This window comes from Homalodisca vitripennis, chromosome 6, assembly GCF_021130785.1.
Source record: "Homalodisca vitripennis isolate AUS2020 chromosome 6, UT_GWSS_2.1, whole genome shotgun sequence".
NCBI classification, from domain to species: Eukaryota; Metazoa; Arthropoda; class Insecta; order Hemiptera; family Cicadellidae; genus Homalodisca; species Homalodisca vitripennis.
The window spans coordinates 22159337-22231425 of NC_060212.1; the positions used below are offsets into that span (position 1 = coordinate 22159337).

Here is a 72089-nt window from a genome sequence, read left to right on the forward strand (position 1 = left end):
ATACATTTGTTCCTTAGCAATTGTGGATCGGCATATTTACAGTAGTGGCAGAATGAATAAAACATATTAGGTATAAGTTATAAATAACAGATAAACCAATTTGCGTGAACTCATCACTACTGCCATGTAAAACAATTTGCAGAATACTACTTGTCATTACTGCATACATGACACTACAACAGCTGATACTGTCTATTGAATGTTAGGACCACTGAGTTGCAGGTTGCGGTTTGTCACTCGATCAGCTGCCAAAGAAGATGCCTATCTTGACAGCAAAGAAACTTTCTTTACATAACCTTAAGAGAATGTTTAAACCTGTAGTTTGTTTTGTTCTCGAGACGTCTTGCCGATAGATGAACAGAGAGAGAGAGAGAGAGAGAGACAATCGCTTAAAAAGAGTTTGACTTAAAAATTATGCATTATTGAACGTATCATTGTAGAAATAAAGTTTAAATGAAAAATGTAAATTAAAAATATAAAATAATTTTCAGAATATCCAGCTACATGATGAAATTAGATATTTTCATTGATATTCGAAGGATTGTTTTGTTTAAGGGTTTCCTAACCCTGTTTCTATTACAAATATCTACAAACCAAGTGACTATATAATGACATTTTATGTGATGGGTTAGTTAGGCTACGTTTCTTTGACTGAATCTTTCATAGGTGTAATTAATTTTATTTAAAAACTGTTTTATTGTGTTATTTTCTTGTTGAAATCATCATTATTAAAGAAATCTATTTTGTTAAAAAATTTAAGCTTACGCTCAGCAAAATCTCATGGAGTCACATGCACATAATCGTACTCATTGTTATTTATATAATAATGAAGCTGCATGCACAATTAAGTGTACATGTGAGTTTGTCTACATGATACCATGCTGGAAAACAGACCCGTAATGAAAATTTTCCAGCCCTATGGGTGATAGGCTTCGCTAAAGCTCAGCCAATAATTGATGTATAGGATTATCACGACTAAATACAACAACTACATTGAATTTAACACATCTTATGACCAGTGCGTAATACATTAGGTGACATAATATTTTAGATAATCATGTTAGGAATACTATTTACTGAATAAAAAGGTAAACACTAGACATTAATTCGGTTATATGTGTTTCTTGTGTTTTGACACAATGTTATACCAGGATTACCAATAGGTACTATCTTAAAATATTTACTATCACCATTTACACCAAAATTTGTTGATGCCTTATTTAATAAATATATTTCTAAAAAAATGTACAGTGCCTAACAGATTTGCTTAGAACATAGTATAAAACATACGCAACTCGTATTATTCTGAGATATTTTAATCACAACGATTTTTAAGTAACTGTAGATGTTACTCATAATATTAAATTGAAAACATATTCAATAAGAGTTAGAGAGGGCTTCTTTGCCCTAATTTACCTTGATGAAAAAAGACTAAATGTACTTTTCATTACAAACCCTTTCACGGCGATCAGTGTGGTTGAATAAGGTTACCATTGCAATTTTATTATTAATGCCGCAGGGTAAGTTAAATGGAATAGAAATAAACGGCAATGGATTGTAAAGTAACTGAATCTCGTTAATCTGTGCTCGAGGTAGGGATATTGGTCACGTGATTGACTGGAACTAGCCACGTGACTGGTCACGTGGACTTACAGCTGAATGTGACATCACGTGTCACTGCTCTTGTCAGGTAACCTATCTAAGCGTAAAACAATATTTGTCCTATTCTGGAATTATGGGCAAATTTATTGGGCATATAATATATTTCGTGCATTGTTATGATAATCCCTACAATATTAGAGAAACACTATGTCTCTGTAAAGTTGTAAGATTTGCAATGCAAAGTAAAATGTTAGAAATGTATGAGAATATTAATATATGGACAAATATTTATATAAATAACTGTTTATTATAACTAAATGCATTACGATGTGATTGACATTGTGTCTAAGCACGGTGGAGCAATTTTGTACCTGATGAGACTACCATTTCACCTATTTAAAGGTGTCTCTGATGTAAATGTTTCGTTTTGAGCTTCTTCGTCGTCGACTTCTTTGGATCTCTTCCGACTAACATGACTCAAGACTCCAGGAGTCAAGTCTGAGTCAGCGTCAGATACCAGACGTTGCCATAAATTAAATAAACGTCAATGTATGGGACACTACTGAGTATATGCTTCAATGACGCTCAGTCAATTCCCATGCATGGGGATGCTCCATCAAAGAACTATTTTTGTCAACGTAAAATTTTAAGAATGAAAAATAAAGTGTAAAAGGATAATTAGGCTACATGTCACACGATAAAATTACGAATTCGAACTCTAGCTTTAAATTTTTGACGTGACAACGTCTTAAATTAGGTTGCGGCTCGGAGTCACTCATGAAAAAGTGTAACGCCCGGTAACGTTACGATGCCCTTCAAGTGGGTCCGCCGCACGGGATCCGCACGGGATAAAGCAGATAACTGTGGGTCCGCCGCACGGGATAAAGCAGATAACTATGTTTATTCGTGAAAATGTGGAGTGCTTAGATTCATCATTTACAACAACTACAACAATAAAGGTAAATAATTGTACACTGATATTTCATTATCGTAAACTATGATTGATTGATTAATTGTTAGATTGACACAAAAGTTGAGAAACTGAGTTTATAGGTTATGTCATACTATTGACAAATGTTGATAGTGTTAAGTAAATTATTAGTTTAAATTACTCTGCAATCAATCGTAATTCAGTCGATTGAGAAGAAACAGCGCGTATTGCTAGTCAAACATTTAAAATAACAAATTATAACCTCTAACCTGTCATAACAGTGCGACCAAACAAACGAACTAAACCGACCAATCACCACGCGCGAAGTTAGAATTTAACTGTGTTTAGCAAGAATTTCAAATTCCAATTTTAGTAAATGTTTTATCTAAATTTACCATTTACAATAAAAAATTTTAATTAATTTCAAATTATGTACAATGTTTTAGTAAACAAAATATATTTCTATAGTTAAAATTTGTGCAATTCTTATTTTCATTCAATTCCTTGTTCCTATTGTGCAATTTAATAATATTCATATCAATAAATATTCTACCGAGAAAAAGACGTTGTCACGTAAAATCTTCGCCCGTAAAACCGACTTTACAGGCAACCATAATTTTTTAATACGTTTATATAAGGTATAGTAATACATTTACATAGAAGATGGGAAATGGGTATCCTTTGGCATTTTAAGACGGCATATTTACAGTAGTAGATGAAGGAGCTAACTCCAGGTAAATTTAAGTAAGGTTAGGGATACATTAATAGGTTTGAACACGTGACTACTGCCATTGATACAACATTTACATAATACTCCCCTTAATTATATGCATGAGAGTACAACAGCTGATAAAATTTCATAAAGCTTTATCTGTATAAATTTTAAATCTGTTTATGCATGGTTTAAAAAAAAAAGTTATACGGGTTTGTTTTGTTCAATACAAGTAAGTAACATGTATGTTTAATCTTTTCTAAATTCATCCACTATGTAGTATATGAGTATTTAAAATTTAAACATCCAGATACCTTCATAAAATCTCTTATTTACAAGATGAATTTTTATCCACAATTTAAAGTCTAAACATGACAATTTTCGCGGCGTATCTAGCTGCATGATGCATTCAGATATTTTTCAATACCTTGGGTTATATATCAGTGCTTGAATATTAACATTTTTTTTAAACCAATTTACTTTTAAATGACTTGGTATGTTTAGGAAAGTTAGACCATATGTGATAATATATCACATGTTTAAATTTCTTTTGAATGTATTGAGTTTGTTTAGAAATAGATTTATGCTGCGATTTTCTCGTTGCCATCCTAGTTACACGTAAAACCTATGTGACAATGGTCAAATCATCAAACTCAATGTTGATCATGAAGAAATCTAACTTATTAAAAAATTTCAATTCTACAGGTCAGATTTGTTGTTTAGATATCGAACGGGTGGTAATATATATATATATATATATATATATATATATATATATATATATATATATATATATAAACATATGCAAACTTTATTAGCACCTTGAATGATAGGTTTCATTAGTTCTCAGCCTGTTATTAAGTAGTTTAAATGCAGGTTGAAGAACTGTAGATCATTTAGTTTATGTATTAATAAGTTATTTTACAATTATATACAATTAACAAACTTAAGATATTTATCATTGATTGAAATGCATAGTTTCAATGCTTACAAATTAAAGAAAACGCACAATAAAGCAATATAATATTACATTATTAATAGGTATTTTAGTAAAATATATCTAAAAAAACAATTAATCACGATAAAGCGTCACAATGAGGGATAACAATGAGGACTGTTGTAATATGTGAATCTCAATAATCAAGTGGTAGTTTAGCCGAGCGTAATGAGTTGTTTTATAATGCATTGTTACTAATGGGGATGAGCGCTGGATTCTGCACGATCTTACTGTAAAGAGCTCTTTGAAACAAAAAGGCCTTTTAATCCATAAAAACACACACACACATACATATATTTAAATTATACCAATACTAACATATCTATTGTCACATTTATGGAAATAGTTAGATGTTTATTTAAAAATACTAAATGTTTCAGTAGTTTTATTTTAAAACCATATTTTCTCTTCTGTAATTATATGAAGAGACACATAAATCTAATTTTTAAGGCATATCTTGACTAATTAACTTTCTATCAAGAATATTAAATATTGAACTTTTAATCGGTGAATAGAAATGAAAGTCTCTTGTTCTAAAAGTTTAGATTTCTTCATTTAAAATCAAAACCAGTTCTTATATCCAATAAAATACTATGCTTGATTCCAAAAATGCCTTCCTGCCCTTAAATCAAACTAAACTCCAACGCCATTTTGATTGTTTGGAAATTGTTTGAACGATATTAGTGTTTTCATTTTACTACAGTAAACTAAAACAAAATTTTTCTAGGAAGAAAGAAAGAACAGTAATATAGGTGTCATGAGGTTATTTAACTATTGATAACTTAAACACTCGAGGGTTTTAATATTTAGTACTTTATCCAATTACATACACAGCACTTACACTTAGTACAGCTTTAACTCTAACTGTGTCTTGAGTTAATGATTAACTGCATCAGTATCAAAGTTCTGGTGGTGTTTGGTCTAGTTATTTACTTTACACTACACCGATATCCCATCTTTCATAATATAAACACTAACTTAGTTCGAAACAAATAGCACTGTCTTGTTTTAATTTATAAAACTCTTACAAACATTGCATGTTGAGTGCAGTAACTCTACACAAACCAAACAATGTCACGTAGTTATGACCGCTTGTCTGATTTCATTGATAAATTACCAACCATTGCCTCACGCTATGTATAAAAGTAAATTGCAATCACGTGCACCACAGTAAGTGTGGCTATGACAGATTACCATAGTACTCAGTACATTAGTAACACGACGTGCATACTTAAGTCACGTGACAAGCTGATATGTCCGCCAGGCCGGCTTGATTAATTACAGGTTTGAGTAACGCACTGAGCTGTAACTATTGCTTACATTATCGTACATTGTAATCTGGTACGTGTCAGAGAATATATGTTAGATCATGAATGGTTATAGTTTAAGTAATTGTGGGTTTAATAAGTGAATATTTGTTTTAATGTAGCATAATAAAAGTGGACACTGGAAAATGTGAAGCTATTTGCTTCATTAGGAAAACGTGGTAGCCAGTGAGAGCCTCCCCCTTCAGGCCACAAGATAGTGTTGGACCAAAAACATAAAATCTTTTGATTACTGTTAATTCGAACCCTGACTACCACACCTAGAGCCATCACCCGCATAGTATCGGAACTGATTGTATAAGAACGATTTGTTTCGCTACCCAAACCAACCTGTCCCCTTTCTGACAACACCAAGCTGCTGATGTATAGGGTCATTATTTGTCCAGTCCTTACTTACTTACGTCTGCCTTGTTTTCTTCCCCAACTGATGTGACCAGGAAACGGTGCCTTTCAGCACTTCACACTGCGTTTCCTGAATAGATAGCCTTGGTACGTCAGGAACAATGATGCTCCTTACCATGGGTCTAAGTCGATCTACAACTGCGTTAAACAGTGGCTGAAAAGTCAGAGTCAGACTACATCAGGAAGGGGGCTTCACGGGAGAGCGCCTCACACTGGAAACTGAAGAGACATTGTGCGCTGTTGGACGACCCCCTCCAGCCATCATAACTTCCCAGCCACCACCGCCCAACGATTACTCCCCACACCCGGTTACGCTCTTTTGAACACCTTCCTTTAAGCACAACGTAAAAGGTATATTCCTCATCCTTGCCTGTATATATAAAAAACTGAGTAGTGAGCTATGAGCTGTTTTGTAACCAATATTATTTCCTAAAATAGCCTATACCTCAAGGTAGGACTAACGTTTTTTGAACTTGCTCGGAAAAAGAGATAGATAGAATACTATCTACCTATGAATGAGTTTGAGCAACCCGCTGTTAAGTGACAATTTAAAATCTGATTAATGTTATAGTGGTAAAATTTCGTAAGATATTTACAGTTTTATTATAATTTCCTAACATAAAAAAGTTATATACTAATAAAGTTGACTTATGGCGACATTTTATTACAATTTGGAATAATATAAAATTTGCTTTGAAAATTGCAATATTCCAAATTAGTATTACGCATGTTGGTTGTTTGCTATGACAAAAGTAGCTCAAATATATATTTCAATTTTAAAACCTAAGAAACTTATAATATTTTCCTGAAAAATATAAAACTTTGTGATTTTATATACTATAAACGAATTATTAATACTTATCCTTAAACGTTCTCAGCTAGTCGTCAAACAAATTTTAGCAATTCGTTATGAATTATTATTGTTACAGTTCGTCCTGAAGTTGAATTAAAAACATATTTTACACGTAAAAAGTGATTTAAGTTTATAGTTTAAGCGTGAATTTCATTGCAGATTATGAACATTATGTCGTCAGTAATGTACATAGCAATGAATAGTCATAACCTAACGATTGAAATTGTTTTTTACCTGCAAAGTTAGAAGTGAAGTACACAAAATGGTTGAAAGGAAACCAATAACTTAAGATAATTGAGGGAAGGGCGATCTGCAATATGTAATATTTAATATACAGTACTATGTTTACGACGAGTTCTTCGCACATCAAGTCGAAATATTCTCTTGAAGAATATTACTTTTCACGTTCTTGCTATATTTTGGAATAACATAAAATTTTATTGTTTGGAAGATGAATTACAAATGTGCAGAAATTTGAAGATATTTAATTTGCGTAAGTTACAAATTTATCATAGTGCTCTCCATATTTAATTACATATATCCATGAAAATTTCATGTACTCCTTTCTAGCGCTCCACCTAACTGACATAAAAATTGTTTAGCACCACTGATATCATACGAAAATTTATTGTCAAATGTTGTGCATTTGTTTATTGAAATAAGATTTATCCCAGATTTTTCTATACATAATATAGATATGGTTTAGAAAACATCTCATATAATGTTACTAAGTTTTTTTGCGAATTTTTTTGTTATGCGATGGTCATCATGGCTGCCCACAAGACAAATTTCAAAATATTTATATTGGTCAACCAAATCTCATGAAGCTTAAATGCACTATCACCGGACCCTATATTGTCTATATATGAGTGAATCTTCGAGCAAAATTTCGTTCTCGAGAATCGTGTGGACAGAACTACAGGTAGAATTTTTATTGGAGTGTCAATTCTTACGAACTCTTAGTTAATGACCTTAGTTAATATATTGATTTTAAATAATATAGGAATCTAGAGAAAATTGAAGAATGTCGGTCTGAAAGGATTCTGAAAAGAATAAAACTGATTTTATATTAAGATCATGATTAAAATATTTTATTTTATTAATAGAGTCAACCAATTAAAACGTCAAAAGGATTCATAACTTACTAATGTAATGCCGTAGAGTACATATATTTATTCACTAGAAGAGACTATTGTGTAAACAATTACAAGTAAAGATTGTGTTCTATAGACGGCAATAATTACATTTTATCCCTAGATTCCCTCTCGGGGAAAGAATGTCCAGATATTGTTTGCTCCTCAGGGAATGTACAATACATTGCTGCTTCGTGTCTTTGGTTGATATCTAATATGTCGTGTTACTTGTTTTGATTTTCTTTGTTTGAAATTAATAATATAAAGTAATAATTACTGCTGTCATAAGTAGAATTGTAGATTGGGGACAATTAAATATATATTTTTATAAATACTACTAAATGTAAATAATACAATATTTTTCCAAATTTATTATTTTTTGGACGAGGCCTTTAGAAACCAAAGGCTTCATCATCAGGCGACTCCACAAACAAAATTGAATGGATTTGTGCTAACATTGAATGAAGCTATAATACATAATACTACAGTATTAAAATGAGTTACGATGCCACAGAAATTATTTGTTAAATCAATATTTTGCAAATTATGTTTATGGTACATATGGTCTTAAATAATTTCGTAATGTGAAATTTGCAATCTAAAGGAATCTTCAGTTCTATAACATTTCATGTCTCTAGCAGTCCTATTTTCATTAAATATTTTTCGTTCTTTGAGATCCCATTATCTCTAAAGCCTTCTAGCTTTTTGGAAGTGCTAACGTCTTGGTTTTCTTTCCTCTAGCACTTGATAGTTTATGTCATCAGGAAGCTTTTAAGCTCTACATAGTATTTATTTGTATAATATCGTAGTCTAGAAAACTTCAAATGTAAGTAGAAACATTCACTATGAACAGCGGTATGTCCCCTGCAATCGTGTACATAGGTACACGAGTCACTTAAAGCACTTCAATCTCGTAACTGTGACAGTCACAGGTGGCTAAGTACACGTTAGAAGGGATCCATTTGTTTATCTAATACCAACAAACTGTAATCGAGAGGACTTCTAAAGTGACTCTGTCGTAGTGCCAACGGTTAAACAAAGGAAACTATATTTTGTAGATGGACCGAATATACCGAGGTAAAATAAATTCATAGTAGCACTGCCATACTTACACCGGGAAATCGAAGTGATATGTCAAAGTGACTACTCCTGAACCATCTCCTAATTAGAAACGAGTCCGATGGTACACTCTTAACGGGTTAGAACACGTAGAGCAAGGGTACTATGGGAATTTCAAAATACCCCTTACCTTTATCTAGAGAAAAAATAAGACCGCTTTTACTAGTTCATAAAGTGGCAAGTTCCAAGACAGCTCTATGTCATCCAGCAGGGGTAACTTCTGCTTGGTATATACCTTAAAGATGAACCAACACAGGACACAACAGAACCCCATGTGTCACTTAAATATAGCAAACCTTAGGGATGTCCAGGAGCGGCACATCACTAACCACAAATGTCAAGATTGTGGAGTGCAAGGGTAATTCACTAAGTCTAGTAATACTGCTGGAGATGACTGTTGGAGTTGGTGGGGTTTGATCCCTAGGTGTCAAAGGTTCTTGGTAGCCGAGACAAGGGTGTGCCACCCCTTGCCTGCTTTGACTGAAGAGACAGGTTCAGAGCTGGCTTCCCCGTTTTTCCGAGGGAACATAACATTAATGCCCTAACCTCTTCTTCATGGATGTCGATAGAAGGTGGCCCCTACATTCATCCAGAATACCCTGTCACTCCGGAAGGAGCGCAAAGGTTCTTATAGGATTGGAATTTCACAAGCGAAAACAAGACGGCACTACAGCCAACAAGTGAAGAAATTGTTTGTTGAGATAGCGCTTACGATCGACGTCATCACGAGATGGGAGTCAAGACGGAACTGCCGGCCAAGCCTCGCTATCCTGGGCTTGCAAGCACGTAGACAGACAGGGACCTCGTGACGAGTCCATCAACAAAGGAAAATGACTGTCATATCGGATGACAAATCCATAGTCCATCAAATCAGCTTATTGGATTTCAAGGGTTTAGAGAATAAATTCTAGCTGAAACTATTTTAAACATAAGTAATAAGGCTTATTGTAAATACTAGAAATGAAACCTATTCTAGCCATACATATACCAAATATAATACATTACAGTTAAACAATGCTTTAACCAAAAGCTACAATTTTATTTCCTGGATGAAATTATTTTTTAAAAGAGATTACAGAAAAGTTTGAAGTAAGAAATATTTGTACTTGTGTGCTTACTCTATGTTATTAAGATTATAAATCGAAAGTCATAAAAATTAAATAATCACGCATTGAGTCGTTATTATACAATGTTTACTTTTAATATTTTAACAGTACCTTTCAAATTATGAACATGTGTTTTCTGTAAAGCAATTCTAACGGGTATTTTCGCTACTTTAGAGGTCGGTAGGATGGAGACCTACGTCCTAATTTGTTTTTACTGGTACTTAATTATATTAATCAGTATGTTAGGCAGTCAGGACATTTACTTTATATATAAAATTATGAAAGTTCTTATGTTAAACACCATGTAATTTCCCTAAATGTCAAATTAGTGTTACTGTGTCTCATAAAATATTATGAAGACACAAAATTTACAATCTTAATCTAACATACTTACTGTAATATAAAATATGTTATAGTTAATACTAAGCCTGATTGTACTTGGTCTTTTTTATTGCTTTACTTGCATAGAGCTTTTTAAGACTACTATACAAAGAAAACAACTATATTTTAGTATTTCAAACACGTTAAAGTTTACTTTAGCTAAACTCAGGGTGTTGTAATCAACGTTTCCAGCCCATTGGTTTGTTATAGGTCTTGCGTAATGCATACAAACTTTACATTTGCGGTTTGGGGTGTAACGGTTCCTAAGCCACCATTATAATGCTGAACGTCCAATATATTCCTGGTGGTCCTACTTACTGCAAATAACCCAAGCCTTCAGGGTATCATGAAACCACTTTGGAATACACCAATATTTATGATTTGGGAAGAACTTTTGTGTATGCCTTTTCCTACATATCTTGCGTGTATAACTAAACATTATTAGTTAACTAGTTAGTTACTATAACTGTGTATATCCGTAATTATTAGTACTCTGATGCAAATATTAATGTTAAATTTAGTATATTTGTATTAAGTTCAATAAACATTTGAAAATTTTCTAAAAATAGGAAGTTGAGATTATAGGCATATGTACGACATGTCCTTTAAATAGGAAATTAGGGTTGAAAAGTTTAAATTCATGCTGTAAGGACACATTTATAATTTAAGTTAAGTCAAGTGAAGTATAATAAGTTATTTATTCTGTAAATATAATATAAACTAAAAACTACTATTTAACTACTATAGTTAAGTTTTTACTAAACTATTTGGGAGTGCCGATAGCCGAGCGGTCTAAGACGTTGGACATTGAGTCTGAATTAGAGATAGCGCGGGTTCGAATCCTGTCTGTGACCGTTGCACTTTTTATCAGTACCAACGACCTTGTACTGTATCGACTCTCCCTCTTATTCTGCTTGATAAGATCCTCGCACAGGCCAGTGGCCCATGAGGACGGGCAGAGTAATTCTTAAAACGGGATCGGCTTCTCCTTTAAAAAAAAAAACCTTTTCATATGTTTTAATTATTATGTGTATATTTACTACTGACTATTAGTTTAGTCCTTTCTTTATTTTTCATCGCTAAACGATACATTGTTGGTAATACTATAAATTATCCATTATGATCTTGACAACGGTGTCCTCCACTTATTGTCTACTTAGGGAGCCAATAAACACCAGCCCACTGTCTCCCCCTCAATGAGTGAACAAACAAACCCCAGGGGAGGAAATGGCGTCTGGTGTGATGACGCTGACGGGGACGACGATATGGGCGGCACACACATAAACATCCCCGCAGGCCACGGTTTGTATTTGCCCTAACAGTACAAGAAGGGTGCTGTCCTATGACCTTTCCCTTACGACCCAATTAGAGAACAATAATGAACTTTCGTGCCCTCTGGAGCTTGCGCTTTCTTCCCGTAATTGTTCTTCAAGTTTAATTTAACAATATAATTACAATTCCTTAGGAATATAATGCTTTTTACTCTGCAAAAATTATAAAGTATTTGTTATAAAAAAAGAGCTACAAGATTATTGCACATACACTATACAATTGTATATTTTGTATACACACAATAGTTTTATATATATATATATATATATAAAACTGTGAATAATAATAATATATATATATATATATATATTCACTGTTTATTTACTGTTTTCTTTTATATTTTAATATTTTATACAATATATGCACCTGAAGATGGATTTTACCAAAATATAGTGCCATTTTTTACAAAAAAAACACTTTATTTGTACATTAATTCACTCAAAATAATATATATATATATATTATATATATATATATATATATATATATATATATAATAAGTTTTATATTAATTTATGTATGTATTTCTATATTTTGTATAAATATTTTAATTTATATATTATTGTATGCGCAATATTGTATGCATTATTGCGTATAAAATAGTACTATAAAAATATATTAAAAAACACGAATTTTTCCTAAAAAACAATACGGTTTAGAACCCTTTTTACTGTATAACATAAATAATTTAATAATACAGAAACAACATTAAACAACAGAAAATACCATGTATATAAATCCGTATTTACCGAATGGCATTTCATCTAATATTTAATTGAAATGGACAAGTAACATTGTCCACTGAATGAGACATTTAATTGTTTACCATCCATGGTAGGGGATGATCTGGATGTGAAGTTCAATCCGTTTGGAGAAGCCTGTCCATAGCAGTCCAACCACTTCACGCTCCACTGGTCCATGACAGGCCCGGATTGGACGGCCTTCTCTGCAGGTTGCTATTTAAGCTAAAGGTAATCCAGCTGATCCTGACAGTAAAGTCTGAACAAAACAATTTCCATTTCAGGAAATGTACGAAACTTCTGACAAATGTCAATGTGTATGGTGATTTATAAAACATATGAATTATGTTTGATGTGCCTATTTTAAAATATAAACATAAATATTAATATAAAATTATATTGTACATTGCGTGTGTCTTATATTGGAAATACATTTTTATATCTAAATAGTTCTAAAATTAAATGAATTATTTTCTCAATATTTGTTTCTTCCAAATATTGTTATTCCATCAACATTAAGAAATAAATAAAAATAATTTAATCAGTAGAAACTCCTGCCTACTTTTCGTGACAACAACTGTAACTTATTTTTGTAGCATTATGAAAAAGTAATATGTGTAATAAAAGTAATATGTCAAGGCTGGCAGAAAAATCCACAGTTCTTTAAATGAATTAAACATAACGAGTAACAGTTGAAGAATTTAATTAGTCTAAATACTTGCATACAAACTATAAGACGTTCACTATTAATTTAAAATGCTCTTTAAAGTATATATAAAGGGAGATGCTTTTCTCCTTATATTTTCCATTTTTATTACAATACCTTGTTGAACCTTTCCTCACAAATTTCTGAATGCACTAGGTTTTTTATGCATTAACTTTGAAAAAAAAAATCACTTATATTTTCACCTTATGAAGAATTTTGTTTTTATAAAGTTTTTACCAAGTTATCAGTTGAATACTTGAAACCTTAAAGTATTCAACACACATACTCCCCCCATACTCTTCCAGTCTGTTGTTTCTCCAAGCACTCACACCAGACTGTCTACGCCTACCAGAGTCTAATTCCACGTCTGCTGCGTTTGGGAAATGCTGCCCACCGGTTGGAATTCTTTGGCGTATCCATGGTGGTGTTCCGGAGGCAGGTCTTCTCTTGGATGTCTGAGCATGATGCACATTGAAAGCAAGAGTTTACCTTTGGTTGCTCATCCCTGCTAGTATTTTGTTATATTGTTTATTTTTTGTTATATATTGTTTTGTCATTTCATTGTTAAATTTTCATAGTTTATACCGCCAGCACACACTTATAGCATGTATTTATAGCACTTATAGTATTTAGTATTAGCGTGTGGTTGTCTTGTTGATTTTTGTCTTGTTGTATATTGACCCATGCACTAGAGTTAGCACAAGCTAAGCATGAAGCATGTAGTTATTGTCTTGTTACCGTGTTTTCAATTTGTCTTTGATGCACAAGTTGCACACACTTAGCATGTACATTATTATATAATTATCTTGTTGACCATTTTTATCTCTTTTTGTATCTTGTCCTTGATGTTCTATTTTATTAACTTTAAATGTATACCATATTCAATTGTTCTGTAACCATGGCTAGTCCAGTAGTACTAATATCGCATGTAAGGGGCTATGCATGAAAAGTGTACTATCAATATTTCGAATACCATTTTGTAAACATTTTTGTAAAATGGCGATTTGCCGTATGTATGAATAAATAAATAAATAAACCTTCAATACATCACCATTCAGAATGAAAGTATAAAGTTAGAGAGTTTTAGAGATCATAAAACTCAAGAGTGCAGTGGGTTTTACAAATATATTTCATTTTATAATACGGTTAACTTACTAAAACGGCACTTACCGTATATAATATTTACCTGGAAGAAACCCAACTATAAACAATAGATTTTGAGGTACACAGCTCTTTAAATTATAGAATAATCATTAGCCTTATTCAATCAAACAACAAATAAATAGAGTTTATATATTAATTAAACAGAGCATTTTATATACAGAGTAATCCATGAGAGCTTAGCACATCTTGAAGAAATGCCAGTAGAGACAAAAACTATCACAGGTTTAAACTCTGTGGATTTAAATCTCTTATTTTAATTTAAACAGCTGTAGTTGACAATAAAACCAATAATCATTCAAACTTAGCATTTAGATATAACTTACGTTTTCTACTCTTAAAGAAAGCATAAATACCTAACCAATAAAATAGCCGTAACTCTTGTATTTTCATACGAGTATAAACAGGATATAACAGGGATTATTTTTATTTTAAATACAAAATTATCTTGTTTGTCATTATATGTTTTTAACTATTAAATTATGAGTTCGTTTAAATACAGCAATAATATTTAAAAAAATGCATATTTTAAAGATTGTGTTCACGGATCTGACACAAAAAATACGTTTGTTGTGATTTTTGACTTACGTGTGTCAGAAATCTATGAAATTATGTTTTAGTTTAACCCACACTATAGTTGTTTTTTAGGCTTTATATCCACCTGAAAAAGAGACCAGATTGTAGATTTCGAAACGAAGTCCTACTACTTTATTGTATTTTAATGACTGTAAGTATAATTAGACTATTATGAAATTCTACGTATTTATCCGATGTTTTTTTTTTAAATTTACTATCAAAATTATAAAATGACGTTAAATCATTCCAATCCAGAAATTAATAATTCTTACATGATTTAAGAAGTTGTAATTTTAGGTAAAATTTACATCTCAGTAAAATCTTGATATCAGATGTGGTTGAAACCCTATTACTGACTATACTAGGCATAATTTATATAGGCTACTTTATGAATTTAGCATAAATTTGTTTGAGACGGAAACAATTATAATAACAGATAGTTAATGAGCCACAAGTAAATTTTCAATGTGTGAGTAAAAACCTAATCTTCCCTTGAATTCAATTGAGAAAATTCTTTGAAGAGGAAAGAAATAAATTATCGGCTGGGCTAGTTTTTTTTTTTTTTTTTTTTTTTTTTTTTTTTTTTTTTTTTTTTTTTTTTTTTTTTTTTTTTTGGGGGGGGGTGGGTGGGGTGGGGGGAAACACGGGAGTGTTATTTGTGTTAAAATTACACATTAATTATTTTAGTTTTAAACGGTATTTTATTAGCTTGGAACACTTCAAATGTTCAGACACGTAAATACATAATAAATCTGCGTCACCTTAAAATACAGACACTGAAATGAGAAAATTTCAACCTCTTCCTCTAGTTGTCCGTCGATGTAATACGTATCTTTGTGTGTCTCATGATAATTTTTAAGAGCATAAAACTATGAAAAATTACATTTTATAAAACGTTCGTTTAATGTGTTTCATGGTCCCCATATCGACCGATTTCAACCAAAAGATACTACCTCGGTCGTGGTGAAGAAAAACAAGGATAGGGACCTGTGGAGTGCAAATTGGCTATCTGCGCCTAAGGTAAAGAATATCTTCGAGAAGTGTACAAATTCAATTACCTCTTTAACAAAACTTATAAGATAATAATATTGCAAATAAAAATAGTGGGAAGAGTTGATTCAATGAAATCTGGAGTCAAAGTCCGTCTGAAAAGATCCCGAAATTCAGCGGCGAAGAAGTTTGACATGAGCTCTTTACATTGTTTTGACATTAGAGACACATACATTACAAAATATTATACATTATAGTGTTATCTAGGTGTAATTATTTCGTTATCAGGTGCACGATTTAGTGCAACGATGTTTTAGACACGATCTCTAAGCACGGTAGGGAGCTAAAAAGAAGGTAAAACTGGAACTACACTAAAAATTCAAAAATGTTGTAAAATGGTGTTTTTTGTACTTAGTAACACTATTTGAACAGCATTTTATGTTTTGTTTGATATTATATTTGGGGTGCTCATAATTTATAACATCCCTTTGGGATTTTTGTAAGTTTCCTACGCAATTTTATAATGTTTTTAAAGTATCATTGATAGAATTAAAATGGCATTTAATACAGTAAAGTACACGTACTATAAGGAGCACGATTCCTAAGTACGAGTCATTCTATTTAAGCAGAATATGATTTTCCTGACTGTCTTTTAACTATACTACACTACACGATATGGCGTTTGGATTTACATGGTTATTGCTAGTTCATACTTGATTAAAACTCAGATAATAATTTACGTTGTTAAGAAGTTGATTGCAGTAGTATAAGGAGTAATAAATTTACTGTTTGATTAAGGCTTTTTGCTCTATGTTTTAAACCAGTGACTTGTCTTATTTACTACCTATTAACATGGTTATTGCTAGTTCATACTCGATTAAAACCTAAGTTAAGAATGTACGTTGTTAAGAAGCTGATTGCAGTAGTACAAGGAGTAATAAATTTACTTATGATTTTCCTGACTTTCTTTTAAACTATACTACACTACACAATATGGCGTTAGGATTAACATGGTTTATTGCTAGTTCATAATCGATTAAAACCCAAGTTAAGAATGTACGTTGTTAAGAAGTTGATTGCAATAGTTCAAGGAGTAATAAATTTACTGTTTTGATTAAGGCTTTATGCTCTATGTTTTAAACCAGTGACTTGTCTTATTTAACTACCTATTAACATGGTTATTGCTAGTTCATACTCGATATAAAACCTAAGTTAAGAATGTACGTTGTTAAGAAGTTGATTGCAATAGTACAAGGAGTAATAAATTTACTGTTTTATTAAGGCTTTATGCTCTATGTTTTAAACCAGTGACTTCGTCTTATTTACTGTCAAATCTTATTCCACCTGGTTTTAAAACATATGTTTTATTGATTATATTAATGAAATGCATTTGTTTTCAATCATTAAATTTGAATTAATTATTAAACTTCTTACTTACTGTACAGTTTAGTTGCGATTGTAGTGTTTCAGTTACTGGACAAACCTGTTGACACTATAATATTGTTTTAAAAGCTAACCTTCCATTTCTCAATTATGAGTGAAATTCCCATTATGGTTATGCCATGGGTAAGTAGTCTATATTTAGGTTAACATTTTTTAAATTTTTTAGTGATTTATATCACGTTTTTGTATAAATTCCAAGTTTATTGAGTAATTATGCCGTTGATAATTATTGTAAAGCGTATCAAGTAACAAGAGCAGCTACTTTGGTACTAACTGGAGGCCACTATTTTTCGATAGGCTTTATTACTGATGACTAAATAAACTACATTGTTAAAATAAACGTACTTGGTACTTTGGGATTATACCGACCACACTAGTATGAAGAACACAAAAATAGAAATTTATAGAAACAAACATGATAGAACGAAAAAACAACTCTTCAATTACAAAATTACAAACTTACAAGCATTTCCAGGTATTGTGATCGCTGTTATCTTATCTTTCTCGAGAATCCTGATTACGGCAGGCCGCGCGGCATCACGTGATTTGCACGGTACATAATTGCCTTTCCATTACAATTCAATTTATATTCTGATTAGCCCCTCTAGAATTTGATATTTTACTGATAGGTACTATCTCGAGGGATGTTTTTCTTTCGTCGACATCAGCGCGGGGCAGCACCGAAGGTGCTGTCAATGCCCGCGCTGATGGCCGGAGGCACTCGCATTTTGGGCGGCGGAATGTGATCAAGAATAAAAACAAGTTTTTAGTGTTTTTTTTAATAAAGAGTTTAGTTTGGTAAATGATTGTTTTTGTTGAATTTTTGTGTTTGGAGAAATGTAGAGGTAAAACACGGAAGTACAACAAAGCGATGCACCAGCTGAACGGGCGGCGAGACTGCAATCACGTTATCTACTAGACGCTCGACTTTGACCTCTGTCTGAGGATGGGGAGGGGTTTGCGATAAGACAATTCCTGTTTTATATTGACGAAATATTGTTCTACGCTAATCTAGTAATCAGTAGAAACGAAATGTGAAATAACGATTCATGTCTGGGTGTGGTCGGTATAATCCCAAAGTACCCGTACTTTATTTCACTTACTGTGAAAGTGACAAGTTCTTTTAACGATTGGTTCTTGTTTTCAACCTCGTGAAAGGAACTGATTTCGGTTAGAAGATGGCCTCGCTGTCCCTAACCACTTGTTATTAAGCTATACATAAGTAACTAATATGAATATAACAAATTTATATCGAGGTTTACGAGCACTTACGTCTCATGAGCTGAATTTATTTCCTATCTCGAATGATCAACGTGCCAGCAGGGGCATTTCCGACTGGTACTTTCACAACCTCAGATAACGTGGTGGAAGGGGCATTTCCGACTGGTACTTTCACAACCTCAGATCACGTGGTGGCAGGGGCATTTCCGACTGGTACTTTCACAACCTCAGATAACGTGGTGGCAGGGGCATTTCCGACTGGTACTTTCACAACCTCAGATCACGTGGTGGCAGGGGCATTTCCGACTGGTACTTTCACAACCTCAGATAACGTGGTGGCAGGGACATTTCCGACTGGTACTTTCACAACCTCAGATAACGTGGTGGAAGGGGCATTTCCGACTGGTACTTTCACAACCTCAGATAACGTGGTGGCAGGGGCATTTCCGACTGGTAATTTCACAATCTCAGATAACGTGGTAGCAAGGGAGTTTCCGACTGGTACATTCACAACCTCAGATCACGTGGTAGCAGGGGCATTTCCGACTGGTACTTTCACAACCTCAGATAACGTGGTGGCAGGGGCATTTCCGACTGGTAATTTCACAACCTCAGATAACGTGGTAGCAGGGGAATTTCCGACTGGTACTTTCACAACCTCAGATCACGTGGTAGCAGGGGCATTTCCGACTGGTACTTTCACAACCTCAGATCACGTGGTGGCAGGGGCATTTCCGACTGGTACTTTCACAACCTCAGATAACGTGGTGGCAGGGGCATTTCCGACTGGTACTTTCACAACCTCAGATCACGTGGTAGCAGGGCATTTCCGACTGGTACTTTCACAACCTCAGATAACGTGGTGGAAGGGGCATTTCCGACTGGTACTTTCACAACCTCAGATCACGTGCAAGCAGGGGCATTTCCGACTGGTACTTTCACAACCTCAGATAACGTGGTGGAAGGGGCATTTCCGACTGGTACTTTCACAACCTCAGATAACGTGGTGGAAGGGGCATTTCCGACTGGTACTTTCACGACCTCAGATAGCATTGTGGCAGGGCCATTTCCGACTGGTACTTTCACAACCTCAGATTACGTGGTAGCTAGGGAATTTCCGACTGGTACTTGTACGACCTCAGATAACGTGGTGGCAGGGCCATTTCCGACTGGTAATTTCACGACCTCTGATCACGTGGCAGCAGGGGCATGTCCGACTGGTACTTTCACAACCTCAGATTACGTGGTAACAAGGGAATTTCCGACAGGTACTTGTACGACCTCAGATAACGTGGTGGCAGGGTCATTTCTGACTGGTAATTTCATGCCCTCAGATAACGTGGTGGCAGGGGAATTTCCTACTGGTACTTTCACGACCTCAGGTTAGGTGCCAGAAAGGGCTTTTCCAACTGGTACTTTTTTGACCTCAGATCACGTGCCAGCAAGGGCTTTTCCGACCTCAGATCATGTGGAAGATCGTCTAACGTGATCTAAAGGCGGGTTCCTCAGAACTATAACCGCTCCTACAGTCAGAAATAATTGTTAGCAGAGCAAAAGTACTTATACGTTCTAGGTTCAATATTATAAGCTTCTTACCCTAACATAACAAAAAGATATTTCACGAGCAGCTTAAAATCAGTAGATTATTAAATAAAATAATTGATACAAGAAATAAGTGAATATTTTTCAGCACCGGCCAGACCCATGCAAACCTTCGAAGATGCAAACCGAGGCAGCTTTCAAGGCCACGTACTTAGACTACCTCTCTGCCTTGAGATTGGACTCACCTCCTCTGTCAACTGCTCTTACAAGAATCGCGTGTACCATAGGTGATGGAAACTTTTATTCATTTGTATACGTAGATATTTTACGAGTACATCTGTAAAAGTAATTGCATGCTATATATATATATATATATATATATATATATATATATATATATATATATATATATATATATATATATATATATATATTTAAAATCACTTAAAGCAGCAATTATAAACACCCAATTAATGAAAGAGACAAAAATAAAAGGTTTTATCGACAATAAATTCTTATCGGCATTACAGTAAAATTGACTAACACACTCAAGACCTATTGCCTCAGCTTTATAAATTTCACTGATTGCTATTACTTATAGCAGTACTTTATTGCAACCAATCTTTTTTCTAAATCAACTTCTCAATAATGAAAACGTTAAAAATAATAATAGAAACATACATTTGTTTATTCTAGGTTACATATTGGTCATTGTTTAGACTTTAGAGAGACGAATGTAATTTATCGATATAATTACATTCGATAATAGACTGATTGGATGACTGTTCAATTGAAATGAGTTTCTGATATTGATTGTGGCATAAGCTGGAACATGAACAAATTCTTCCAAGTAGGAACGATATAATATTTTAATAAACAATAATATTATTATAATAAATTTAAAACCCTATATATAAAAATGATAAATTGAAACTATTATATGTTGTAAGGTACATCTTTTGTATTCCAAATTATATTACTACAATTAATTTACTGTACAGGACCGTCTAGCAACAACGTGGACATGTTGGTAGACTTGATGGAACAAGGTATGTCGATTGCGTTGGTACCACTGTCCCTTGGCGTTCGTCAAGACCACATAAACATGATCACCAATCTTCGAACAGCCAATATTGCTTTGAACCAGATAAAGAATCGAGTGGTTCCTTTAGGAATAGCTGTACAGACTAAAGGACCAGGACTGCGGATTGGTGGTTTAGTCAAAGTAAGTTTCTATAATATAATTTTCATCTCTTCTAGTAGTCCTATTAACTAAATTTAAATTCGGATTTAAACGCAATTTGTATTTCGGTATACATTTGCAGTTATATGGTAAACCGTACTTTATATGGTTATGATAGTCCTTCCTACATTAAATTAATAATGTAATTCGTCTTTCTGAATAACTTACTTATCCCGAAACCTTTTATGTTGGTGGAAAATACAAGTGCCCACGTAAGCATCACATCCTTTTGCATGAAGAATTCAGGGCGAAGATTTTCTAAATTCCGTGATCGTCGTATGGGGTTAATGCATCCCGTCCTCCACTCCATCTTATAATACGACCACAAATCACCTTATAAAATACTCATTTAAATATACAACTTTGGAATTTCCTAAGAAATGCATTGTTATCTTAGTCGATATATTTATTGAATTTTTTATATCTTACATAATTTTAAAGACTTTGAGACCAGAAATGCGTAGATACTCTAAGGTGGTGGGGAAGTAAACTATTATTTTATATTCGCCAGTATTTTTTATGGTGTTATGACCTTTAGCGAAGCCAAACACTTAGGGTACTGCCAAACGTATTTCTGTTTTATCTGTCTCTATATCGCTTTACAGTTTATATAGAGACCGAAATTTAGGTATTCTTTGAATTTTCCATAAAACATCATTTCAACTCCAACAAGATCAATCTTAATGATAAACCGATTAATTAATGAGATTTGGCCGAGCAATAGCAAAGTTCGTTACTTAGGTAACTCAATAACAAACTAATAATTATACCTGAATGGACATTTTTTTCTCATAAATCTTTATTGTAGCATACCAACAATCCAAACCTGCTAAACTAATTAAATATTAATCAAGTACATTGTGTATTAGATTTAATGTCTGCAATCTGTATTGCCGGTAAAATAATTCATTTCTTTGGAAACATATTTTCGTTGTGTACTACACATTTTATTTGAATGAGAATGGTGAAAATCACAGTTGTAAGAACTATAGTTATTGCTTCATTTGGAACTTGTCAAAAATCTAATTTAATATGTTGTATAATTAGGTAGGACATATAAATATAATTCAGTATTTATTCATCAATTGTTTAAAATTCTATATAATATTAAATATTATTTATGTTTGTTGAAATAAATAAATAACTGTGGCAACGTATATCTTTGCATTGTTTTAAGGTATTCCATGAACAGATATTAACAGATCACTAATAAAAAGTTTCTATGGCCCCGTAAAGAAATACTTAACCCTTTTTTTAATCTGTGATCAAGTGTTCCTGTATAATAAATTAAAATTATAATTACAATAATGTGTACTCAGTCCTTAGATATAGCGCGTGCTAGTTCTAGTAGTTTATGATATAAATTTTCCGGATGATACTACATTCGGTCAAGAGTAATCCCCAGATTTGAGACTTATTTATGACCACCAATTTGTTACAAACGCTTTGCATTGTAGCACATGCTAAGCTAGCAAAAGCGTACTTATTCACATTAGCTAACTTTTCGATATTGACATTTGAAAAACATTGTGTAGAGAAAGCAGATGGAAGTAACACTAGCCTTGCGTATGGATAGACTTGCATGAACGAGGTTAGGTTGTCTAAAAATCAATGTTGTTGATTATCAGCTGCTTAAATTCATTTAAGTAAAATTTAAAATAAAAAATATTGTAGTTTATTAGTTTCTAAGACTTTAAAAAATCAAAAACTGTTAAAAGGCTTCTACATTATTTTAGAATAAAGTTATGGAAGGCTTTCCTAGTAAGGAAATGAAACGTTTCCTCAGAATCCACATTAAGCAACAACGAGGCCAAATTTCTTACAACATGGTTTTACTAGCATTACACCACGGCTTTGTCTCCAATTCTTCATCATTGCATAGAATCCATGTATTAAATTAAATAGTTCTAACGATTTCTTTAGCTGTAAAACTATTTTGGACAAATCTGAAGAAACTTCAAATTCTCATTTTTTATGTTTATTAGTACATTTTTTTATGATACAATACGACCATCATAAAAATAGAGACAACGATCTCCAACAATTCAAAGTCAAAAATTTTAAGCAGTGTATGGTGCATTTCTTTGTGATTTCACAAGCAGTTACCCCAGGCTTCACAATCAATTTCGAAGGCATATCTGGTTCGAGTGAATTATATTTTCAATGCTGAGGCTCAGATTCTCTTGTTGGCACGATGAAAAAAGTATATATCTCACCGATTAAATAGGCCCAATTCTGCAAAAGAAACTAGGGTAGGTTATATAACAGTCTAAATTTATATTAGCAAAGTTAGATAGTAACTTTGTGTTTTATATGTAATAGATATTTGCTAAAATTATATAAAGTTAAAAGTAAATTACTGTAACTAATTTCGTTAATTTTTAATGCGAAAGATTCTTGTTTGTTTGTTTTTATTTCACGCGTAAGCTGTTCAACTTATATTTAATTCACTTCTGCTTTATTGTACTGACATTTTATTCGTTGGGTCCCTGGGATGAATGCATAGTCCGTTATTGAAAATTTCTCTGAGTCATTCCCCACTGAACTCTACAGTATTTTAAAATCCCTACTTGGTCTTTAAAGTTTTTTAAATATTAATTTAAAGACCCCATAATTGTAATCAACTGTTCTGTGTGAACATTGTATGGTGACAGCACGAACATATGTCATTGTTGTACTAATATTTGAAATTTATTTACATTTATAGAATGAAAGTTTCGGGTAGCCTTTAGATAATAACACTTTATATTAAAACTTTGTGGCAACAAGGCAAACCAATTAGCGAGTGGAATCACAAAGCAATACTCGAGACACCAAATATGGACACTTTATATACACACAAATACACACACACACACATATATATATATATATATATATATATATATATATATATATATATACACATATATATATATATACATATATATATATATATGTATATTTACACATATATATATATATATATATATATATATATAGAGAGAGAGAGAGAGAGAGAGAGAGAGAGCGCTTACTTTTTCCGATTCAATTATTTTGTATTTGGCCGTATCTGTCACATATGCGTTTAAATAAGCAAACTAACATATGATCGGAAGACCAAACACCTGTCAATCGACTTTTATTTACGTTAAATTGTATAAATGGCAATAGCCTTATTTAATTTCAATAAACATTGAATCACAAAAATATATATATTTTATTTGGACACTACTTTGAATCCAACCAACAAATATATAGTTTATAGTGGCATAATAGCAATTCAAATTTTGAAAAATAATGAAATAAATTGAAAATATAAATAATTTGAACCAAAAGTGCAAAATCTGAACAAAACATTCCTCGCAATTTGTATTAACCTCTGATTTTCTTCATCATAAACACTGATAGATACTATATGCATGATATATGAGTAATCTATTTTTAAAAAGCATAGGACACTATCTTATTACATTTTCTTCTTGATGGAAGTCACCAGGTTTTAATATGAGAGACAATTTTTATCCTTCTACAATTTTAATTTATTTTAAAAGCGTCTTCACCGGTTAAGGTATCATCAGTTATTTTTTTCAGAAAACACATGTATGGAATAGAAATAAATATGATAAAAAATAAAATTTGCTATAAAAGACTTATATTAGCCAAACATCAAGACCTGTGGAAACGACGCTAAAAGAAAATATTTACAATTACAACAGAGAAAATATAGATAAGTCTAAATTAGTCGTAAAATCACCATATAAATTTTGAATCATCAAGTGTTGGTTGTAAAAAATCTTCCGTGGCACTAAAATGAAACAAAATTGAAAGTGCATGTATGACGGTTTTTCAAAGATAAATTTATTTTATAACCTTCCGTAAATACCGGTGACATTTTTCTACCATTAGTGAAAGAAGAAATTCATTAAACTTTATGAAATAAACCACATTTATACATATTACTATTTCTTAGTTTTGAGTCTTTCCTATTAGTTTTAAATGTTATTCTATTTTATCATATATTTTATATTTTATACCTATGTTTTTCTGTAAACAATAACTGATGGTGCCTTAACCGGCAAAAGCGCTTTTAAAATAAATTAAAATTGTGGATGAATAAAAAATGTCTTTTATTTTAAAACTGTCGTATTAAATCACTAGTGCTTTCGCAATGAAAGGTATGAAATCTGACTTTGGAGTTCCTCTACATTTGTCTTAAATAGTTCAAGTGTTATTGAAATCATGGGAGTAATTCAATCAAATACACGGAATTTTTCATACATATTGGTATTTGGTATTTGCTAGTGGTAATATAAATGTAAAAGTAACCGTACAGTGTACGTAATTTAATATATTAATATAACATGTGCTACTTTAAAAATACATCTTTATTTGTAGTTTGAATGCCTTTTTACGTAACAATAATTATTGAGAATCATATAGGTTTAGGCACCACTAATTGTTAAATTAAAATAATTCAACAATATCCGAGTTTCATCCTGAATCTGGAGTTTATTTAATCCTCATACAACAACATTTTAAAATTCTACGTCTTTACCCTAATTATATTAAATTACTATTATCAAGGACGTGCCGGTGGAGCTGCCGCTTCACCATAAGGTGACGCTGACCACAGACAAGATATGGCGCACAAAAGGCACTGAACACTACATCTACATCGGATTCCCAGACCTGTGTTACACTCTGAAGGCCGGAGACGTACTCCTGGTCGGTAACGGAGTGGTTATCCTGCAGATTGAGCTCATAGGTGAGTTTAGTTTATAATATTAATCAATACTTGACGGAAATTGGTCTCAAGTAGCAAACTCCCGTTACATGTTTACTCATGTAGCCAATTAGTTAGTGTTCCCAAGTGAAACGTGAACTGTTACAGCCAAGAGCATGTTGCTAGTTTATTAATACACTTCGCAACTATGCAACTATTTAACTTGCAATATTTTTACTTGCAGTATGCACCTAATGTACCCTGCCTGGCAGATGAATCAGGATAATGAGGTCTTTAAATACAGGGTTTTCTTCAAATTGTGTGGGGTCCGTTTTTTAATTGATATGTTAGTACATAATTGAAAAGTAAATTCTAACTTAGATTATAAACAAACTTTCCAATAATTATGCACTTTTATTTTTGTGAGGCGTTTCGTGTTGAAGGAGTAAAACAAAAATAAAGTTTAATAATTATCCGAGTGTTTGTTTATAAATTAAGTATTTCATTCCAATAAGAAGTAGCTGGTAGACTGTATGAGTTTACCAGTTCCTTTTAAACACTTTATAATACACAATGGTTTTTTAGATTGTAGTTATTGCATTAAAAAATAAATACAATATTCATATTTGTTTTAGTATCATTGATGTACAGCTGTTAAACAATCAAACAAACTGTGCTTGCGTTGTGTGTGAGGTCACACAGTGTGTTTGGAGTGGTTGAATGTGTTGTTGTTCTTTATGTTTTTCCTCTTTTACATTGATAGCATCTTTTATTTATCTATTATTAGGAATTATATTATTAAGTTCATGAGTTGCTTAATGAAACTTCGTTTAAATCTTTATAACGTATAAATATGTTAGCATTTTACATGTGTCTGTATTTAATTATTGTAAATTTACTATATATATTACATGAGGTAAGCAATAAAGAGGGCTTAACAGCCCTAACTTTGCCTCATAAATAAGGACATTTTTAATTTGATTTTATATGTGATAACGCCCTGTAAATCCTTTGTCTAAAGTTATATTAGTAGTTAAATGTTATATACAATGAATTATTTAAAAAATATAATAAGATTTTTCATAATTTGGTAAACGTTTGTCATCGTTATATTCTACAAAGGGTATAACACTATGTTTTAAATATTGAAATTTACCTTCTTTTCTTCAGGTGTAAGCAAACTTAAAAATTAACATGGAAAAAATTTTGTAAAAAGGAGTGGCAATGAATGTAAATTATACGTGACTGGATAAACAGCATGTAGTTCAGTCTAGTCAGAATAACACCAAAGCGATAATAATATATGAAAGTAGTTATGTAGTCAAAGAAACTAGTTTCCATTCCGATGAGATCTTTTAAAAAGCACAATATATTAGGTATTGAGTCATATTGGATATTGCGGATAATATAACCAATAGTATGATGTTAAGAAAGTTGATCATAATTCAAAATTTCATTAATATTCATCATTAAAGGGTTAACTGTTTTAAATGTATTTTATGATCGAATAACTATTACTTCGATAACATAATGGATGGTATAGATCATAAGAATGTTGATCATAGTTCAAGATTCTTTAATATTCATCACTGTAGAGTTTCATTGCCTTGAACGTATTTTGCGATCGAATAACCATTACCCGGATAACTGAGGCATCACAGGCAATAATTCCCTTTACTACGTCGTTACAAGCACACTTTAGGTCAGATTATTCAAAGAGTCATATTGTTCACGTATTGACAGTTCTGGAGTAAACCAAAAACAGTTTCTCGGTTCTGCACCTGCAGAGTAAAATAAATCTGCGAGTACAATTGTGTAGTAAAAATGGAAAAGGTTGTAAGTGCCAGAAACTAAAATTTTTCAGTATTCAATAAAATATGTCTAAAAAACATTGAATATTTACTAATAAAATATTTTTTATATTTATAAAAATATAAAATCAATAGGAATAACATATAATACAATTTCTGCTATAAAATATATAAGCGGAAACCAAAAAAAATATGGAAAAAGATATAAGAGCAATCGGTTTTTTTGTGGAAAAGGATGTATGTGCCTTTCTTTATTTAATAAATGATGTAAGTGAAGGGTTAGTTTAAAAAAAAAGGATGTAAGTCCAGTATTGTTTAGAAGCGTTTAATGTACACCATAACATCAAAATATGTTACAAGGATACATGATAATACGTACAAAAGATAAAACACTTTTAGTCATAGTCTTGACTTTCTGAAAAAAGTTACATAATATACGTAATATTATTAATATTATTTTTAATATTATTAACTCTAGGACTTTGTACATTAAAATACCTTACTTTTAATACAACTAGTAGTCCTTGTCTTCAATGTCTGCATCCACCTCCATGACACCATCAGGAAACGGTGTCTGCTGCCAGAAGATCTCTATAAAACTGCTTGTCTTCTGCCTTTTTCTATGTAGTCTATCATTCCTATCAGATCGTTCTTCTTTTCTTGTGAGATTTTTGATTTTAAACTGGATTTTTGGCAAGTCCTTTAAGTCGGGAAGATTGCCAAGGTCGGCCTTTTTCTTTAAGAACGTCAACTTTGTTCCATGTTACCATACCATCATCTTGAAGTGCCAAAAACTGACGCTACCTTCACTGTGCTTGGATTCTTATGAGAAACTCGGAAGTGGGGAAATTTTGCTGATAGCTAGATCTTTTGTGTTAATGAACTGATTTGCAAGACCTTTAAAATCTATAAAGTCTTCTGTCTTCATAGAAACAACTGTGAAGGGGGATTTAAAATTTTGCACTTGCAACTACATCTTCCAGGTCTTTAGGAACCATTGCTTTTGCATTTTTGCGGCGTTTTTTCAATAATGCCAAAGTCTCTGTCACAGTTCATATCAACTGTGGCCCACTTACAAGATACTTCAAATTAATAGAGCGATAAAAACCCTTTGTGAAACTAGGTAAATAATTGCCATTAAGAGCATCCTGTTTTTATTTTGAGCACCACAGTTGTCGCACCATATTACAAGTCTTCTCCGAGAAAAATGGCCTTGAAACAGTAGCAACTTTAAACAGACAAGAAGCTATTTCATTGGCTCCCCGACCTCCGATGCCCTCATGCCACATACACATAAACGCTGAGTCATTATCCCCCACATGTATTCCTAGATTATAGCAAGAAAGTTGTCTGCAGTAAAACATGGTGCTATGGGTAAGCATGGGCACGAACATCACCTGTTGCAAGTCCATACATAATGTTGTAGCGGTACCAGTTGGAAGTTGGGACAAAGTAATATCCTCTTTCATGCAGACATGGGCCTTTTCAGCTTTTTCGATGGTGAATTTCTTGTTTAGTTTTAACTTCCCGTTTTGCCCTTTCATTGGTCGTTGATGAAATCTGCACTTTAAAAAGATCACATTTTTTGCAAGTATCATCTGCAAGAGCCTTGAACTTGAGTTTTGGGAAATCTTTTTTTAATACTTCTGTATAAAAACTATAGTTGACTGGACTTGTAGGGTATTGGGTTTTAAATGCCATAAACATTCTGTGTTTGTTCAGGTCTGGGGACAAAAACTCATTGCTTGATACTTTTCGGCAATAATTGGCTTTCGTATCTTGGGAAAGAATTTATATGACAACCCTAACCAGATTACGGTCATTTTCTGTATACTTCACCTTGTGTTCATTTGATCCAGGGGTTTTCCCTCTTTTGTCTTCGAAAATCAAGGCATCCTGTTTTTTTTTTAGTTTGTAAACCAATCAACTTCCTTTCAGAGCAAAAATTTCTTTAAAGTTTTTTTTGCAAATTTGTATGTTTTTGCCAGAACCATCAGGAATGTTGTATGCAAACGAGCAGGTGCGTCTACTCTCACTGGGATCATCGTAATTCCCGTGTCTTTCTACGGGCAATAGGTAGCATCTGCATGTGGTTGAGTAAATATGTTCCCTGGCTTTTTTCGTCAAACTTTGTAGAATTCCATATAACAATATCAGTTTTTGTTCGTTACTCAAGTTTTTGCATTGGTACTTACATGAACAGCTTCGTTCAGGAGGTGGGGGATTTTTTGCGGGGATAGTCTTTCCTTTACAAGTAACATAACTGTCTCCTTTTTCCCGAGCCCTTCGTCTTCTCTCCACTAGAACTTTCTTACGAACAGGAGGTGCTTCCATTTTTAGTAAGATAGAACACTGCACTAATAAATACTTCAACGCCTGTTACACGCAACACACTTAAATAAAATAATCACTACGTAAAACAACACAAAACGTAAAAGCGGCGAGCATGCGTAGCGTCACTGCCCGCCCGGGCAACAGCAAATAACTACGGAATAGACAAGGAACATACATCATGGCGGGTGGACTTACATCGTTCTCCACTTCAACCCCGCACGGCTCTTACACGGTGCTGACATCTTCCGACTGCTCTACAAACTAGGGGCAATTTTTCTGGCACTTACTACCTTGTCTATCTTATTACGCTTGGCTTTTACTTCGCTTTTCACCGAAAAAGTAAAAAGTCATTTTTTTATTTTTGGCACTTACAACCTTTTCCATTTTTACTACACAATTTTATAAAACTTTATTGTATATTTGTGACGTTTTAACTCATATGAGAATAATGTATGCAGTTATTAGTTTTTAAGTGGGAAGGAAAACAAGCTATTTCTTACTGAGCATATTAGTGAGGATGTTAGAGCAAACAGCTTTTATGGTTAGTGATTACGGTTTAACATCTGATTGAAAGAGGCTCCTCCACAGCGAGCAGTAAGGCAGAAATAATTCAAGAACCTAATTGCATAGAGAAGTTCAATGTTATAAGATAGATCAATTGATTATAAAGTGTAACGGTTATGTTTGAAACGTTTTGGTAAATACTAATTTTAGTATTACCTCCAATAAATTGATATCCAGTTATCGCATTTTATAGATAAACTGCTCACAAAGAAACCTGCGCAGAAGGTAATATCTGAGCAGCCACGCGCAGGAAGGGTCCCCCTCGAGTGGTAGTGGAGGGGAGTGGGAAAAGCATCTCATTGTCTCTGTTTTATCAGCTGTGAGGATCATATCTCGCTCGCTCATTTTGTTCACACTGCTGTTATCTATTTTATAAGTTTATTGTATTATTATGTGAAGGCCTATACAAGTGTATAATATTAATTGAACAGACTAATATAGCCATAGACGTATCCAGGGAGCTTGTGTTTTCGTGTGAGGTTAGCCGCTAAGTGGCAGTGGCCAGGTCAGGGGATAGAGCAAGCGGGCAAGTGCCGAGCAGTGGTGGGGATACTGGGATAGGGCGGCATCACAGCGGTGGAGGGGTATTTACTTCATCCTACGAGAACTAAGATTGCCCATTGTCTTTTTGCAGGCGGTTTACTATAGTCGGTATTATGTTCTTACGGATAAAATCTCTTGCTCCTATCACTGTGGTGGTCGGCTGTAGCCGATACGTAACATTGTTCTTACTTGATAGATTTCAAGTTCATTCCACCACATCTTTTAAGAAGTAAGTGCCTTTGACTGGTGGAGTTTTGTGAATATCAATATATTGTTCCACAGACCAGAACGAAGCTGTGTGCAAGGTAGTGGGTGCAGGGGTTGTTCACAGCTATATGAGTGTAGCTGTCCCCGATGTACCACTCAGGTTGTCCCCACTCACTGACGAGGACGAGGACGACCTAAGGCTGGTGGCGACCATGGGGGTGGACATTGTGGTAGCCACTCACACTCAGAATGCCACCCACGTCAAGAACGTCAGAAGAATTCTAGGTAACTATTCAAAGGTTTTGGTCGCAAACATCTCTATTGGTTTAGTCGTTAGACCCAAATCGTTGCCATTAGACTATCCTCCGAAGAAATGTTTCCCGAAGATACTAAATAAAATGTAAGAGAGGACATAGCCCTCCTGGGAATTTCCCATTACTGAAACTAAAAATTGAAATAAGTAAAAATACTTGTTTACTTAACCTCTGGATATCCGGAGTATGAAATGTATTTTATGCGTTAAATGTTCTTTATTGCGTTTGTATGCAACCTAACTACCACCAGTTACGCAACTCGTGTTGTAACAGGTGTTACAATACGATTCTCATTTTACATAAATAAAAATAAAAAACTAAACATTAATAAACGCTTTACGAATTATCGTACATCTTAACCCTATAATAAAAATTTCTTTTAATATTCTTCAAACATATCGGAAATTAAAGATATATTTTCAAACACCAAGGTTTAGTTTTAGAAGACCAAAAACTTTTCAAATTACGTTATATTTTGTCAAAATAAGTTATATATGTTAAAATTATCATATGTGAAAAATTACTGAAAGTAATTTAACGGTTGTTAACCCTGTCAAAAACCACGTCAAAATCATGTCATTTTGTCAAAGTGTTAGGAGTAAACGTAACTAATAAAACTTACCCAATTAAAGGAACTATTAATTGCAATACAAGCAATGTAATAAAATATTCAATTTAGCCAAAATTTAATTTGCACAATAAAAATAAAAAAGGGCAAAACTCTAACACTCTTCGTATTAGAATGATAGGTCACCGTTACTGTATTAATCATGGAGATTACAAGCCTCTCGCTGTGCATTCCGGGAAACACAATAAGGACAAATATGAAAAATGGTATAATTCAAAAGGAATCAATAATCTAGCACTGCACGCCAAAGAAAATATAAATAGATATCATTTAAAAAGGAGCGAAACTGTTCATTAATTTATATAACAATAAGAATTTCCTTTAAGTTTGAATCTTTGTTAATTCATATAAAAAGCTTGTAATTTAACTCTTTGGGATTTCTGATGCAACATCAGCTGTGAGGTATTTGTTACTTATACATACAAGCAATTCTATACAGAAACCCATTTGTATGCATTTGCTTTAGTTCATAGAGTGTAAACATAAACGTTCTTATTATTAACAACAACAGAATACATTTCTGCCTACGTGTACTGTAGCGGAAGCAAACAACTCTGGAAACGGTGTGAAGGTATGGGCACAGCTGGAGACTAAAGAAGCCCTGGATAACCTTGAGTCCATAGTCGAGGTGGCGGACGCTATCGTGTTGTCTCGCGTCAGCCTCACTCAGGATCTGCCCGCCGACAAGCTCTTCCTCGCACAGAAGCTAGTCCTGGGAACGTGCAATAAGGTACGTACACCTGCAGCTAATTGTTAGAAAGTCAGCTGTTTGTCTTTTGTGTATATTCATGGAGACAAACATGATTTTCTTAGATTAAAAAGGGTGAACTATTTAATTCTGAAAGATTAAAGTTGGCTAAGACTATAAAACAAAGATTTAGTTGTTATTTTTTGTTATTTTCTTCTTAGTAATGGAATTAGTTAAACGGATTATCAGCTAAATAAAATATGCTCTTACTCATGTCTTAAATATTAAAGGTTTGGATTGGCACGTTCATTTCATAAGCTTATGTTTACTCCAACGCAGCGTCAGTGCAAGAATGTTTTTATTCTTTAAATAATTGGGTTTTTTTCTTACTCTTCAGGGCATTGTTAATTTATACCGTAATGCAGAGCTGGTTACTCTATGCAATAATCTTAGCCTTCAAGATTGATAGTAAAAATGTATTATAACGCACACGATGTACTAAAACGGTGTCCAGACGAATAGCTAACAGAGTCATGAGGAAACTTGTAGTCCTAATTTTATAATCTTAAACACTTCCTGTCACATTGTAAACTTACCCAATAAGTTACCGCATAGCAATACTTCCCTTTAATTGGACGACCACAATTAATTATTGATCCATGAAGAGACGATGATTACCATGAAGATTGTTTGTGGCTACGAAACTTGACCAGGAAATCCCTGATCACTAATCCTGCTACTATGAAACGGCCTAAGACTAACTTAACGTAAAACTACAACCCCAACTATTTATTAAAAATGAACCCAACCATATTAAACTATAACCCCAACCATTAATTGTCTGTAACCGCAATTAAGTATCTATAATCCCAACTATTATTTAATTATGACCCTAGATATTAATAAACAATAACCTAAACCATTAATTAACCATGACTCCAACCATTAATTACCCATAATCACAACCAATAATTAATTATGACCTAAACCACTAATTAACTATTGCCGCAAACATTAATTGACTATGGTTACAACCAATTATTATTTATGCCCCCAAATAATAATTAATGAAATGAAACTACTTCACCGGAATCGTTAATCACGCCTAATTCACTACCGCCTTTACCCCCACAAAAAGAAAACTTAAACTCTTTTATAATTTATGCTATGAACATAATTCCTAACATTCCTAAGAGATTAACAACTAATATAATACGCTATATATTAATATATGTACAGATATATAATATACCTATACAGAGTTTGTGGGGTTTTATATTCGTGGCTTATTCTAATGGATGTTATTATCAGAAATCAGAAATTATTTATTAAAATCTTTGAGAAATGTATAGCGTCAAGTTACAATAATTTCAATTATGTAATGTTGAAAACAGAAATGAATGCCCAAGAGTACATATAATTGTTTATAAAGTTTAAATGCAAGGTTTCTTTTTTTAAATCTTCCCAGTGCAAGTATTCTTCTAGTATGTAGAAGGGTATTGAAATCAGCCATTCAGTTAGTGATTTCTTTAGTTTTTTTTTTCCTCTGAGAACCTTAATTTCTGCCGGCAGTAGGTTGAACAGCTTCTGGCCTGCGTATGATGGTTTCTTTTCGCACAGCGTGAGATGGTATGCCGGTAGATGGTAGTACGCAGCATGTCTGGTGCGGTACTCATGGAGGTCGGCTGCTCGAGGTAAGATTTTTCCCGTCAACATACAATATAACTTCCTGGATATAGAGGGATATCACGGTCATAATTAATTATGAGGTCTGTAAAAGATCGTCTGCAGGTGTCTCTTGGTCCCAGGCAATTTAGGATCCTCATCGCTTGCTTCTGAAGACGCAGAATTCTTTGCAGGTTCCCTTGAGATGTTCCTCCCCAGATATCTATGCCATATCGTATGTGTGTTTCAAATACGGCAAAGAGTGTTGATTTTGTTGTTGCAGTGTTGCTTATGGCTTTTATTTGTTTTATGATGTAAAGGCTTGTATTCCATTTACAGTTCAGTTTGTGGATTTCTTATACAGGACGTCAACAGTCCATGACATATTTTCGTCAATAGTCATTCCTAGAAATTTTGCCTGTGGTTTCACTTCAACTTCTGGGAGAGTTGGGACTTGGTTTCGTCTTCTGCCAAATGGTCTTTGATGTATTAACCACTAGGTACCACTAGGTGTGTGGCAGTATTGGTAAGCCATATTCAGTGATATATATGAGCTCACTGCCAGTTGATCAGCAGAATTCCCTGAAGACAAAAGGGTGGTGTCATCTGCATACATAAGCGTATGACAGAGGTCGTTGCTTTTTAAACATTAAATATTACCCTGGCTGGATATATACACATTTTACACGTTTACATCACTCAGGTTGGCATCCCTGTATTTGTGACGTCACACTTCCTACCCTCGATGCAAGCAGAGGTGACACCCTCGGTCTCCGAGTTGATGGATGTGTCCTGCACCGTCCTGGACGGCGTCGACGGTTTCATCCTGCGGAACACCACGGCCGTCGGTAAACATCCAGACCATACGGTCAAGACCCTGCGCGCCGTCTGCCTGGAGGCGGAGGCGGCTGTGTGGCACAGTCAGACCTTCGAGTATCTCAGCTCTCATGTAAGTGTTTTTTTCTTCAGTATATATAGATCTGATTTATATGCATTTATATCCAGAAGTTATAATATATTTCAGAGGGTTATAAGGAAATGTTCGAACACAACACTTTTGTATATCATCAATAAATAATAGCAGGAATAGATGTATTTTATAAAATGTAATAAGTATTTGACAAAAACCTACTTTCTTGTCTAAGAAACTTACGATAACACTAACAGTTAACTGCGGCTTCGCATGCAATTTCATAGGTTTTGCACCTTTATGAGCAGTTCTGGTTCGAATGAATTGAATTTCGGACGCTAATTTTGAGTTTGTCTTCTTCCAATGTCAAAGAAAATATTTTAAAAAGTATTTATTTTAATTTATTTCGATGTCAGTATTTTTGTTCCATTACTGATTTTGCCTGTTTTCTAAAGAAGAAAATTTCTACATGCCCCTTACTACTAAGAACCCTACTTTGGTCAAAAGACAACCCTAATTTACGTTTCATAACAGTTTTTAAATGTAAAGTAAAGGTTAGACCATATTGTCTCCTATACCTGCAATGCTACCAGTTACTCGATCCTTTGCACGCAATTTAGTACTTACGTAATCTCTGAAATCTCATACGGCGTTAAAAATATTTGTACTCCGCATACTAAACTTGAAAATAGTGATCAATATTCACGCAGAACAGTTAATTGTATTAGAAATGGTATTTTTAATAATATTTTTCAGCTTTTGAGGTTGGATTTTGTCGTTACTTTAAAGACCAGTCGGACGTAGCCTGAAGGAATTTTTGAAATAAGAATAGGCCTATACTCATCCCAGGGACCCTACCAATGTAAATGTCACATTTCAGCGTAATCTGTTGAATAGTTTCTAGGTGAAAAGAAAACAAACAAACAAAAGCATTATCGCATTTATAATATTATTAGGATTAGTATTTGTAGACACAGTTTGGAGTAATTGTAGGAAAAATAAAATCATCTGTTATGACAGTCCATATATGTATAGTATGGTACAAATCAAGTTATTTTTACAAACACACAATAATTCAAGTCACTTTTAATAAATAATGAATATTAATTTATGATGGTGATTACTGCTTATGATTACAAATTTAATTATGGACTATTATAATTTTTTTGCTGCAGTATCCTGCAAACGACAATAAAACTAAAAAATATGAATGCTTCACTTAACATGCACCTTATTAAGGAAGTGGTTTAACAATCAAGCTGTAAGTTCAATAAGAAATTTATTTTAAAAAGAAATATACATTATAACTTAACGCCTTCAAATAGTTTTTGGCAATCTTTTTAACGAAACTTTCTCGTAATTGCACTTTATAATATGAAGGCGCATTGAAAACTTGTATCGTTTATCTTATTAAACTAAAACATTCTCGAATCTATCTGGAGATATATAAAAATTTCTTGTGTGCGTGTAAATTTCACTAAAATTTTATAATATAATCATTATTAAAATGTTTTGTGTCTTAAGGTAGATTTGAGAATTATTACGTTTAAAAATTAAAGAAGTTACAAATTAAATTAATTAGATAAAACATAAAAGTTTTTAATGAGTCTTCACATTATTAACTGCAATTTAAAGACAGTTACGCACACAAAATAGCCAAACACTATTTGAAGGCTGTACAAAACAGTGAAATTTTAAAAAATTTACTTATTAATTTAACAACAAGTAATTTGTTAATATGTAATAATAACATTTCCCTGGTTTCAATACCGGTTAATATTTTTTAATTCTTATTAATTTATCCTCTCAATGATCTTTCTTTTGACGTCTGAAGAACGTCTTCTGACGCCCTTCTCCTGATATGGTGACAATAATAAAAATATTCGTCTCAATAGGCTTGATGTCAACTAACCTATTGATGTGCATTCTTGCTACAGAGATTATATTTTAATTTTAATATTTATACTCATAGCAAGTAACTAAACTACAAAAGTTTTGTTACTGAACCTTGACACTATTACTAATGGCCCTCTTAACAATTACACAATTTCTTTTTTTTACTTTGAAATCACTCATATACCGATCATGTAACGTCTCAAACGTTTATTTCATTGAGGATAGCTCCAAAGGGAATAAGTCAAAAGGATTCCTAAGAATAAAACTCGTTAAAGTTAGCTACTGTATTAGAACATAATAGTAATATTTTAAAATTCTTAATTCATATATTTAATTGGTACTATACAGTAGGTGGATTCCTCCATGAGAAATTTTCGGTAATTTACTTTTTGAAAGCAAATGGTAACGCGTTGGAATTTAAACTCTGTATGATACAGAATGTATTAATTTTGGAATGTAAATTTTACTCCAACTGCAGTATATTAACTCTACTTGGTATATATATATATATATTATATATATATATATATATATATATATATATATATATATATATATATAATATATATATATAAAAGTATATTGACATGGGACGTCCTATGGATATACTGTCATGCTGTCATCAGGTACCACCGCCAATCGACCCGACCCACGCCGTAGCCATAAGCGCTGTGGAGGCGTCACTCAAGTCTAGATCAGCTGCTATACTACTTGCCACGACTTCAGGCCACTCTGCTCGGTTGGTGGCCCGCTACAGACCTCGGTGTCCCATCATCGCTGTCAGTCGGTACGGGCAGGTGTCTCGCCAGCTGAACACCTGGAGGGCGATCATACCGCTGCATTATGTAGGTAAGGCACATCATGCACTTTGTGTCCTGGACTCAAGTCCATATCGGTTGTAAACATGTAGGCTATGACTTCAGGTCACACTGTTTGGTTGGAGGCTTGCTTTTCCTCGGTGTCACATCATCGTAGTCGGTTGGAACGGGCAGGTGGATCGACAGCTGAAGGAGAGCGATCATCCTTAAAAAAAGGACCCCAGCATAATATAGATTTTTAAACTGCATACCGTTTAAAGAAAAGATTTAAACCCACGGCGGGAACGAGGAAGGAAGTGCTCCAAAAAAGTAATGTAGTAAAAAAACTAAAAAATTTTAAATGATAATTTGAAATATAGAGCAAGTAGATATAATATTATTACATTACGTTTTGCCCCTTTTACTAGCTCCTTACTAAACAAGGATAAAATAATTAAAACCCACATTTAAATATTATTATTACTAGATAATTTTCTTGCATAGTATTATTGCAGGTTTTTCCGAGCCGATCCCAATTTATACAAGTAAAAATATGGGTTGTTATCAATATAAGGACTATTTCAATTTTAAAAGTCTTATTCCGTAATTTAAATTTTATTTCCAAGTGTCCCAGGATAAACTGTTCTCCTTAAAGTCATCCCTAAATTGTTGTTAAAGACCATCTTCGTCATAGCTATTAATAGAGAACTGTTTAGGTTATATTAGTACTTAAAGATTGTTTTTACTGTAATTGTTTGCCAAGTTTTAAATTTCAATATCCTTTGTAAATTATGTTTAAGATTTATTTCAACGTAATATATATTTTTAGACCCACCGTTGCCGGACTGGACTCGTGAGGTTGACGTCCGTCTCCAGTTTGCCATCGAGTTTGGAAAACAACAAGGGATGATCAAGCCGGGAGATCCCATCGTGTTGATGAACGGATGGAGGCAAGGAGCAGGATTCACAAACACCATCCGGATAGTGTACGCTTCCGACTCCTTCCCTTGGGTATACCCTCACCGCCTACCACCGGATATACCCTCTGACCAGTCCATATCCGAGATGGAGCGCAGGCTCTCCCCGCCAACGCTTGTAGTCGGCACTTCCGCCCTGTCTAAGCCAAAATTCGAGGTGAGCCCGATAACGCTGTCGCATCTAACCGCACCGAGATCATCAATTCCGGGAAAGAAGTCTTTGGAGGAGATATACCAGAACGTCCACGCGACAGTGTCTGCAGACATCGAGGAACACAGCTTGGAGATCCGTGGAGTTAAGAAAGGCTTCCGCTGAGGGAGCTGAGTCACCAAAAGCCAAAGGATCACCAACTGAAGTCGTGAAAACTGAGGATGAAAAAGTTTCTGAAAAGAGTAACGAAATCAGAGGTTCTGGACAAGGAGATGAGCCCCCACCCACTGAATCTGCACCAGCACCCGAAGATATAAAAGAAGAAATCAAGGAAGAACCAGCCGAAAGCTAAAGTAGGAATGTTTGTAGAGTGAATCTACCGGTGTTATAAATTTTTGAACCTTTTAAACCTTTTGAAATATATACTTCTTATAATGGACGGTCTGTCAACATTATCTGTGGTGTAAATTTTATGATAAATATCTCGCCAAATAAATGATGATAAATGGTTATGTTACAAGGATTATCATTCCTCAAAGATAAAATCTCCAGCAGACAGATTGCAGTGTTAATGCGGTGCCTCTAACAGATGATTCTACGTTTCTGCTAAATTGATATATTTTCAATAGCTACTTAGATTTGATAATTAAAAACATTACGGTTCATGCACAAGTCTTAGCTTTCCTATTTCTCGTATGTTTATAAGGTATAAATTCTTTAATTATAAAATTAGTGTTTTAAACATAACATTATTCTTTTTTTAATTTTTCGGTGATTTTGCAAGCGATGTTGCATTTCGTCTAGTCTCTCTGATATGAACCATTACTTACTAAGATTTAGAAAGTTATAACCACTTAAAATAAATTTTTTACAGATCCAAATATAATGATCTACATTTTAATGATCTACATTTTGTCATCTACATTAAGATTGCCATTAGTCCTTATTTATAATAAATCGCATTTTACCATACAAATAGGAATTTTCCATGAGTCTATATTTGGTAACCACATTATCTAATGAACTATTTTACTGGGGCTTTATTAGTGAGAAGGAACTAATTCATTATATTAAATAATAAAAATCTCAATTAATGATTAAATCTCAATTTATAATTCGGGCTATTAAGGGAATGCGTATTATAAGCTTCAATATCCTTCAGAAGGTCTTCCAGAACGCTTATATTATTAGCAACATTTCATCTACTGTCACTGAAGCAAGTAAGCACATTCGTCGAAATTCGATCTTTTGAATCCCCTGCATAACAAATTTTATTACGGATTTCAGGTTAACTGACTCACATTTTACAGACCGAATGGGTGTTTACCACGTATCTCTATTTGGAGACCACACTATCATGTCAATCATGTTTATGATACCTAATTTATAAATTTGTGTATATTTAAATCGATTCAAGAAAATTTTTGAATGAATGTACCAAATAAACTTTCAGATGCTACATCTCTATTAAAAAAGGCTTGGTGTACTGACTAATCCATTTATTAACTATTCAAATTTTGAATAATTCTATTGATATAAAGCTTTATACATAACCTAGCAATGGTGCGAAGGGTTCATTCAAAGTAAACGTTGGCTTTACCCAATTTTTCCAATAGCTAAATTTAACGTATGAACACTCTCACATACTTGCTTTCAGGAATCTACGTCTAGCTGAAGATATCCAAAAAACGTCACTGTCGAAGACAATTCAAAATTAACTCGTGGCATCTTTTTAAAATGAGAGATAAAAAGAGGTATCCAGCCATTCAGTGCCAAATTGGTTTTTTTGTCAATCGGTTTAACACTTTGGCCTGTTACACACCGAGTAGATACTGAGATGTACAGTGAGGCAGTGGTTGTCATGTGAGGCGCGTGAACATATCTTGGTGATTGATGATAATTAATTATCAGTGACATAAGTCGTATAAGTATTAGTGTCACAACCTAAATGGAGTAGGAAATTCTGGAGGTAAGCATGGAGTGGGAAATTTATGAATGGTTTAGCACAAGCTACTTTGCGCTGCATTAGTAAAAAGTTGCTTTTTCTTAGCATACGAGCGTACGAGTCATCTTGGAAGATAAACTAATGGAGGGTGGCAAATGATACACTCTGTTGTCAAGCTACCCCTAAAACAATGATTCAGAAGAAACCCTTTGTATATAACCACACAAAGCAATGCAACTGAATTGCTGCGGGGATCTAAACTCAAACAAGGGATGCAAATGACACACGGAAATGTATTTTAAGCATTATGCATGACGCTAAAAAATCATAAGAAACAATGCTTCTGGCAAAGTTTATTACTAGTGCCGACGGACACTTGAGCTGCCAGGACTAAACGTGCGTCAAAATTCTGTTTATGGAGTTTAGGCCTTTATTTTCAAGGATTTTTTTATAGAACACTATTCCAGAAGAATAAATTAAGAGTATTCCGAATCTATTTTATTATAGATTTATGCACAATGACGACTTTTTAAGAACCCGCAACAAATATCACCTTGCTCTACGTGCAGGGTCTGAAAATATATAAAATCGAGCTAAAACCTACATTTACATGCCACCAAATTCAAGCAATATGTCTTTGGCAGCGTCAGATTTCTGACGTTACACGTAGAGGAAGGTGAAATGGAGCTAAACTCATCATTCACACACAATAGTAAATTTACTAAACAGTTCCAAGTTATGCTTACAATTTACTGTGTATACCTGTTATAAGAATATAACGCTTAAGATTATTAATACGTGATTATTTTTAGTTAGTGGAGGAGTAGCTAAATTTACACAAATACGTCTAAAGGTAGAGTTATTCCATGTATATAAAATCAACTTTATATACTAAAAATATTAATTTTTTAATCACTAGCCTAACTAGTCGAAGCACAGACTACATAAACTTCTGTAATTGAATTGAAGTAACTTTTAAACATTTCACAATAACGTTATTAAGGTTCAATTTCAATACCCTATTATTACGTACTTGTTAGTTATTATTTCTTGTAACTAATAAATTTGTTCAAACTCTTCCATTCGAATAATATTGGTTTGCAGTGATTCACCTTTTTAACTTAAGAAACACGACACATTCACTTCCCTCGCACAACACTTCAGGATACCGCAACACTACAAAACCAACATATTCACACAACTTCCGCAATCAGATTCTAACTCCGACACACCGGACTCCAATCACGTCCGCCACTCTTTGGTGCAGACACTGCTGAATGCCTGGTCAACTAATATCCGCTTTGTTCGCGCATCGATCATAGGCTGTCCATACTCATACTCAATACGCGCACTTTCCGTGCTTGTCATGGCATTACTTCGCTAGCATAAGACGTGAAGCTTGTTTTCTTGGCGAAACTTGCATTTTAAAAATCATTGAAACAAATTTGATCATAAATGTTCTCTGAACATTCATTTCAGTTGCCCCTGTATCAAAATCAAATCCATTGTAATGAAATTATTACTAATAATGAGTTTACGTTTTTCTCTATCTTACAATCTATTCATACCGTTCTCTTCATACTGACTTTCAAGCTATATATACATATATATATATATATATATATATATATATATATATATATATATATATATATATCGCTAACGCTCAGCCAATAAATACGTATATAATACCAAGACTTAACTTAGAAAATAGAATGATGGAAATAGGAAAGATAACTAATTTTTTTTTAAAGGATACAAGTTTAAAAACAACATTCCTCCTGAAATATTTACTGCTAATATTTTATTTTTTTAACAAGTACATTGCGCAATAGTCTAGATATAACTATTTCATTCCTAACTGTGAACATCAGCTATCTATAAACCTTAAGAAATTTAAAAAAATGCTGGAATAAAAGTAGTTTCAATAATCCAACTAAATCATACCGCTTATTACACAATTTAATACATACCTTTTTGTATTAGTAAAATTAAACAGTATTTAAAAGTAAATTAAGATTCGCATATTATATAAATTTGTATGGTATAGCAATAACCATGTAACCTTTTTGAAGCTACAATAAGTGAGCAAAAGATGAGAAATTATAATTGAGTCTCATTCAAGTTTTAGACAGATATTCAAATACTCTAATCAGTTTTAGAATGATTAGACTTTGGGTTTAAAATGCATATAAGGCTCTAATATCGGAATGTAAAAATATGGTTATAAGCACCTATATACAAAATAATTTTTAACTTTAAACGTGTTTTACATGTTTAAGAAATTACATTATTATTAAAAATTAATTGCACATTCGTAATTTTCATATTTCACTACATCACGGAGACTAGCATAGGGAAAATCATATGTGCTTTTACTAACACATCCCCGACAACGCTAGAATGTCACCAAAGCCACACTAAGTAATGTAGCAGTCGATTATTACCCTCCAGCTAGGGGCGGAACTGCAAACATCATCACGACCAGCCTCCGGATATTGTATAATCTACATCACTTCCATTCTGTCTGAGTTTCCGCTTCAAAGGGGTTTACATTAAATATCGATGGAACAGCGAAGTAACTTGTGTTTTTGTTCGTGGTGAAGTATCAATTGAAGCAAAGAATCAGTTTATACAAGCGCTTGAATATTGGGGAGTGACCGCTTCTAATGAGACCAACAATAATAAAAAGTTGTATTTAAAAAAAAGAACTTAATTTAAAATTTTCATATTATTATATGTTTCTTTAACGATTATACTATAGGGGTTTAATAGATATAATGGAATACCGTACGGTCAAAAGTCATAAGTAATCGGAGATAGCTTGATATTTCATTTTGAAATTCTACAATTACTTGTAAAATACCATTTTTCAGATTGATTAGAATCGTTGTGTACTGCATAAACAATATTAATGTTCTTAATTACTTTCATTCCGTGACATGCCTAGAAAGGTTTAAAGAGCTGATCCTGAAGATTTTACAGGCAAATCAATCTTTAAATCATTCTGAAACTATCATAATTAATTATCTTAAATCTGATATATTTTTTGTGAGATGTATATGGACTCTGATATTTTACATATTTGTACTGTATTGATAGCCTTCATAACTGGTTAAGGAAGACTTGTATTTTACAACGTAATTGCAAACTGTAATAATTATATTATTTTGAGGAAATAAATAATTATTATCATTATTATTATCAAATTCTCTACATAACGAACACGTGAATGAACAGCTTACGTACAATGTAACCTCTTTAATGTAAAAAAGTGTTGTATTTTGATGATTTCATTTTATTTCATGAGATTATGGATTTACCTCTTTCAAATCCTCCAGTTCAATAGGTTATATTTTTATCTTATTTATGTGACCCAATTCACATTCAGGTTAATAATATCGCTTCACGGAACCCAGGCCTGAAAGTGCTGCTATCATGCGGCAGATCAAGAAACTACTGCGTCCTTCACGGAAGCTCAGTGCTGATTTGCTGGAGTTCTTTCATTTAATTTATTTTGTGTGAGTATTTGAAAATTTAAAAGTATAGAGGTTCAAACTATTGTATCTCTTAATGTCATAGATTATTGCTGATATAAATCATCGACATCATGCTAATATTATGATATAGTGTAAGAAACAAAACTTTTAATTATAATATTAATACTTTTTACAATTGACTGTTTTTTGTAGCTTTCGCATATTGTTATGCAAGGGCATTCCTATTACCTCAGTGCCACTAGGAAATATATTTCCTATTTCATTATTCAATTATTAATCATAGATGTGACCAAGTAAGAAACACGATTGGATTCACAACCCTTTCGAGCAGTTACAATGTACAATTAACGCAGATCGGTGGAAAAGGCTGATTCAATGCGAAAGTTGGGTTTAGCTCCAGTTCTCCTTCCTCTTAGGTGCATCCGAAATTTGATACTGTTGCAAACTTGTATCCTTGAAATCTGTTCGTCTGAAGAGACAAAAAAAACAGTCGGTGATGAAGAACGAAGGAGCTCAAAACGAACCCACCGCATAGGTACGACATTAGAGGCACCCATACTACAAAACATAGTGCAATCTAGGTGAATAGGCATTCGTTGTTGTCTCATCAGGTGTACAATTTAGTGCAGTGTGGTGTTAACTGAGACAATACCAAAGCAAGTGGAGCAATCGAGTCTTCTACACATAACGCAGCTATGGTGGGAAGGGCTCATTCAATGCGAATTTTGGGTTTAGCTTCAGTTCAACTTCCTCTTAGCTGCAGCATCTGAAATCTGAATTAGCGAATCTATATTACAAAACATTCTTTAGATAATAGTAAAACATGTTGCCCGCAATGTGTACATCTATAAGCTATCTCCAGCAAGATTAAATCCATATGCTGTAAATTATCCATAACAAACCTTTCTACATATGGCGTAGTTATGACGGGGAGGGTTAATTCATTATAAATGTTGGGGTTTCCTCCAGTTCCCCTTCCTCTTATTGCCTCGCATGGAATTTGGCTGGTTAGATACATTATGGGTAGAAAATTCGGTTGCTCCATCGATGTTAGAGATAGTGTTTCAAACATCGTGTGGACCTGGAAAAGATCGTTTCAAACATCGTATGGAATTGTGCAGCTGAAAAAGAATTGAGAATAACAATTTATCTAGATACTAGCTGTTTCCCACGGCTTTGCACGCTTTTCGTAATCTTTGCCCGTGCATGTGAACTTCTGGTTTAATTGAATTATATTTACAACGCCGATGTAGAGTTTGCCTTGTTGCCACGATCAAGAAAACCTGTTTATGTTTATAGCCATTGTGCACGTACATGTACTTTTTTATAAAGTGGTCTAACACTCAAACTATAAGTTCAATCAGAATTTATCTTAAAGACAAATATACATTATATATATATATATATATATATATATATATATGTATATATGTGTATATATATATATATATATATATATATATATATATATATATATATATTATATGTTGTAGTCTTCGTGTCTATGATATCGAAATGAAGATGAATAAGTAATATAAAAGATTAGTTGTATGATGGACCTGAAAATAGTCGAAAACTCGATACCAATACTATCTACTAAATCCATTAGATTTATCTAGGAATTTTGGATACATGTTACTCAGGAGGCTAGTTACTCAGGGAGACAATTTTACTTTTGTCTCCCTGGGAAATGTTTACATTTTGTCATTGTGTTTGTATGTCTATTTACGGAACACCTATAGAACAAAATAACAAATCAGAAAAGCCTGTTGTGTTATTCATGTTGAGGCGTACTTTTACTTGTTAATTTTTTATATTATATAGAAAAACAGGTAAATCTATATACAGCATTTAAAGAAATACAACAAATTAAGTGTATAGTATAGAAAACAATAAGTTTTCAGTGGATATTGGATTGTACAGTAATCCCCATGTTCTGACAAATAAAAAAAATTTAAATATCAATAAGCAAGATACATTATTATTACTGTACAAATAACAAATACAGAGGATAACAGTGTAAGAAATCACTGATAAATAGTCTATTGAATTCGATTATATTATTGAATCAATTCTCTTATGGTGGCTTGCTTGAAAATGCATTAATTCATTTCTATTTCGGAATAATAATTTTTTTTATAAATCGGTATTCTGCTAGAATATTATTTTCTTATGTTTATAATTTCAGCCATACTTTGCTGTCCAAAACCACAAATTTTTTTAATGTATATATTTTAATTTTAAATCTTCTTTATGACTTGGAAGAAAATGTATTTAATACATCTATTGCGGTGGACCCACAGAACTACAACTCCCGCTGTCTTAAAGTCACACCGGTGTTAAAACTAGTGATGGATCGATCACAGTATTCAACACCCGAATAATTCGATATTAACGGTATTGATTTATCGATTATTTTCAGCTACACATATTCGCGAAGGACAAGTTATCAGCATTAAGTAAATCACAGGTTACTATTACATGCTTTTCTTGCGTCTTACTCAGTGTGTGTATATATATACATATATATATATATATATATATATATATATATATACAGAACAAAAAAATATTTATATATATAATTTATTTACTTGTTAAATATATATATATATATATATATATATATATATATATATATATATATTTAACAAGTAAATAAATTTTACATTCATAAAACTCTACCAAGATTTTATCAGGTCAAGAAGACGTATTATAGTCCCAATGAGGCTGCCGAGATTATTCATTCTTATTAGGCTTATATTGGTATTAAGGTTTTTAATCACCAGATTAACCATTAAAAATCCCTTTTTAAATAATATTATTGAATGTGATGTTACTGAACGTGACTTTATTTAGAATAGTAAAATGTTACATTACAATTTTTTAAACATGGCTTTCCCAAATACAATGCACAGTTTCTATGTGCCAAAAGACAATTAGCACTTAAACTATTATTGTTTTAATAATAATATTTTATTTTAATTCATATTGGAAATAGTTTTGTTTATGTGTTAGAGCGAATCTTGTGTCTATGTTCAGACGGCATCTGATTTACAGTACGGAAATTATCGATCACTAATTAATTATCGTATTAGTAGTGTTATGCAATTTAATGGAGTTCCTATTTCTATATTTGTTAATCGTAACGCGTTCACTTCAGTACACGCAAATTTCCGATCGTAATAGGTTTTTTACCCCGCAGTCGTAATTTGTTTAGTAGTGTAAATACCTCCTGTAAAAGAATATAGTTGTATTTTAACTTTATTTTATTTTATTTTCGCTAGGGGTGGTTAGAGCTTGTTTGGTCCCTACGAGCTAAATTTGCGTTAACGGCAAAACCCGAAATACATACTATTTTCTTTAATTGTATACTTTCTTTTCTCATACACATATATTTAGGCTGAAAAGTCACAGGAATGAATATCGTATACAAAATTTAAAATTGAGACCACAGTTTCGGTATCAGATTAAAATCAGTGATGGTACCAGCTCCTCTTAGAAGAAAAATAAAATTACTCTTACTATCCAATAATGTATCATATACGAAAAACAACTCATGATTTGCTAATTGTGACAATTGTAATATTTATATTTTTACTGTGATATATTCTATATATGTGGCATCGTTTGGTTAAAAAAACGCCTGTAAGAGACGCGTGCAGAAAAGAATAACAGCTCACGGATTCAATGAATAACGAGACCCAGGACGGATATAGGGCTGCGGAAGGGTTCGACAAATGTCACATGTTCGCATAAATGTCAAAGAGGACACAGAAGGGAGAATGGAGTCAGTCATCCTTACACTGCCATTGTCATGAAGTACACAAAGGGTTCAATTGTGCGAACAATATGTATGCTACAATGAGCGGCGGACTGATGTGAATCAGAAATTATATTTTGGTACGAGTCGTGAAACCAGAGTTCGTACTTAATTTGCTTAGTATTTAAACCAAACTCAAATTACGATTATACTAACCGTGACTTATCACGCAAGAATATAGCAGCAGCAATGTTGATTAAACATTACGTATATTCGTCGTACTCACAAACGAAGTGTATTACACTTGGCACGCTTCATTCTGGTATTTGGTAATCTATAAGGTAGATGTATGAAGAAGCTGGTGTATTTCTTTTACGTTTCCATCTGTCTAAACCAATCAACTAAAAGCTGGGTTTAGTTCAGGACATGGCTTTGAGAGCAGTCGCTGTCTGTTGCAATGTTTTGTTGAAAGAATATATGTCGTTGTTAAGATATCGTACTACATTTGGTTTAAGTTACCAGCTATTAATATTCCTGTGCATTTCAGTCAGCTATTATTAATAAAAGAATATAATAGCATTATAAATTATTGATGACTATCTGTTTCGTAAGCTTTGCCCGTGTATGAGCACTTCTGATTCAAGTTAATTATATTTCCATCAACAATGTAGAGTTTGCCTTGTTGCTACCATAAAAAGAAATCTGTGTTTGTTTATATCATATAACTTACGAGTATTTTATTATAAAGTGGACTAACATTTAAGGTTTAAGTAGAACCAGAAATTTACCTTGAAGACAAATACACAATAACTTAGCGCCTTCAAATAGTGTTTAACTATTTAACATATGTAACTGTACCAAAATTGCAGTTTATAGTTTGACAGGCGCTTTGAATACTTGTGTCTTTTGCAGTGCCGCCTGGTGGCGAGTTACATCAATGGCATAACATACAAATCTTCAAATACACACAAATATTCATTTATATATTTAGTGATTATTGATTCAGGTATGTGGGGACAACAAATAGGATTATGTTAGTTTGGGTCTTTTTTCAATTATTTGTGTTAAAAGTAAAATACATAAAAAACATTTTTTAACAAACTTCTATCCGTTTAGTTTTAATGTGTCCCTCTGTCTTTACGTCTTTGCGATACATTTTCTATAAAACTAATGTCCTAGACGCTTGGACACTGGTATAATACCTCTTTACCAAACAAAACATTTAAAATTTTATAATTTAAAGGTCAGCACATTTTTTACTCAAAACGTTAAAGAAATATGCCCCTAACTCTTATTCCAATGCAAAATATAGGACACAGCTCCATTCTCAGGCACTTTATACATGGCACACCCATTTCTGTTTTCCAGCGGGTGCAGTTATTCTTTTCATTCTGTTCCTTTAGAATTCGTCTGTATGAGTTTACATATATCAATAGTTATGTTATTATAATTAAATAACGTTAGCCTTGATTCTGGTGGATGTAGATAATGTATGTTCCAACGCTATTGCATCTACTTGTATAATTAATTGAAGATACTGATACTAAATAATAATTATCATGAAAATTATGAAATGTGTTATGTTACCATTATTGATTATTGTTTTTAATTAATCCATAGAATAATGTTAACTTGATATCCCTTCACTGTTAGTACTTTCTTTTGCATAAGTTTTGTCGTACTGTCTAGAACTTTTATATTTAATTGTAATATAAAATATTAATAAATGCATTGAAATATTTATATTATTTTTATATGAACAGTAATATGTCGAGTGAGGTTTTTCATTCATCGTCATGAGCGTATTGTCCTGCAACTACAATTTGCCATACTGCGCTAATGGCCGGAGGCGTAAAAGTCATCCCGCTGAACTTCTTAGTTAAATTTTCAATGTTTTTCTTATATTTTTCTGAACTTGCAAAACTGATAGCAGCAACGGCGTGGAACCTTACGATTATTTGAAATTGTTTGTATCACTCATGCTGTATGTAGTTTTCAAAATGTTTATTCTGTTTAGCTACTATAACTAGAGAAATACAAATTTCATCCCCAAAACTCTTGGGCTGGCACTAGAAGTACTAGGCATATTTAAGTTGAGCTTTTCTCCGGTAGAACCAATCAGCTAAAAGCTTGCCTCAGTTCCCCAGTTTATTTGACGCAGGGAACACTCGCTACCTGGTGCATATATTTGTCGAAAGGATATTGTGTGCCGTAGTCGAGCTGGTGTCCTGCGATCTTCAGAGGTGGAGGCTTATATATTTTATGTCATTATGGTCAGAAATCACTGCTATCTTTTAATACACTGTATAACATACTTGTGAGAATAAATATATTGTAGGTTTTGTTAACCCTAGAATACTACCGTGCGTAAGTTTTACGTATATGAGTCATGTTTATAGTTACACCTACTCTCCCCCTCAACCTTCCGGTTTAAGCTTTGGGCAGTGCTTCTACTGATCAATGGTTGTTCGGCCTCCGAAGTGTAAGGGTGTGTGAATTTCTTTTTCTTATCTCAATATTGATTTTAATTTAGGCCGTGCGTCAATTTTACGTAGCGGTAGTATTGCTTTATAAAAAAATACGTATATTTTACGTATAAGTGTGTATAGTAAAATAAGTAATTATACCTATTTTAGGTTGTTTCTTGGTAAATAAAAGTCTTGGAGTTAGTACACAATTTGTAGGCCTTTTGGAAAGGACGAGTTTCTATGGCATTGTAGATATGAAGATAAGGTTAGGAAAACACCATGTATCACACATGCACGCATTACACACACGCACACACGCTGAAACACACACATCATCACCTTAAGTAAGCACGTAGGCAAGAAAATACACAATCACAATACACAGGCATGAAAATAAACCTTTACATTACCAAAAACATAACCTAAAAATTTACGTATCGGTAGTAACAAAGGTATATCAAAACACGGTAGTGTTCTAGGGTTAAGATGGTCAATATGAATTTTACAGCCTTTATTGAAACAACATTTTAGAAATATCTGCTTTCTAAAACAATTTTTGCTAAGCTTATCTCTCATGGGGATGACAATTTTAATTTATATATGTGTGATATCTGTCTGTAAGTTGTATCGATCTATCTGTCTACACGATATCTCGAAAACGAACTTATATAAAATACACTTAAAATGCGAAAGAGGCTTCATTTCTATATGAGGAACACTAAGTTCAATGATGTTGTGTGTCACTGCATTGGAATTGTTGAGCAGCATTTTTTCGTAATGGTTGAAAGAGAAACCATGAAGTCAACGAGGGGATAGTATAGTAAATAATTGTGTTAAAAACTCAGCACACCCTATTATTTGTTTAAACATGTGACGTATAATTCATGTAGCCTAACTATCCCTACACATATACTACCATTTTATAGGAACTTGGTGTATTTATTATCTATACTCGTCTATAAAGTCCTATTTAATGAACGAAAATTTGAACGAATAATGTACCAAGATATATCGAGAAAGAGTTTAAATGTACACTTTACGTTTTGCATAAACCTCAGTTCCTACAAGATTGAGTTCAACGATATTTGTGTGTCAATGTATTGTACGATTTTCTGTCTGTATATCTGTGCACAGGACATCTCGATCATGAAATTAATTGCATGGAATTTGCATGCAACCTCGCCTAAACACGTTACGACACGTGGGTTGGTGTACTCTATAGAGGTGAAACTTACACCTACAGAAGATATATAAAAATGTATCGAGAATAACATAACCTAACGTTACCTAACCTAACCTAACAAAAAACAAACAAAAACATGAAATCTAAATTCTTTCAGGATTAACTGTCAAAATGTAAGGTCCAATCACAACTGTTTATACTGAATATTTAGAGAGGATATAGCGAAGTGAATACTCTATGGATAAATACCATCGGAGTGTCTAGGTTATTTCACTCTCAAAACCATACATTCAGACAATACATATGGAATCTCTTCACGAAGGTAGAGAATTAAAAAATACTTTCCTCTTATAGTTACATTCTTTGTAAGCTATTTCTGATACTGATAAAGGTTTCTCTGTGGAACTTCTTTTCGTAGGATTCCTGTAGTGCGCAATACTTCTAATATCCTGTCAGTGTAAAAGTTACATAAATAATTCTAATTTTTTACGAAGAAGGAAGTAGTCCTTCCGCATCAGCCGGAAGAAATAGGTGTATTTTTTGACAACAGAAGAATAATTAATTTATTTTTTATGTGACTTACATGTAACCAATATATCTGAATCCATTCTAACTACAAAACCATTTTTTACCAAAAAAATGAAAATCTATTAGCATTCCAAAACACATATTTACTATTTTTTCAAACTCATAATTACGTGGTTGAGGATTTTTAAATTTTAAATGTCCCCTATAATACAATATAATACTACAATATTTCTAATATGACATTTTGTACTAACTTTCAACTTGTTTGGGCTTTTTGTGGCTGCAATCATTTTCGTAAGCTGCGTTGTACAGCAGTTGTCGTTCAAGTTTTTGAATTTCACCTAAGTTAATAAGCTTTTTTAAAGAATGGTGAGGACAATCTCTGTCAAGTTTAATTCTGCTCGTCCTCAAGGGCCACTGGCCTTTACCAGAATCTCATTAAACAGATAAAGAGGGAGAGACGATACTGATAACAAGTGATACGTTCACAGGCAGGACTCCAACACGCGTTATATCTAGATCTGATCCAAAGTCCTACGTCTTGCACCGCTCCCTAACTAATATGATGACAATGGAAATATAAACAATTCGTATATAAAAAAAAATACGGAATACCGTAACCTATATTTTATTTTGACGTTCATGCAGGATCTCATAAAACATCCAACAGACTTGTCGGTAGTATCCATAATTTACGGTTTCTAAAATAAGTTATTTTCCAAGAAGGGTTTCTTCAAATAAGTGTTAATTCAGTTATAAACTTATTTCATGAAATTTTGGGATCCCTTACTTCGTCGGAATAAATTTTGCAACAGTGAAGATCAGGAGACATAAATATATAACTTGTCTGATGCCGAGGTAAATATGTCAGCAGTGAAGACAAGTTTCTCGTTGTAATACACATTTACGACAAGCGGTGTCGTAAATCATGACGTAGTTTATTAAACTTAGCGTCATATCGGATTTACTAAAGGCCATAAACACAAGGATTACAAGGAGCCGTCAATCCCTGTAACATGTTTCTCTCATTGGTACATCGCCTTTTTTAAACAGCCTGAAGTACAGTGGCCTCAAGTTAAAAAAATAAATATAACTGAGTTTGAAAGTGAAAAACTTGGTAAATTATCATAGTACCGTTGCTGTTTAAAAATGTGAGCCTACAAAAATTTAATTTTTTTAAACTGTGAGAAAGTATAATTAATAAAAAAATACAGTTATTTTAGCAAACAGGCCAGACATTAAGGATTACATGAAGCCGTCAATCCCTGTAACATGTGTCTCTCTTTGATGCATCGCTTTTTTAAAACCGCCTCAAGTAGTCTGGCAAAACAAAGAGTACATATTACTGAGCTAGAATAGTCTTAATAGCAATCATTTGGTTAAATTAACATAGTAACCTTGCTGTTTAACAATGTGGACCTACGTCAATTACATTTTTTGAGAAACTATAAGAAAGAATAAATACAACCTAATACATTTATTTCAGCAAAAAGGCCAGACAGTAATTCTAAAACTTTTTGATCATAACAACATACAATACAACAATTAAAAGTAATTCAAAAAGAAAATACCATTCTGCAGTGGAGAAGTAACATTTTCATAGGAAGCTATATTCCCATTGAATATAATAAAATTTTCATTTTAGAGCAAAATAAAAATTTGTTCTTATTATGAATCAAAGTGATTCAAATACTTTCTGAAAAACTTGATGTATAGTTTTGTATAGTTTCATGTTGGTCAGTGGTGAGTTGTTTTAACATGTTGATAAAAAAACAATTTTAATTTACTAGCACAAAACCAGAGCTTCACCCTCAATCTCGATGCCAAATTCTGTGTGTTTGTTTGAAAAGCTCCCATGATATCAGGAACACTTGTAAATATTTAAGATAAGTAGAGGAACTGCAAAGTCGAGGTTCGTTTTTTAGAAGTTACAGTTTTCTTTGTGAAAGGACTTGATATATAAAATGATAGGACCCTATAAAAACAAAGTTTAAATTAGTCATATAACGTGTATCAGGTAATCCAATTTTACAGTGTTCATAATTAAGAAGACCGGAAATAAATTTAAAGTGTGAATAATTCATATTTAAGATTTTGAACTACTAATTTACATGAATTTTATTTCAAAAGCAAAAATTTGAGTCTGCATTATGGTCCGAAAAACAATATAAATATACCTATATATATATATTTATATATATTAATATATATATATATATATATATATATATATATATATATATACTGTATTTAATTTTGTTATGAGGGTGTATTCAAAACCATATAGTTTTCAAAATGCCACGGATATAAATACTATTATTTAAAGTTAAGAAACTAAAATAAACATCAATAATACTAACATATTTTAATATTTACATTATGACAATGGCCATCCATATGTAAAGATAGTACGTAATAGAGTAAGGTTCTTGCTTGCCAATGCATACTCGCTGTAACATACTTTTTCCTCGGTCCAGTCTAGGAAATATATCGTTATACCTAATCAGCATCGCATACATCATCAGACCAAGATGGGATTTTCTGTTCTTTTAAAGACCAGTGGAGTGTACCCCAGAAGGATTTACGAAATAATAAAAGGCCTATGTACATCCTAGGAAATGTCCTTGTAAAATTGCAGTATGATCCGAAGTGTTGTTACTTTTGTTATGCTTTCATTCTGTAAATTTATAAAAATTTAAAATATTGGTTAAACAATTAAATATGACCGTGATGTCATAATACAATGTTTCACAAATAACAGTTCAACACACTTAACTAGCTTTTTAAATTCACATTGCACATCTCTAGCGACCACGGTGAGGTTTTTTGTTGCTTTTAAAGGCCAGTGAAACGTACCCTGGGAGGATTTACGGAATAAGGATAGGTCTATGTTCTTCCTAGGGACCCTACGAATGTCCATGTAAAATTTCAATACAATCCGCTGAATAGTTTATACGTAACATCAAAACAAACAAACATAGGCATTTTCACAATAATAATATTTAGGTTATATTATGGCCTAGAATTTTTAACCCCTAATAAAGGTTTGTATTTTATATGTATATAGTTTGCGAAAAATTTACCAAAGGAATTAAAACGGAAATCTGTCAAAGTTATTAGGAAAAAAATTTGCATCAAACCTTAATAAATATCCTTTATTACGTGACATTTCAATAAATTAAGGGCTGAAGTGGATAATAAAACAAATGATTTGGCAATATTAAAGTTACCTTCAACCCCTCGCGGAATGCCGATTAAAACACGTCGGGTCGAAGACAAAAGAATCCTGACAAAGGCGCCTCAAATTGAAGATTCCTTAGAACAAAAGGTATTTCGTGAAAGTTCAGCATGCGTGAATCAATGAGTACAGTGAATGATTGATCCATTAAGAGTTATTTGAGTTTATTACTGTACAGTATGTTTTATAGAGAGTAATTTCCTGCTTTTATTATAATCCACTTATTTATTGGATATCTACTTATAAATACTTATAGAAGAGATATCTTTCATATATTTACAAAATAATTTATCTACGTGCATTTCTCCCCTCTAAAATATTAAAAGACTTAAAATATTTTAAGAAGTGCTAGAATAAATTCAATATAACTGTATCTTATTAAACACATTTATTAAAATCCACCACATGTCTAAACAAATATTTTTCACCCTGGATATACTCAACTATAAAACTGGTTGCTGTGTATATGGAATTTAAAAAATTAAAAGTAAAATATTGGTCCCATAATATATATATATATATATATATATATATATATATATATATATATATATATATATATATATATATATATATATATATATATATATATATCCTTATATTAAATATATATATATATATATATATATATATATATATACTCGTATATTATAAGGGCGAAAAATTGTTTAACATAAGATGCGGCCCTTTTTAGAACGCAGAGCACTTGGGTATTATTTAGTCAAAATATAGGCTACTTCGTACAGATTTCCAGGAAAACCCATAGTAACTCTAATAAACTAAACATCAGGTCCACATAAACCGCTTAGTTGACAAATCCTAAGCGTAACAAGTGTTAGTATTATAATACTGCGTCAGTGTACTTTTGTTTATTTTTTTCTGCTCGATTGATTTTATATTAGAAATAAATGTAAATATATAAGTACAAGTATAAGTTTAACTGGGAACATGATAGGAGTACACTGCACCTTGTACTTCTCTTGTCGTACAGCAGACATAACTAAGGTTCCATGCAAAATTGTAACTATTGCTCATTTCATTCTTGAGGCGTCCTTGATACAGACAGACAGGTACAATGTTTCCATGTCTACAAATTGTATTCTCCGCTGACGCTAAGCCAACGAACAATATCTTGTGTGATATTTACCACAGATAATTAATTATAAAATGAGAAAACACTCGAGGATTAAAAATCAATTTACCGATGTCCGTTAATGTACTAGTGCCAGTATTAAGTAGACTATCATACATTTTTTAGTAGAATACAACATATAGGTGCGTACTTTAATAACGGTTCTTTGTTACTTACAAAAATATTATTAATCTAAGACCAAGCAAATCTTATTTTTTTCATAACAATACATAGTAATGTATAGAATAAAAAACACAAGACCGAATATTATTAAAAATACAGTAAAAACTATTATTATGAAACAAAAATTTACGTTAAATACCAAATGTACATTAGAAGGAATTCCTACACTGGTAGCACAATGAAGAGTAAATTAAAATTTCTGTGAAAAGGTAATTATTGGTGATATAGATTTAAAAAGAGTCCAAATATGGTAATGATGTGGATATGATAAACTCTACAGTATGACCGTAAATAGAAGGACTAGGAATTACTCGAACCGTGCCTGACAGGAGGTTCGTCCTTAGCCTGGATGGTCGTCCAAAAGGTGATCTCTTCTTAAATATTATAATTAAAGCTGAATTAAATAGAGAATTAAAAGTTATTTTAGAGAGAATAATAATTATAATATAAATTTGACATTTATTACGGTTTATTTACTTAAAGATAGTAATATAAGAGTATATTATGGATATTGAATGGCATGATATACATTTTTGAGTTGAATAGGAGTATCGAGTCTCTCAATTTCCCATATTATTAATATACAGATTGAATTTACATTGGAATACAGAAATAATACTGGAACAACCGATCTCGTCAGAATAAACAAGATGCCAGACGATTCTTGTCTACTGCCAGGGGCGGAACTGCAAACATCATCACGACCAGCTCCCGGATATTGTATAATCTACGTTACTTCCGTTCTGTCTCAGTTTCCGTTCTGGTTGTTTTGTCAGAAAAGTTGCGACTTGAAACTGAAATACGATAATTATGATTTTAAAAATATGATTTATGATTCATAGTTTAGGTAATGGGAAAACTGAAAACTGTTTATGAAAACGTTTCTGAACATTTCCTTACATTAAAATAAAGTTTGTATTAGTGGAAAGTCCAAATTTACTTTAATAAATTTGCATCAATTTATAATATTTTATTATATATCGATATACGAGTATCGGAACATAAATAATGACGTCATTATATAACATATAATATATTATGTTATTAAAATAACCTATTTATATTTCTTCTGCAACTTCAGACGTTTTTACTTTATAGACATATTTATTATCAACCTAAACAACCTAAAGCTTTTTTACCTTTTTTCGTGAATGGAAAATACAGGGGATTATATAGCTTTGTTCAAGGGCAAATACAGTTCTAATGATAATATATTAGAGTATTTTTATTATTTAAAAGACCTGATTAAGAAAACAAGTATTGTTCATAGCCTTATTTTCTTAATTGGTCACAAGTATTCATATCCAAGATAATATAAATATAGGATATTTAAAATCTACATCGATTATCGAATCCTGATTATGCAGGGTTGGTTGCAGTAACAAGAATAATAACTCAAAGAAATGCATAAATAAATTCGAGTCACTAGAAAATATTCTTTCTTCGGATAACGGTAGGAAGAGTTGATTTGATTTGAATTTAAAATTTCTCTCTAGTTCACCTTTCTTTTATTGCAACTTCTAGTATCTGACGCTGTCTCAGACTTGACACATGGTATCTGGAATCAAATTCTTCTGCTGAGATCCAAAGAACATCGCCGATGAGGAAGCTCAAAATGAAGTTTTATCATTTCGACATCAGTGACACCAATTTATAGGTGACAAGTGACAATTTTGTGGTCTTATTAGATGGACAGTTGTGAAGGTGCAATAATCAGGTGCATTCAAAGGAAGGGGAACTCGAGCTAAATGTAACATTCAAATTTCTTCGTATGTTAAGATTATTTTACTATGTCACACAGCAACGATATAGCAGTGGGTAAACCTTAAAATGCACAGTGATTGACGAAATGCTATTACGCCTTCATCTTTTTACCTGCAACATACTCACATTTCTATAAATCTGTTGCTGTTTTAGTGAATGCAGGATGTTATGGGAGCAGTTAATGATTCAGTTGCTGTAGTATTGCTTTTAATCAAAATTTTTAATATAATAACTTAATGGTGTATTTCTCTCTCTCTCTCTCTCTCTCTCTCTCTCTCTCTCTCCTCTCTCTCTCTCTCTCTCCTCTCTCTCTCTCTCTCTCTCTCTCTCTCTCTCTCTCCTCTCTCTCTCTCTCTCTCTCTCTCTCTCTCTCTCTCTCTGTGTGTGTGTGTGTGTGTGTGTGTGTTTGTGTGTGTGTGTAATTACTCAGAAACTACCGAACCGATGAGTTTTTACATGGACATATAAGTACAGTATATTCATATTTCAAAAATACATCTACTACGCCCCACAGGCATTAAAGATTCCCAAATTGGCTCAATTATCAGATAGTAAATATGATTTTATAATCGATATTAAAATGTCCCAGAACAATCATATGTTTTAAGTATTTTAAGTAACATCTTAAATTTCTTTAAGAAAGTAGAAGTAAAAGCATACAGAAATCAAAAAATATCAAAATGTATTATTTAAATCTCTTAATAATGGGCACCCTGATAAGCACAGACATTATCCAAATAGTAAAATGGCAATTTTAAGTAAAATTTTACATTAACTGAACATTTTAATCAATATTAAATAGGCAGTAGTGTATTATAAATATGAAAGACAAATGTCTAACTTTGGCTACAAATTAAGACTGTCGTATAACACATTTTTGTCAGAAGTAGGCTTTTACATACACAGCTACGGCACCAGACATACATTACACCGGAAGAAACTGCAGTGGCAGGAGGTATACACTTTTTGATCGAAATAATCTTCGAAATAATACGTGCGCACGTGTATACATTCATTATCGGGATAACAATCCAAACTTAACTTTCTTTTCAAATATGAAATAAAGTCCCATTATTAATAACATCAGGGATTTGTTAAGGGGAGTCGCCCTCCTTACTTCTCAATTGTTAACTTAGGTACACTTTACACGAAAACCCTGCATAGATACGTGGCTGAAACTTTGTATACTTATTTTACGGTATTTATTACACACTTTGTATGAGCTTGTTTTGTTCTAAGTTGTTTGACAACGTTTTATGATTTTTAAAAAAAGCTTTCATAACTTTTAAACTTAAGTTTTTGGATTTTTTAAATAATCTACATTGTTAATATCTCAAAATAATCAATGTATATTCAAAAGTATGTGTAAAAAATTTTCAGGCCTCTACCTTATGTGGTACTTTCCGAAAAAATGTACCTGATGTGAAAAAAAAACACATAATTTTCAAAATCGCTAATGAAAATAAATGTAATTGAACTTTGTAGGAAATTTTAAATTTGAGTATTGTCCTGGAGCATAGGATGGGTTGTCAGGGTCTTCACCTTATTCCTCACCTTCCTCTAATAAACATCCTTTTCAACGTAGTGTCTTTTCGGCATTTCTTTACTATTTCGTTGACGGATTTTTCGGCTTTTTGAATTCGTACCACGTCACTTTTCTTAAGTCTTGAGTGTACGTGACGCAATTTTAGCCCGGTTCTAGGCCTAGCACTTTAAACACAAGACACTTAGACACATTTCCCTTGTTGTGGCTGGGACACTGCTTCATAAACATCGATTTTCAGAGTATCAAATCGAACAAAACACTTTCTTAGGGATTCGGCTCCATATTTATTACTGTTCAGCGATTCACTAACGTTTTGGGTACCGCCATGCGTGCACTTTGCTAAGAGCAACGGATTCGATAGGTCTCAGGAATGTTGTTTTGTTTGCATCATCACAACTTCTGGCAGGTGAGTGTGCTCTTCATGATCGTATGGAGAACCTTCCAGGACCGACTTATGATACTTGCACCAGGTATTTTTCTACTTTGGGACAAAAATTATGTTGCGGTTTTTCGTTTGTAGAACAGAGGTGGAAGTAAGTGGACCATATGGCTTTCTGCATTTTTTTCTACACCTTGGTCCTTGTTTCTTCTTATAGTTAGCCCGTAGTATAGCTGGATGGTATTTATTGCAGCCAAGTTTAGCCTACCTTTGCCACCGATAGTTTTTCCATCGGACAACACGGCCTTCTTAGAATGTTCTGTTTGAAAGCTCGAAGACGTGAAACCCATTCTTTTTTGAACATGGGCTAAGCATTCCAACTTTTCGACTTCAAGCTGGTCACCATAGAGTTTTTCTCCAGAGATAACACTAAATCCCTTTGAGTCTCCGTCCCCGAGGTAATACTTGTTGCATATACCGTAGTTCTCTTCCGATCGGTTGAAGATCTGCAGCACGCCCTCTACTCCATCCCGCCGCTAGTTCCTGCGTAGTTGGCTATACAGTTCTTATTGTGTTTGCCTTCAAACCCTCAATTTGCAGGTACAATATTTAGAGAAAATAGCACAATCAAGAACTTGGCCAGTTGATATACTGGTCGCTGTCAAAACACCATTCAGCGAGGAAAACCCACGCCTTTGCCAACTGCCATCGAACGCGGCTGCAATGTCACGACAACCATCATTTTCATCCTTCTTCAAATAGCCTCTTTCGTACACTCAACACAGAACCTTTGAGAAGCTGACAGAAGAACTTTGTTGTAGAAAGCAAACTTTGAATGTTGGTTGGTTGAGATTCATTATGCCTGCAAAGGTTCGCCCAGTCTCTTGTCCGATACCGATTGCTCGAAGTAAACAAACCGGAGATTTACGTCGTAATAACTCGGTAAGATATTATCAATTTCAGTGTTCCACCATATTTCTTACACACTGCTAGGTTGTTGATCAATTGGCTCAAAACTGCAAAATATACTACATCATATTGTAAAAGAACTGTCCCTGAACTGATTGTACTCTACTGAGTGCCTTGTCAATTTCCTTTTTGATGAACTTTCATCCTTAGGGCTGAACTTTATATGAAGAAGTAGGCCTTAGTTCCACTCGTACTTGGGGTTTGTTTTGTTCATTGGTGCTAGCACTACAGCTTGTAACATGGTTTCCAGCCAACATTCTTCCTCTTTTTAAACACTCTTCCTATTATAAGCATTGTCAAAATAACCTAACAAAAATATTTATCAGATAAAACCTCTTGAACACACTCACAAACAACATCCATCAAAAACACAGACAATTAAACAAACTTGACATATAATGTTTATTTGCAGTCGTACCAATACAAAAAAAACATCAGCTGGGAATAAAAAGTAGTATTTCCAAGGACCTCTAAATACAGAGACCGTAGCTAAAATAATCAAAAACTATAAGTACTGTAAAAAGTTCTGTAGCTCAGAGCTGGGCGGGCGCGACAGTAAATTTTACCCATAACATTGTGCAAGCATGTGTTAATTTTTTCATGGCCTAAACTAAATAAAACACATATAGTGCCATAGACTAAAAGAGTGAAGCTACTCAAATATGACAAGATAAAAAAACCGAAAATTAAAAAAATTTGGAGGTCGACTCCCCCTTAACTAAAAAACTATGAACTCTAAATTTAGGATCCATCCATGCTGGCTTAAAGTATTTTTATTGTTATGGGAACCGTTTATCATGAAATATTAGATAAACATTCAAGTTATTTCGTGTTAATTACATGAAACTTTTTTCATTCTTAGACTTGAGGGTCCAAAACACAGCATTTAAACTCAAATCTAAAATGCATCAGGTTAGAATTTTTTTCGTTGACTATAACCAAACTGAGTAGTGTTTAGAATGTCATTAAAATTTGTTTCAAGATGCCCCTGTTTTTCAGTCAGAGATTGCGTAAGAAGCCTCAAGTATAACTGCTGATACTTTCATATAAGTAAACTTATTTAGTAGGCATATATGTTACTTAGAGACCATAAGAATGTCTATGTAAAAACCAAATACAAACGGTTCAGTAGTTTTTGCATGATTGAATAACACCTACACGAACACACAGAGAGAAACCATTAGATTATTATACAGGGTGGCCCATAAGTCAGTTGTCACTTGCAATTTTTTAAGACGATGTTTATATAAAACAACGTGGAAGCCATTTTGAGCACCTATTTGTAGGTTAGATACTCTTTAAATTAATAATGAAAAATAAATAATAATAATTACATTAATAATACAATACTTTGTACAAATAAAGTATTTGTACTTTTCTGGTAACCTGGTATTTTCATTTCTGACAACTGACTTATGGGCCACCCTGTATAACAGATAGAAAGCAATATTATGGTGGCTGAAAGATGGACTGCCCCCACTAGAGCCTGCATTCAATAAGACAGAACTGATTTATAGAAAAGTGTATATGTTGCAGCTAAAAAGATGAAGGTGTGATTGTGTTTCGTCAATTACCGTGAATTTTACATTTTTAATCGGTGATATCTCACAGGTGTATGACATAATAATATAATTTTAACATCAAAAGAAATTAATATTTTCTGCTAACTCAGCTATATTGATCCTTTTACAAAATACAGAGAAAGATAACTTGTGAAAAGGGAAGCTCCCATAGTTCTCTGATCGATCAGAGGCCACATAAGTGCAGGAAGTTTTAATATATATGTATATATATACAAACCGGCAAGTGAGAGATCAGGGTTCGAGTCCCGGTGGAGCAAGTACTTTTTGTGATTCAATACTTATTGGAAAATATATAAAATAAAATGCTCCTATGTTCATAATAATAAATAATAATAATACAATATCATCTCCCAATGAACTTAGCTAACGTAAATACACACGGAGCTTAGTGTCGGCTGGATATATTCAGCTCTTAAACGTGTGTTATATTAAACGAATTAATTCTTGTTGAGTTTAAATATCCTTCAGTAAGTTTAGTTCATTGGAAAATATTATAGGGGCTAACCGTTACACTATGAAAATACAAGTTCCCACACGGTATATTGAACTATTTTGAAGAAAAAGTATAACAGATTTAAGTGACTAGTTAAAAATAATTTATTTATATAACATTTCTGATTGGTCCTTATTAATTTATTAAAAGGAAATCTCTGTTTAGTGACTAAAGAAAATTATAAATCTACTGTTATACAAATCTGGTATTAGAGTTTTTAAATATGTTTGAATCAGGTACAGGGACACATTCTACATGAGGCAGTTTTAAAATGTTTAGTTTTGTTTCACTTTGGAGTATGAAGAGACTACACATGTGAGTTCTTAATACTAATACTAAAAGTTCTCTTAATACTAAAAGAACCTTTAACGTCCTTACAATGTGACAAGATATTCAGGATGGATAGTTTTGGGGTAGATGTTCTGTCTGCCAAGTTTACATGAGAAGAGATAATGGGCAATATCTTAGTTTATCACATTGAAAGATACAGGGACTACTTCTATTATAGCCTTTTTCAGACAAACGTAGGAAAGGTATACCATACTTCTTGAAGTCCAGGCTCTAAAAGCCTTTAAATATAGCCCCACCCCTTTATTCCAATATTTGCAGTTAGTGGTATGCCAGGCATGAACATCCCATAAGGTATCCTAAATTTAAGTAATATTCAGTTTTAGCTGTACTCAGTATAAATTCTAAAGAAAGGTATTAAACACTCGGAAGAGAATTCTCATTGGATCAGTCCTTGAAAATATTTAAAAGATCATAGAAATGGAACTAAATTGTTCATTGATTTGGAAGGGTTAGGAGCCTATATGCTACATTGTAGAATAAGCCTCTTTGTATGGGAATGTGATGCATAGACCCCGAGAACTATAGCTGATATTTCCCTTAACATTTTATTAATTTCATCCAAAGTCAATGCTGTTAATTCTTTCATAGGTAAGTGCATCAAACTTATACATTAAAGGGGGTTTTCAAAAGAACCCCCACTTTAAAAGAATAATGAGGTTCACCTATTATAACTAAAGCACTCTTCCTATCCTTATAGCTTGAGATTACGATATTTTTGGCTTTCTGAAAATGCCGTTTTTTTAGTTCTTTATGAGTAGTCTAAAAACACTGTTTGCAATCATGTACTTGACATTCTCATCAGAGATGGACAATTGAACAATATTTTACCGTACATTTCTCATACTCATCAGGACATAAAATTTCAATATTTGATGGTATTCTCTTTATAAGTTACCGAACACTCTGTGGGGTGGAATAAAGGAATGTTGTACCATCGGAAGATTAAAAATCATATTTTTTATATTTTCAGTAGCTTCTGTTAACAGCTATTGAGAAATCCTCCCAATCATACCAGTATTCTTATTTTGGCCACCACAAACTTCTGAAAACAGTTTAACTGTGATGACACCAGCAAGTTGGGAGGTATGTAGTCTGCCACACACTGCTGACACTATTTGGTTTCATGCCTTAGGATATACATCTTCAGTTAATACACAACAAAATCTGTTTGTTTTGTTTTGTACAGAATCACAAGATACCATGAATATTTTTAAACGATAAAAATACAATTATCTTTTGTAATATGTTGCTTGGTCAAGTATTTGGAGAATATGCTTTTTTGGCAGGACACACCTAAGTAAGATAAGTGGGAAGTCAGTACTATTTTCTTGCTTTATTTTAAAATATAGCTAATGAAAAAAGTCATTATTTGTTACGCTGTATCATTTAAAATTGTTTTTGGTTTGAATTAACGTAATAAATCATAAACTGTTTTTATATTTTGTTTTACAACAATTGCATTATGAGAACACTAATCAACACTTTTTTATCATACACTGTTTCAGTTATATGTTAACCTTAACAATAATAATGCGTGATTTTATCCACATGTTTACACCCAAGTTGTAGTTTTGAAGTGCAGTAATGATCCGCAGGGGCCCGTAATACACACTAAACACATTAAATGTTATTGCCTGTCACTTGCCATAAATGTCAGCCAGATCTTCCACTCTCCTCTTTTTCAGCACTCCACTGCTGAGGGATACAAAATTAACAGGACAAGAAATATATTGCAAACATGCATTGAGAAGAACATTTTATCCAACGTAAATGTTAACATAATATTTTAAATATATGCTAATTTCAAACTACTAAGTATATAGGCCTAATTATTTGCAGAAGTTTTATTAAAAAACCTCTTCGTGACAATTGTTTTCATTTTAGCACTTAGAGACATTTGTAGATAACCTCAGTGAACATTGTCCCTAGAGCCATAAACACCTTCTGTTCCAAATACCATGAAACGTTCAATAGTTTTTATGTTATAGGTAACGTTTAAGCAATTTTAAACCTGGTTCAAAGATTTATTTTGTAAATATATCGACAACGTTCATTGGCCAGCTCGTTGCGCATTTCGTTCCAGCACAGTGCCCGTTTAAAATATAAAAAAATCACATTAATATTATTAATTAGTGTTCTGCAATGGTTTAAATATTTATTATTTAATAAAAATAAAATTATTTCGAACAATTTTTGAGAATAATAACAAATAATCACATAAAACATATATTATTAATAAATTAGTTGTCACAAAAAGTACCTGCTTCTTTTGAGTGAGTCTGTTACAAATTACACAATACTTCCAAACAAATAACTATTCTAAAAACTTTAGCTAGTAAGCAACATAAGTTTAATTGATATATATGTATTAAAACGTGATCAAGAAATAAGTGGATTAACATTTAATTGTGATAAATTTTGCGATATCCTACCTGTTATATTATAGGGTTCCAATTGTTAGACTATTTATTCCATATTTTTATATTCATAAACTAAATTAATCACACAATTATCAACACGACTGCCGTTTTTTTTAAATTAAACCTTCTTATAAATTCATATTTTTGGTTTATTTGCTTTAATTAAGGGTAAGTTTGAAAAGATTACTACACAGTAATGCTTAACAGAAAACATTTTAATATGCGGATACCTTGTTTTATTTATAAGGAATAAAAGAAGGGTATTACTAATATTGTTAACTTATAACGAAGGTGTAAAATCTATTAACCATAATGAGAAATGTTACTTCGTAACTGTCTAGGTGTTAGTGAAGCCTACCACTCGAGAGCCTAAAAAATTTCATTTATTTCTGTTTGTTTTTTTACTCTTGTCTATATGGTTCTCTGTAAGTTTTCACATACGATATCTAAAGAACCAACTTACCTGACTTTAAATTTTTTAATACGAATAATTCCTTTGCAGGTACAGTTGCCATCGTATATTTTTATATTATATAACGTAATATATGTTTTATTTATTGCATAAGGCTTATTATATCTGGATCCCCTGATTCAACAATATTACAGATTTTATTTAAATTGGAATACAGAAATGATACTGGAACAACCGATCTCGACAGAATAAACAAGATTGCAGACGATTCTTGTCTACTGCCAGGGGCGGAACTGCAAACATCATCACGACCAGCTCCCGGGTATTGTATAATCTACGTTACTTCCGTTCTGTCTCAGATTCCGTTCTGGTTGTTTAGATAGGATAGTTGGGACTGAGAAATTAAACACTATAATTATTATTGTTCTCAAAATATTATTTTAGTTTCTAAGTTTAATAGTTTAAGTCATGGGTAAACTGAAAACTACATGTAAAAGGATTCCTTTCCTTACATCATTTAACAGTGAGAAAAAACATCTGATGGAAAAGTTACAAAATTCATTTCTTACACATCCTGAAATTAATAATATTAAATTTTTTATCGATGTACAAACAGCCGAATATTTATTATTCAATTTAAAAATGTATTGATTTTAGTGCATACATTTTAGAGAACGTTTTTAAATGTATTACTTTATGTACATATTTGGTATCACAATAGAAAGCTATATATATATATATATATATATATATATATATATATATATATATATAGGGTATAAAAGCTTAAAAATAAGCTATATATAGGATATATATATTTATATATAAATACCTTTTTTGTAGCGAAATACATCTGCTCTATTGGCTAAAAAATGTCTTATGTTAAACTTACTAGAGAAGGAAATAGGATTTTTCCGGATATTTGCCATCGTTCAGTGAAACAAAAAATTAGTAACACTACGTCTCAAGATCTGCAATTTGATCTCTTCTTCATATTATGTATTAGGTCAATAACTAACTTGTACATAATTACGAATTAGGTTAAAATAAACAAATCATACTAAACCGTTATGGCACGCCTAAGTCAGGAATCACAACCACCATGTTGTGTGTGAACTTCACTAACTCTAAAACATGCACTTAATAAAAAACTATACACAACAATAATCATTAAAACTGTACTACAGAATACAGGTCACAATATAGTCTGCATTCGTCTACTAACAACCTACGACTGAGGTGTCAGTTGCTTATTTTAACCTAATTTGTTAACCTAATGTTTTAGGTTAGTGATTTACCTGAAGAAGAGATCAGATTGTAGATCTCGAAACGTAGTGTTACTCATTTTTTGTTTTACTGAACGATGGAAAATATCCGGAGAATCCTATTTCCTTCACAATCCTTCCATCGTAAAAATAATCTTCAAACAACCAATTACGAGAGAATTTGTATTTCTGTCACCAAATGCCGAAAAAACACTTCAATATATATATATATATATATATATATATATATATATATTGAAGTGTAGAATCAGTCACGAAACTACTAAAATCACTAACTAAAATACAAATAATAGTTTTTTCTAAATAAATTAAAATAATTTGAGATGCGTGTGTCTGGTTTTTCTATTGGAGTACTCACTTATCCTCAATTTTATGTGTTTTAATTAAAAGTGGATTTTTATTTTACTGAGTTTTTTTACAAAATGTTGTGCTTTGGGAATTAATATAGATGGCACTGTTTTTAGATTTGTCTTATACAAGAAATAAAATTAAAGACTTACTCTGTATGGTTCTTATGTAATTAAGGTTTATCATGCCATAACTAGCTATGAACCTTGGTGATAGCTGATTACTATTTTTATCTGGTACTTAGATCCTTATTACAATGCTTCATTCATTTACAGCTCATGTGGTTAGTACTTAACTTCCGTTTTACTGGACAAACATTTTATTGGATTAAAATGATCTTTTGCTCGATTTTAAAGCACTGTGATCTGAAATTTGGCATTATGTTTATACTTTTTCTATTTTATTATGATGCACAGTCAGTATACATTTTCATTAAGTTAGTAGTATTTAAATTTTCAAGATTAAAATATTTGCCAGTTAAAAATTTATTTTACATCTTTATGTTAAATAATAAATTATGTTTTCTATCTTGCTAACTGAGTGATACAACAAAAGTACAATCTTGTCTTATCGTATTATTGAGACATTGCAGTATTATAAAGGTTTTACATTATTAAGACTTGGAAAATATCTTATCGTGAAATATGATACAGAATGTGTGTGTATTAAAATTATGAGGTATTGTTTACTTTTAAATCGATCTAAAATATTTATACTAGACAAAAATTAATTATAAAGTTAATAGATTTATTTTATTTAGCTCTAAATTGAATATCCTACTATATTAGTTTGACGGTATTGTTATTTAACAATAAAGAACATTATTAATCCCATCATAAACTTTTACTTGGTATTCCAATATTTTTATTTTGTATTATATGACTGGTGTACTGGATACCTATTGTTTTCAACAATAACATCTACCATTTATATGCTGAATTAAATGCAGCTAAATTGTAGTATATTTTTAAGTACCAGCCATGTTATTTATGTTAGATATTGTTATTTTTAGTTACTCACTGTTTGAAATATGACTAAGTTCTTGGTTGTTCTAAAAATGGAGGAATATTGTAGGGTTCTATAGTGGGACTAACTCTGGTGGACTGCTGCGGAGCACTAGTGGATGCTGAGATGCATGTGGTGGCGTGGTTTATGTGACTTCCATACTGATCTCCCCATCCCATCGTCTTCTTCATATCCCTCGACCACAGTCTGTGCTCATGGCGCGTTGTGTTCGCAAATGGACCTATGCTTGGCTCGCCGTACCCGATAAGTACTCAGATATTTTTGAAGTGAAAACCCATAATGAAGCTTCGCTTTTCGCACCTTCGAAGTCTAGTAAGCTACCTTATTACTTAATGGTGGGGTTTAATCAAAAGAACATTTCAGTCCAGAAGAGAAAACTAAATTAAAGGATTTTGTAGATAAATAATTTAAATAATAAATAATTTGTTAGGTAAAACATCATTGGTTCAACACGTCACTAACAATGGTAGTAGAAGTACCGCCACTATAGCCCAAGCCTCTGATTGGCCGAGAGCTCCGTGACGGCGACCAATGGGAGAGCAGCAAGCCCCCTCCCTGACTCCTCCCACACTCCAGAGCGATGGCGGATGGTGACATGTGGTGGTGGCATACGACTCCTCCCACACTCCCTTCCCTAGTAGATAAAGAGCGATGGCGGATGGTGACATGTGGTGGTGGCGTGCGGCGCGGCGCGCCATACGACTCCTCCCACACTCCCTTCCCTAGTAGAGCGATGGCGACAGTGCGACCGTAAATGTTCTCTCTCTTTAAGAAACACATTTTCCTAACACAGGGTTTACACGACCGTTATCCCACATGGACAGGGGCTTGGGACTGTCCAGACGTTAAAAGAAACGCCCCCAGGTTAAGGTATTACATAGTACGCATGGTCAGTCCAGAGATACTGGTTGTCACCTCGTGTACTATGTAATACCCCCCTCCCTTATTTAGTGGGAAGAACGGTCCACCTACAGGAAGAAGAGATCCAGGATACCGACAATTGGAACCCTGCATACAGGACACCTGAAGAGGCGGTGACTGCACGATGGACACAGTACGTGGCCGCAAGTTCTCAGGGCTACGGTGGGAAGTGCAGTTTGGCACACCACGCAAACGACCAGTCTAGCAGACTCCTGTTCCCTTTCAGTCCTTTGCAATCTGATCATCTGCAACTCCGTTTGGACCCTTTCGGTAGCTTCCACGAGTAGTGTTTCCAGGAATGAACGCAGTACATCCCACATCCGCTCTGCATGAAGGAACAACAAATCCATGTCTGATTGCAGAAACCGGTCCACGTAGCGTGTCAGATTCGTGAGATCGTTCTGGACCCGTACCACCGCGAAGAGAGCGTGGGATGAAACCCTTAACCCATTGCACTGTCCACGGTTCTCCTGTAGAAAAAGAAGTCTTTCATGGACAATTGCACACCAATCGGTCAAATCGCAAAAGCGTCAATAAAGACTAATTTTCCAACCTGAAAAAATCTAGCGATACGACGTCTCTGCCTATCTTCTTCAAGACATACGGTACAATGACGGGAACAAGGACCGTCGCCAGCGGGTGATGGTGGTATGGGATCTCGGTGAGATGGATTAGTCAAATCTATAGGTTCATCCTGAGGGGGTCCGTCTATCAGTGCAACGTGGACTGCCTGTAAAATTGTGTGATTCTGTAGATTACGGAAACTAGATCACTGAACACACACACACACACACACACACACACACACACACACACACACAAAAATTCCACTAACCGAATCTGAAGAACTCGAAGGAGGAGGAGTTCTGCGTCTGCAGCTACCGCGTGATGGGAATTCCCAAGGGTCAGATGACTGCTGTAAATAGTAATAAAACGTTACAATCTA

The 72089-nt window shown here is 33.0% G+C and overlaps 1 protein-coding gene across 1 annotated transcript; it reads left to right on the forward strand.

The window, feature by feature from the left end:
• The first annotated feature begins 17446 nt into the window (after positions 1 to 17446).
• LOC124364156 (pyruvate kinase-like) lies at positions 17447 to 40222 on the forward strand. The gene is made up of 9 exons (XM_046819402.1): positions 17447 to 17632; positions 20421 to 20559; positions 21274 to 21497; positions 26082 to 26262; positions 31755 to 31964; positions 33161 to 33351; positions 35678 to 35923; positions 38407 to 38629; positions 39407 to 40222. The coding sequence occupies exons 1-9, from the start codon at positions 17600 to 17602 to the stop codon at positions 39868 to 39870; spliced, it is 1911 nt and encodes a 636-aa protein (XP_046675358.1). The 5' UTR covers positions 17447 to 17599; the 3' UTR covers positions 39871 to 40222.
• The last annotated feature ends 31867 nt before the right edge of the window (positions 40223 to 72089 follow it).

Coding starts and splice junctions, on each gene's coding strand:
- LOC124364156 (XM_046819402.1), top strand. CDS start 17,600: ATGAGTGAAATTCCCATTATGGTTATGCCATGG. Junction 17,633..20,420: donor CCATTATGGTTATGCCATGG/GTAAGTAGTCTA, acceptor AATATTTTTCAG/CACCGGCCAGACCCATGCAA. Junction 20,560..21,273: donor AAGAATCGCGTGTACCATAG/GTGATGGAAACT, acceptor TTTACTGTACAG/GACCGTCTAGCAACAACGTG.